This window comes from Rutidosis leptorrhynchoides, chromosome 4, assembly GCF_046630445.1.
Source record: "Rutidosis leptorrhynchoides isolate AG116_Rl617_1_P2 chromosome 4, CSIRO_AGI_Rlap_v1, whole genome shotgun sequence".
In the NCBI taxonomy this organism is placed as follows: Eukaryota; Viridiplantae; Streptophyta; class Magnoliopsida; order Asterales; family Asteraceae; genus Rutidosis; species Rutidosis leptorrhynchoides.
In genome coordinates this window covers 630,097,537-630,169,625 of record NC_092336.1, presented here as the reverse complement: position 1 = coordinate 630,169,625, position 72,089 = coordinate 630,097,537, and positions in this window count along the sequence as shown.

Here is a 72,089-nt window from a genome sequence, read left to right as displayed (position 1 = left end):
GTGGCAATTATAATAAACACCAATTCTTAGGCTACCAAGTTCAACAAGGGCGATATCCGGTATAACAATTCAACCATAGAATGTAGTTTCGATTACTTGTGTCTATTTCGTAAAACATTTATAAATGCAGCGCATGTTTTCTCAGTCCCAAACATATATATTGCAAAAGCATTTAAAAAGGGAGCAAATGAAACTCACAATACGATATTTTGTAGTAAAAATATGCATACGACTGAATTGAACAATGCAGGGTTGCCCTCGGATTCACGAACCTATATCATATATATATATATATATATATATATATATATATATATATATATATATATACATATATTTGTAATCGAATAAATCTATATATTATTATTAATGATATAATTATTTATATTAATAACTTATATTCAAAAATATTAAATCTTGTTATGTTATATTGTTTATATATATATATATATATACATATATTTGTAATCGAATAAATCTATATATTATTATTAATGATATAATTATTTATATTAATAACTTATATTCAAAAATATTAAATCTTGTTATGTTATATTGTTTATATATATATATATATATATATATATATATATATATATATATATATATATATATATATATATATATATATATATATATATATATATATATATATATATATTATAACATTTGTTTGTTAGAATTAGTAATCATAATAATACCAAAATGTTATTTGTAATGGTAAAAATGATATTAATGATAATACTTAATGTTACTAGTAAAAATATTAAAGTTAATAATTTTGTTAATAATAATATTAATGATAGTTTTTAATTATAATCTCATAATGATAATATCAGTAGTTTTTGATAAAATGAATAATTTAGTAATAATAGTAGTGAAAATAATAATTTTTAAATATTAGTACATTATACTTAATAATAATACTTTTAATAATAATAATAATAATAATTCCTAAATGTTTCTAATACTAATATTAATGATAGTATTAATAATTCTAAAAATAACACTTTTATTACTAATGCTAATAATGATAATAATTATAATACTAGTAATAATGACAGTAATAATAATACTGGTAATAATATTAGTAATGATAATGCTAATAAGTTTTGAATTATAATTATAGTACTTATAATAATAATGATAATAATAATAATAATAACAATAATGATAAGTGTAATAATATCAATAATAATAATGATCATAATAACCATAGTAATAATAATAATAATAATAATAATAATAATAATAATAATAATAATAATAATAATAATAATAATAATAATAATAATAATAATGTAAATAATAATAACACTTATCATAACAACAACATTAATAATAGTAGTAATTAGTACTAACAATAACAATAATAATAATAATAATAATAATAATAATAATAATAATAATAATAATAATAATAATAATAATATTAATAATAATAATAATAAATTTAATAATAATAATAATGGAAATGGAAAAAAATGTATACCTTCCTAAAAAGAAATGCTCAAGACGGGACTTGAACCCGTGACTACTCGCTCACCCACAAACTCCCCAAGCCATCGGACCAATTCTGTTTTTATGAAATCCTTCCCAAATAATTAAACATAACCCGTCTAATCCTGTTCTCTAGTTCTTCTTCTTCTTCACAAAAATAAACGAATCCAACTCAAACCAAAACTATAACCGCGAATTACAAAGTTGATTTAGGACTTAAAATTAATTAACCAGTGTTGGATACTTCTATAAAATCAAACAATAAAAAAAATATAAAAACAGAAAAAAACCAGCTGCTGTCGCAGCTCTTTTTAAAAACAAAAATTATTGATTTTCGATTTTAAGGCTGTTTTGTACGAATGTTTCTACATGAATTATATTTTAAATCGTTCCTAGAAACTCTAGGAATCATCAATTTGATCAGAAACAGAATCACGAACGCGAATTTGTCCCAAGAACAATTGTTGACTTTTTAATTTAAAAACTTTGACTCGAGGATTTGAATTCATTTTGAATAATTGATTGATGAAATTTGGCAGATAGTTTGCATAAACGATTCTTAACACTTCTGCATTTTTATATTTTGGAATTTGTTTCAAATTCAAATTTTGGATTAAAGGGTCTGGAATAGGGTGAAAACATGTTCTTTTTTTTTTCTTCTTAAAACAAACAGCTGACAGATATTTGACAGATGTATTCGATAATGGAAATTCGAATGTTTTAATTGCCCAAATTATGAGATGATTGGTCTGGTTTTTGTAGCATTGCTGGCAGTCGACAAAGGATCACAGGCAAACAGAAATATCGAATAATAGAACAGATATTGATATTATATGATAATGCGTATTATCTGTTTATATATATATTATGATTATTAATTCATAAATATATTAAATATAATAGTATGTTAATATTAATAATTCGATTAATATTATTAATAATAATATGAATACTAATAATGTTAGTAATATAATAAATAATAATATTAATGATAACTAAATTTAATAATATTAATAAAAATAATAATAATAATATTATTCATGATAATAATACTAATTTGCATAATTTATAATAACTATGATAATAATAACAATTTTTAATGATAATGGTATTAATACTTATAATCACAATAATAACTAAAATTAAAATTTTAATTTTAATTTTAATTCTAATTATAATAATAATGTTATTAATAATGATAACAATAATATTAGTTATAATAATAATAGTACAATAAATTAAATATATCCCATTTCATATATATATCAGAGAACGTTTTCATTTTTAAAACTTAACTAGATATAGTTCATTTATGTACTAGCGTTTACTTTAACTTCTTAAACGTTCTAGTTAACTTATTTAAATTCAATAAATAGAAGTTCTATCGCTTACTTAATTAATTTAAAAATCATATATATCTTATATACATAAATACATTTTAATATATGTTGCAAGTTATTCACATATCTAACAACTCATATTCCAACTCACGTTATCTAAACAAAGACATTAATAATCTAGTTCTATTATATTGAAAAACGTTTTCGTACATTTGAAATTAAATCAATTGATTCCTATGTAATTTAATCTTCCACTAACTTTTGTCTAATTCTCGTTAATGACACTTTTGTTTTTATTTATAAATCACTTTACAAAATATTCCGAATACCGTTAAAAAGAATAGATTTCTCAAATCATAGTGGACTTCATAATCGAGACCCGTAACAATGTATCTGATAGTTCAATCATTTGATATAATATTCTAATCCATCGATAAACATACTGGAGCAATTATGTTCATGTAAAATATTATACTTTTAAATACTTTGTTAACATTTTCATGTTATAATATATACACATACATATATAATCATATCCATTTATATAATGGTTTGTGAATCGTTGGAATTTGGTCGAGGTTGTATGAACACAGTTTAAGATTTTTGGAAATTCAACTTAACAAACTTTGTTTATCGTGTCGGAATAATATAAAGATAAAGTTTAAATTTGGTCGTAAATTTCCGGGTTGTCACAATGGTGATGATGGTGGTGGTAGGCGACGGCTAGGGTGAGAGGGAGGAGAAGGATGAGAGCAAAAATTAGAAATTTAGGTTTGTGAAAAATAAAGTGTAGTGTAAAAATGAAAAGGGGAAAAGGCACTCCCCCCCTCTAAGGGGTTCGGTCGATTGGCATGGGGTGGGCCCCACTTGTGGGCCAAATTTATTAAATGATAAAATCCTTGTGGCGCCAAACGCTCGAACGAAACCCGAAAGGCGAAAACACTACTACGCGATTAATTATTCGGAGAGATAACAAATACGCGACGAATAATATATATAAATACTATATATAACCATATGACATTAAAATATCATATTTAAAATAATTTGAATTTAAAAATCCCAAAAGTTTGACCGTTGGTTTGAAAACTGAAAAGGTTCGCCGGATTGAAATCCACGACACGTAGAAGCGTACAATTTAAAATATGAATACAAATATTAATTTAACACATAATAATTAATATATTATTACTAATATAATAATATAGGTCATAGAAATGATGTGGGACGAATAACAATTAATGGACGTTAAATAATAAACGGTAAAAGATAACAGAAAAAGTAGGGTCGTGACAGTAACGCTCGGCCATTTTTTTCTTGAACTTCAAAGCTTTTTTCCATTCTTTCGGGTCAGGGATTTCGTTAACGTCAAGTTTAAATAATTTTGTGACACACTCGAGTGCTGACCTCATTCATTCTTCCTCAACTATACGATCAATATCCTTGCTTCGTTTCTCCAATTCTTTATCCTTTTTCTCTTCCCACCTAGAAGACAACACGTCAAATCTTGAAGAATTCTTTGTAACGCTCGGCCATCGATTTGTTGTGTTTGTGTCCATGGTTGGGTATTTGGTAGTTAGAATGGCACCATACTAGGTTGTGAGAAATGAGAAAATTGTGATGGATATTGTTGTTGAAATGGTTGATTAAATGATTGGTTAAATGGTTGGTGGTATTGTTGTTGATAATTGTGATACATTTGTTGTTGATTTAGAAATTGTGAAAAGAAGCTCGAATTATTGAAATCGTTAAGAAGATTTTGTTGAGACATATTTCCAGTTGGTCGAGTACCCCGAACATTTTGCGGGAATTTGAGCTTGAAATTCGGCGACCCGAAATTGTAGAGATTGTCGGAACCGGCCTCATTTGAATCTTGGTTTTGAGACATTTTTTGTGATTTTGAGAAATGTTATATTTGTAAATGAGAGAATTGGGATTAAATGAGAGTATATAGAAATGAGTTGTAGTGTAGTATGTATATATATATATATATATATATATATATATATATATATATATATATATATATATATATATATATATAAAGATGTAATAAGGAGTAATAAAAAAACGGCTCCTTCCTTCCAACGTTCACCTGCAAATCCCACCTGCAACCTACCCCACGTGTCACCACCTCATTTTCAAATCCCACCATCACCCCACCGTGAATCATCCATCGCGCCACAAAAAAAAAACCCGATCGCGCCCGGTAACGGTGCTATGTGGGCGTGATGAATGCAAAAAAACTCGATCACGCTGCATTAATTCCCGTCTAACTTGTTTTTGTAGTATGATATATCATCATATGGCACCCTGCTTGTCGGTTACTCGGCCATACTATCTATCTCGGCTTCGAAATTCTCGATTTACCCAAACGTAAGTACGTAACCCAATATACCATGCATTTAAATTTTAATAATCTAACAAAACAATTAATTAAAAAAAATCATGTAACATTAGATATTAACAAAGAATATATATATATATATATATATATATATATATATATATATATATATATATATATATATATATATATATATATATATAACAACCCTGATTTTTCTGTTACTTTCGTTAACCTTCCGTTAGTTTATTTAACGGCGATTATTTAACTTTTATGTGTTTACGTGTATTAAATACGTACTTGACCTTTGGAGGGTTTCAATAATTGATATGGGTTGATATTAATTCAAATAAATATTTCGGATAATGAAATACGATAAAAACGATACGATTTTGATAATAGCTTTTTGAGCAGCGAAACGCTGGGGTTTATTTTAATAATTAATTTAATTAATTATTAACTTTTTAAAATATTTAATTTATTGGGTTTTTAATAAATTAAGCGATTGGTTGCGTTTAACGATCGGATTAGCGTTCCGGGCCTTCGGTACGACAAAACGACACTTAAAACGGACCACGAATACACGGAATTGTAAAACGAGAACTCGGGAATCCATGGTGGGCCCCATTCGGCCGACCCCTCCCCCTCACCCCCTTATGTTTCAATTTTTGTAAGTTTAGGGGCTTATGTGCTAATTTGTGAAACTAGGGTTAGTATAAATAGAAGTATTAACCTAAAATTAGTAAACCCTTACACAAAAACTGCAGTCGATCTCTCCCTGGCTCCTCCCCATCATCGCCCAACATCACCATCATCATCACCTTCAATTTTTGATCTTTTGATAAAACCTTGAACACGAAAGTTGTAATTCTCGATCTCCTCTACGCGTTGGTGTATTTAATTTAGCGATCAAAGGTATAATTGCATGAACCCTAATTCTTAAAAATCTGATTTTTATAAAGTTTCATAGTTATGTTGTCAATTGCTCAAGTCCATACGCGTACGTGTTAATTGTAATCGTTATTTTGATTGTTTGATGCGCTAGGGTTTAAAAATGAATTTGTATTTGTTTGATCAGAAAAATTAAGTTTTTCAAATGTTAATTATTATGTTATAATCAGATTCCTTGCGAAAAACTATTGATTTTAGGCTTTGGATTCGCTTGATTTCGTTTCCGTATGATTAAGTTATGTCGATTTGAATTATCGTCGTGTTATTGTTGCTTGATCAGAAATCTGGTATTGATAGAAAATAAATTGGCATGTGAGACTTATACCACTGGAAATATAATTTAAAAACACTCAATTTAGACTAGGATATCATGTTGTTTGCTTATGCATAGCCCGAGATATGCTAGAATTAGTGTAAATGTAGTTTCATACAGCACTTGCATGAAAATAACCTTGTATGATAAAATGTGTTAACTTTTGTGATTGAAGCTTTGAATATTTGAAAAGTATACAAAAATTACTTCATCTTTAATGTAGATATCATAGGCTAATTGTATCTAGATCTTCGGATAATCGTATGCGAATGTGACTAACAAAATGGGAATCGAATCTGTAAATTGAACACGGTTTTGTACTTTGTGAATTTTGTATATTGATTGAGAATGTATGCTTCTGTAAAATGAAACTTAACATGAGATGTGACTTATTGTTAGTTTATGTCAATCTCTGAAACCTTATGCATTGGGTACAATAGATCCATACTTTATGTGAATTCTGATTTGAACTGAAAACTGAATGATCAACTTGCACGAATAAACTGTACAAATTGGCTAAACAAAAGTGGTTAGATTTTTTATATGTGTTACTTTGGTTTGTCCTTGAACTATTTCCACTGGTCTTGTATCAATTGCATGTTTCTAACTCTGGTTATAGCCAAAATCAAATTAGTGCGCGGTCAGAAACTGACCTGGCAAACTCCAAATGTATTCCTTCTGATTCCTGACTTTTAATTGTCGTATGAGTCCCTAGCCAGACTTTTTGAAATTGATTTTGAGTCTAATTATTATCTGGAGTTTTTCATATTTACTTGAATTTTGTACTATGAGATATTGTGCTAAGTGTGCTACATGTTCGTAAATTTGGTGCATAACGATAAACTGAAATTGTGAAAATGATTATTCATGACCTAAAACGTATTTTATGACTTAGGTTTGACATGTTGACCAATATTTGACATGAACCGACTGATGTTGACTTTATTTGACCACATTGACCAAGTTTGACTTTCAGTTTGACTTCGGTTGACTTTGTTTGACTTGCATGATATAGTTGACTTTTACTTTAAATCGCGTCGAGTCGAGCAATAAGACAATGTACACTATGAAACCACACTTATATAAGATACATATATTGACCAACCTACATACGTATACTTAGGTTACATTACTCGGGTCTAAACCGTACAAGTCATTTGTCTTTCATTCCGAGCTTATTCAAAGGTGAGTCTACAGTCCCGCTTTTTACATGTTTTCAGGGATGAGAATACACGCTGTTATATTTACATTTTCAAATGCTTTATATTGACATGAGTACTACACATATGCATATTGAATTTGTTCAAAAAGCCTCTAGCTTGAATACTTTTAATACCATTTGGTAGGCACAATTTAGATGGACGGATCCGTTAGGTTGACAACCTCACCCACTATAAAAGCAGTGGTGCATTTACTTTGAATATTTAATACATCTGAACAATGTATAACATTTTACGAGGTAAGGTCGGGTGTAGTGGTTTCTATACTCGGGTTAATGCTAGTATTCAGGTGCTCGGTTTATGCTTGCGATAGAATCTTGTGGTAAATGAAATTAAACTATTTTTCTGATAACTGTTTTTTAGACATTGTTACGTTACTTTAAACCTGTAGATTCACCAACATTACTTGTTGACCTGTTTTTGCGTGTTGTTATTCTCAGGTCCTTAAGAGGTATGCTTCCGCTGTGTTTGCTGCATGTCTGGCCGTGGAGTCAGCATTTGATTTTAAAGAACATTATTTACTTTCGCATTTAAAACTTTTATACTGTTTAAATACTGTTGGCTTGTGGTTACGCTCACAACAGTGTTTCTATTTTGGGGTTTCTGACTTTTGTTTTTGAAAGTTATTATTTTAAATAAAATTAAATGCGATTGCTTTAAACGTCTCATATAGAGGGCGTAACCGTTAACTGTGGGACCGAAATTAACACGCCGTCAGATGGTATTTTGGCGGGGTTTTATAGTTGGTATCAGAGCTAATGGTTCGTAGGGAAACTAGGACTTGCATTAGTGTGTCTGATTTGATCATTAGGACGCCTTGATGAGTCTAGACTACGACCGAGACTTAGTCATTACATGAGTACTTTGTGACGAACATTATTTACTTGACTAATCTGTTTTATTTGTGTTCTTGTACTATGAGTTAGATGTCACAGGATTCAGGAAGCAGTGACAGTGACTCCAGTGTGGCTGAGGTGAATGCTCCAGCCCCAGCACCAGTACCTGCTCCGCATCGGATACCTATCCATCCCGTGGACCTTTATGCGTTGGATTTGGTTCATACTAACCGTAACAGGGACATTATTGATCGTGTTAACGCCTTGAGCGATATTGCTAGGACATATTCGCACCCCGATGATCTAGAGAGGATGGAGGAAAGAGTCACAGGTATAAATACTTATACGTACGAGGCTGAAGAAAAGTTCGTTGAGATGGCGAGATTGATAGCAGCCTTAACTGCCAGGGTTGCTGCGTTAGAGGCGGAACGTAATAGGCCAAGGAATGATGGACCTGCCTTCCGTACCCGACAAAAGAGGAAGTGAAGGGTCGTTGACCATGAGCTTCTTTTCCTTTTTCATCTGCCATACCTTCTTTAATTGATTATATAAGACTTACCGGGTGTTATAAACCGGGCTATTAGCACATTATGTTTATTGTTTGGTTTACTACTTTGGAATTTGGTTTATCACTCTTGGATTATACTTATATTAATGGTGGATTATGCTATTGGTAACTATTATCTTTTATTGCATGTGGTAATATTCTGTATTTAGTAACTTGTATGATCATAATACTTGTGTTATGTTATACTACTACTATTGCCATTAATGTTACTACTTAGTGTTACTATCACCACTATCACTACATAACACAAGTACCACTACTACTACCACTAGTGTTACTACTAACACTACTAACACTACTATCACTACTTACACTACTTCTCACTACTAGCGAATCTTTTCGTACTGTTATTTACTAGCCTTCAACACTCGTTACTAGTATATTTTCATATATAGCGTTGTTTTGACACTGACCTGGTGTGTTTTTCTGTGTTGAAGATGCCTCCGAAGGAATCAACCGCCGCCCAAATCTGGAGAATGGTCGCCGAAGGAATCGCGGCTGAAAGAGCTGAACTACTAAGAGAATTCAACAACGCTCGAAACAGTAATGATCGTGGTGGCTCGAGCAACACTAATGGAAATGTCACACAAGGCCGTAATGGATGTTCTTTCAAAACGTTCACTAGTTGCAACCCGCATTCTTTCAACGGAACCGAGGGACCAGTTGGTCTCACTAGGTGATTTGAGAAGCTCGAATCGGTTTTCCGCATTAGTGGTTGTAATGATAACGACAGGGTAGGCTTTGCAACGGGCACACTGGTAGACAGTGCGCTCACCTGGTGGAACAACTATGCTCAATCCCTGGGTCGTGATCAGGCTTATGCCCTACCTTGGGACACTCTGAAGCAAAGAATGATCGAGGAGTATTGTTCGAGGAACGAGGTTAAGAAAATGGAACGCGAGTACCGAGAGCTGAAGTTAGTAGGTAACGGTCTCACCGCCTATAACAAGAGGTTCTTTGAGTTGGCGTTAATGTGTCCTGAAATGGTTACTCCGGAAAGGCATAAGGTAGAACTGTACATTGAAGGTCTGAGTGAGAACATTCAAGGCGGGGTCACTACTTCAAAACCCGCAAATGTGCAGGAAGCTATTGACATGGCTAGTTTGCTGTTGGATCAGATTGCCCAGAGGGGGAAGGGCACTACAGTGAATGAGAATAAGTCAAACGATGGTAAAAGGAAGTGGAACGGTGGTCAGGACAGGAATTTCAATCAACAGCAGTTCAAAAAGCAAGATTCTTACCGTAAAGACACTAGAACCACAGGAACTAATTCTGGGTATAAGGGCAAAAAGCCACAATGTCAGAAGTGTGGCAAGCATCATACTGGAAATTGTTCTGTTCTAAATTGTGACCGTTGTAAGAAGTTTGGTCATTTGTCAAAAGATTGCAAGGTTAATCTCAACGGCAACACCAACAACAACAGCACTGCAAGTAACGCGAACAATGCTAATGGTGGTAAGAACTGTTATGGTTGTGGACAGCCGGGTCATTTCAAGAAGGACTGTCCTAAGAAGAATAATGGGAATGCTCGAGGAAGGGCGTTCAACATCAATTCTGCGGAAGCTCGTGATGATCCAAAGCTAGTCACGGGTACGTTTTCACTTGATGATCAACTTGTTTATGTTTTGTTTGATACTGGCGTTGATAGAAGTTTTATATCAAAGGATATTTGTCACAATGTTAAGAAACCTATTTCTCCCCTAGATAACGTGTATTCCATAGAACTAGGGAATGGTAACTTGATGAGAGCTGATAAGATTCATCGTGATTGTACTTTGACGTTAGAAAGTAAGCCTTTTAGCATTAATGTGATACCTATTAAACTGGGAAGTTTTGACCTTGTGGTTGGAATGGACTGGTTAGCTGGTAACAAAGTCGAGGTGGTCTGTGACCTAAAGGCTATTCGTATTCCTATTACTGACGGTGAACTTATGATGATTTATGGTGAAAAGAATGCCTCACCATTACATCTCATTAATTGCTTGAAAGTCCAGAAGTATGTGAGAAAGGGATGTATCGCGTTCTTGGCTCATGTAAGCCAAATTGTACCAGAAGAAAGGAGACCCGAAGACGTTCTTATAGTTAATGAATTTCTTTAAGTTTTTTCGGAGGAATTACCTGGTCTCCCACCGCATCGAGAAATTGAGTTTCAGATAGACTTAGTGCCAGGAGCGGCACCAGTGGCTCGCGCACCGTACAGACTTGCACCCCCAGAACTTCAAGAGTTGTCTAGTCAATTGCAAGAGTTATTAGACAAGGGATTTATTAGACTGAGTTCTTCACCTTGGGGAGCTCCGGTCCTGTTTGTTAAGAAGAAGGATGGGTCGATGAGGTTGTGTATCGGCTACAGAGAATTGAACAAGATGACAATCAAGAATCGGTATCCGCTACTGAGGATTGATGACTTATTTGATCAGTTGTAGGGATCCAGCTGCTTTTCGAAGATTGATTTGAGATCCGGGTATCATCAATTGAGAGTCAAAGAAGCTGATGTCCCGAAGACAGCGTTTAGAACACGTTATGGGCATTATGAGTTTACAGTGATGTTGTTTGGTTTGACGAACGCACCAGCAGTGTTCATGGACCTCATGAACCGTGTGTGTAAGCCATACCTAGATAAATTCGTCATTGTGTTCATTGATGATATATTGGTGTACTCCAAGAATAGAGAAGAGCACGAACAGCATCTACGCTCGATATTGACTATGCTTAGAGAAGAGCAGTTGTATGCAAAGTTCTCTAAGTGTGACTTTTGGTTACCAGAAGTACAATTTCTTGGCCATGTTGTAGGGGCCAATGGAATACAGGTCAATCCAGCAAAGATTGAGTCGGTTAAGAATTGGGAAACTCCAAAGACGCCAACGCAGATTAGGCAATTTTTGGGTCTAGCTGGTTACTACCGGAGATTCATTGAAGGATTCTATAAGATCGCCCGACCATTAACCGCATTGACTCATAAGGGCAAGAAGTTTGAGTGGTCAGAACAGCAAGAGACATCATTCCAGTTATTGAAAGAGAAGTTAACAACTGCACCCGTATTGTATCTAAAATGTCCCGTTCTTATTGATTAAAAACGTTCCATATTAATTGATTTCGTTGCGAGGTTTTGACCTCTATATGAGACGTTTTTCAAAGACTGCATTCATTTTTAAAATAAACCATAACCTTTATTTCATAAATAAAGGTTTAAAAAGCTTTACGTAGATTAAATGATAATCTAAAATATCCTGTTTACACACGACCATTACATAATGGTTTACAATACAAATATGTTACATCGAAATCAGTTTCTTGAATGCAGTTTTTACACAATATCATACAAACATGGACTCCAAATCTTGTCCTTATTTTAGTATGCAACAGCGGAAGCTCTTAGTATTCACCTGAGAATAAACATGCTTTAAACGTCAACAAAAATGTTGGTGAGTTATAGGTTTAACCTATATATATCAAATCGTAACAATAGACCACAAGATTTCATATTTCAATACACATCCCATACATAGAGATAAAAATCATTCATATGGTGAACACCTGGTAACCGACATTAACAAGATGCATATATAAGAATATCCCCATCATTCCGGGACACCCTTCGGATATGATATAAATTTCGAAGTACTAAAGCATCCGGTACTTTGGATGGGACTTGTTGGGCCCAATAGATCTATCTTTAGGATTCGCGTCAATTAGGGTGTCTGTTCCCTAATTCTTAGATTACCAGACTTAATAAAAAGGGGCATATTCGATTTCGACAATTCAACCATAGAATGTAGTTTCACGTACTTGTATCTATTTTGTAAATCATTTATAAAACCTGCATGTATTCTCATCCCAAAAATATTAGATTTTAAAAGTGGGACTATAACTCACTTTCACATATTTTTACTTCGTCGGGAAGTAAGACTTGGCCACTGGTTGATTCACGAACCTATAACAATATATACATATATATCAAAGTATGTTCAAAATATATTTACAACACTTTTAATATATTTTGATGTTTTAAGTTTATTAAGTCAGCTGTCCTCGTTAGTAACCTACAACTAGTTGTCCACAGTTAGATGTACAGAAATAAATCGATAAATATTATCTTGAATTAATCCACGACCCAGTGTAAACGTATCTCAGTATTGATCACAACTCAAACTATATATATTTTGGAATCAACCTCAACCCTGTATAGCTAACTCCAACATTCACATATAGAGTGTCTATGGTTGTTCCGAAATATATATAGATGTGTCGACATGATAGGTCGAAACATTGTATACGTGTCTATGGTATCACAAGATTACATAATATACAATACAAGTTGATTAAGTTATGGTTGGAATAGATTTGTTACCAATTTTCACGTAGCTAAAATGAGAAAAATTATCCAATCTTGTTTTACCCATAACTTCTTCATTTTAAATCCGTTTTGAGTGAATCAAATTGCTATGGTTTCATATTGAACTCTATTTTATAAATATAAACAGAAAAAGTATAGGTTTATAGTCAGAAAAATAAGTTACAAGTCGTTTTTGTAAAGGTAGTCATTTCAGTCGAAAGAACGACGTCTAGATGACCATTTTAGAAAACATACTTCCACTTTGAGTTTAACCATAATTTTTGGATATAGTTTCATGTTCATAATAAAAATCATTTTCTCAGAATAACAACTTTTAAATCAAAGTTTATCATAGTTTTTAATTAACTAACCCAAAACAGCCCGCGGTGTTACTACGACGGCGTAAATCCGATTTTACGGTGTTTTTCGTGTTTCCAGGTTTTAAATCATTAAGTTAGCATATCATATAGATATAGAACATGTGTTTAGTTGATTTTAAAAGTCAAGTTAGAAGGATTAACTTTTATTTGCGAACAAGTTTAGAATTAACTAAACTATATTCTAGTGATTACAAGTTTAAACCTTCGAATAAGATAGCTTTATATGTATGAATCGAATGATGTTATGAACATCATTACTACCTCAAGTTCCTTGGATAAACCTACTGGAAATGAGAAAAATAGATCTAGCTTCAAAGGATCCTTGGATGGCTTGAAAGTTCTTGAAGCAGAATCATGACACGAAAACAATTTCAAGTAAGATTTCCACTCGAAATAAAATTGTTATAGTTATAGAAATTGAATTAAAGTTTGAATATGATTATTACCTTGTATTAGAAAGATAACCTACTGTAAGTAACAAAGGTTTCTTGATCTTGGATGATTACTTGGAATGGATTTAGAAAACTTGGAGGTAAACTTGCAATCTTGGAAGTATTCTTGATTTTATGAAACTAGAACTTTTGGAATTTATGAAGAACACTTAGAACTTGAAGATAGAACTTGAGATAGATCAATTAGATGAAGAAAATTGAAGAATGAAAGTGTTTGTAGGTGTTTTTGGTCGTTGGTGTATGGATTAGATATAAAGGATATGTAATTTTGTTTTCATGTAAATAAGTCATGAATGATTACTCATATTTTTGTAATTTTATGAGATATTTCATGCTAGTTGCCAAATGATGGTTCCCACATGTGTTAGGTGACTCACATGGGCTTCTAATAGCTGATCATTGGAGTGTATATACCAATAGTACATACATCTAAAAGCTGTGTATTGTACGAGTACGAATACGGGTGCATACGAGTAGAATTGTTGTTGAAACTGAACGAGGATGTAATTGTAAGCATTTTTGTTAAGTAGAAGTATTTTGATAAGTGTCTTGAATTCTTTCAAAAGTGTATGAATACATATTAAAACACTACATGTATATACATTTTAACTGAGTCGTTAAGTCATCGTTAGTCGTTACATGTAAATGTTGTTTTGAAACCTTTAGGTTAACGATCTTGTTGAATGTTGTTAACCCATTGTTTATTATAACAAATGAGATGTTAAATTGTTATATTATCATGATATTATGATATATAATATATCTTAGTATGATATATATACAGTTAAATGTCGTTACAACGATAATCGTTACATATATGTCTCGTTTCGAAATCATTAAGTTAGTAGTCTTATTTTTACATATGTATTTCATTGTTAATACACTTAATAATATATTTACTTATCATTTAACATAATTAACCAAGTGTATCAATATCTTAATATGATTCATATGTACCTAGTAAGACGTTGTTATAACGATAATCGTTATATATATCGTTTTCGAGTTTCTTAAATTAATAGTCTCATTTTTATGTATATAACTCATTGTTAAAATACCTAATGAGATACATACTTATAATAAAATCATGTTAACTATATATATAACCATATATATGTCATCGTATAGTTTTTACAAGTTTTAACGTTCGTGAATCACCGGTCAACTTGGGTGGTCAATTGTCTATATGAAACCTATTTCAATTAATCAAGTCTTAACAAGTTTGATTGCTTAACATGTTGGAAACACTTAATCATGTAAATAACAATTTCATTTAATATATATATAAACATGGAAAAGTTCGGGTCACTACATTACCTGCCCGAGAGAAGTGAAGATTTTGTTGTTTATTGTGATGCCTCACGTCAAGGAATGGGTTGCGTACTTTTGCAACGAAACAAAGTTATTGCTTATGGATCGCGTCAGTTAAAGATTCATGAGCAGAACTACACCACGCACGACCTTGAGTTAGGAGTTGTTGTCTTTGTACTTAAAATGTGGAGACACTACCTGTTTAGAACCAAGTTCACTATCTTCACTGACCATAAGATTTTACAGCACATATTCGATCAAAAGCAACTCAACATGAGACAACGACGTTGGATGGAACTACTTAATGATTATAACTGCGAACTTCAATACCATCCGGGCAAGGCGAATGTTGTGGCAGATGCCTTGAGCAGAAAGGAGCGAGAGAAACCTCTTAGGGTTAAAGCGCTTAACATAGTTGTCCGTGCGAATCTCACATCACAAATTTGCGAGGCACAACAAGAAGCCATGAAACAGGAGAATGTTGATGTTGAATTTCTCAAAGGGATAGATAAGAAGTTTGACATCAAGGAGGACGGAACACGGTACTTTGCTAATCGAATTTGGGTACCAAAGTTTGGTGGATTGAGAGAACTAGTGTTGGAGGAAGCACACAAGTCAAGATACTCAATTCATCTGGGATCAGATAAAATTTACCAAGATTTGAAGGCATTTTATTGGTGGCCGAACTTGAAAGCTGACATTGCCACTTATGTCGGGAAGTGCTTGACTTGCGCTAAAGTCAAGGCTGAGCATCAGAAGCTATCAGGATTATTAATTCAACCAGAGATTCCCCAGTGGAAGTGGGAAGGAATTTCCATGGACTTCATTACGAAACTGCCGAGAATGGCAAGAGGTCACGATACTATTTGGGTTATCGTGGATCGTCTCACTAAGTCCGCACACTTCTTACCGATAAGGGAAACTGATAAGATGGAGAAGTTAGCTCAGATCTACATTAAGGAAGTCGTCTCTAGGCATGGAGTGCCTATATCTATTATATCCAACCGCGACAGCAGATTTACTTCCAGGTTTTGGCAATCATTGCAGAAAGCAATGGGGACTCGTTTAGATATGAGTACAACATATCACCCTCAGACGGATGGCCAGAGCGAACGAACTATTCAGACTTTTGAGGACATGTTGAGAGCGTGTGTCATTGATTTCGGAAACGGATGGGATAAGTATTTACCACTAGCTGAGTTCTCATACAATAACAGCTATCATGCGAGTATTAAAGCTGCACCATTTGAAGCATTGTATGGAAGGAAGTGTAGATCTCCCGTTTGTTGGAGCGAGTTGGGAGATAGTCAGTTGACAGGTCCTGAGATTATTCAGGAGACAACTGAGAAAGTTCTACAGATTCAGGAATGATTGAGAACGGCTCGAAGTCGTCAAAAGAGTTATGTCGATGTTAGACGGAAGGACATAGAGTTCCAAGTTGGAGACAAAGTTATGCTTAAAGTATCACCTTGGAAGGGTGTTGTACGATTTGGGAAACTAGGTAAACTGAGTCCTCGCTATGTTGGACCGTTTGAGATAACTGAAAGAGTTGTACCAGTAGCTTACAGATTGGAACTGCCACAAACACTCAGCGGTATTCATGACGTTTTTCATGTATCCAATCTAAAGAAGTGCTTAGCCGATGAAAATCTGATTATTCCTCTAGAGGAACTACGTATCGACGACAAACTTCATTTCATTGAGGAACCTGTTGAAATCTTGGGCCGTGAGGTCAAGCAGTTGAAGCAAAGAAGAATTCCTATCGTTAAAGTTCGGTGGAACGCGAGAAGAGGACCAGAGTTCACGTGGGAGCGTGAAGACCAGATGAGGCTGAAGTATCAGCAATTATTTCCTAAGGAAACCACTTCAGCTGACGATCACTAAAATTTCGGGACGAAATTTTCAATAACAGGTGGGTAATGTAACAACCCTGATTTTTCCGTTACTTTCGTTAACCTTCCGTTAGTTTATTTAACGGCGATTATTTAAGTTTTATGTGTTTACGTGTATTAAATGCATACTTGACCTTTGGAGGGTTTCAATAATTGATATGGGTTGATATTAATTCAAATAAATATTTCGGATAATGAAATACGATAAAAATGATACGATTTTGATAATAGCTTTTTGAGAAGCGAAACGCTCGGGTTTATTTTAATAATTAATTTAATTAATTATTAACTTTTTAAAATATTTAATTTATTGGGTTTTTAATAAATTAAGCGATTGGTTACGTTTAACGATCGGATTAGCGTTCCGGGCCTTCGGTACGACAAAACGACACTTAAAACGGACCACGAATACACGGAATTGCAAAACGAGAACCTGGGAACCCATGGCGGGCCCCATTCGGCCGACCCCTCCCCCTCACCCCCTTATGTTTCAATTTTTATAAGTTTAGGGGCTTATGTGCTAATTTGTGAAACTAGGGTTAGTATAAATAGAAGTAGTAACCTAAAGTTAGTAAACCCTTACACAAAAACTGCAGTCGATCTCTCCCTGGCACCTCCCCATCATCGCCCAACATCACCATCATCATCACCTTCAATTTTTGATCTTTTGATAAAACCTTGAACACGAAAGTTGTAATTCTCGATCTCCTCTACGCGTTGGTGTATTTAATTTAGCGATCAAAGGTATAATTGCATGAACCCTAATTCTTAAAATTCTGATTTTTATAAAGTTTCATAGTTATGTTGTCAATTGCTCAAGTCCATACGCGTACGTATTAATTGTAATCGTTATTTTGATTGTTTGATGAGCTAGGGTTTAAAAACGAATTTGTATTTGTTTGATCAGAAAAATTAAGTTTTTCAAATGTTAATTATTATATTATAATCAGATTCCTTGCGAAAAACTATTGATTTTAGGCTTTGGATTCGCTTGATTTCGTTTCCGTATGATTAAGTTATGTCGATTTGAATTATCGTTGTGATATTGTTGCTTGATCAGAAATCTGGTATTGATAGAAAACGAATTGGCATGTGAGACTTATACCAATGGAAATATAATTTAAAAACACTCAAGTTAGACTAGGATATCATGTCGTTTGCTTATGCATAGCCCGAGATATGCTAGAATTAGTGTAAATGTAGTTTCATACAGCACTTGCAGGAAATAACCTTGTATGATAAAATGTGTTAACTTATGTGATTGAAGCTTTGCATATTTGAAAAGTAGACAAAAATTAATTCATCTTTCATGTAGATATCATAGGCTAATTGTATCTAGATCTTCGGATAATCGTATGCGAATGTGACTAACAAAATGGGAATCGAATCTGTAAATTGAACACGGTTTTGTACTTTGTGAATTTTGTATATTGATTGAGAATGTATGCTTCTGGAAAATGAAACTTAACATGATGTGTGACTTATTGTTAGTTTATGTTAATCTCTGAAACCTTATGCATTGGGCACAATAGAGCCATACTTTATGTGAATTCTGATTTGAACTAAAAACTGAATGATCAATTTGCACGAATAAACTGTACAAATTGGCTAAACAAAAGTGGCTATATTTTTTATATGTGTTACTTAGATTTGTCCTTGAACTATGGCCACTGGTCTTGTATCAATTGCATGTTTCTAACTCCGGTTATAGCTAAAATCAAATCAGTGCGCGGTCAGAAACTGACCTGGCAAACCCCAAATGTATTCCTTCTGATTCCTGACTTTTAATTGTCGTATGAGTCCCTGGCTGGACTTTTTGGAATCAATTTTGAGTCTAATTATGATCTGGAGTTTGTCATATTTACTTGAATTTTGTACTATGAGATATTGTGCTAAGTGTGCTACTTGTTCGTAAATTTGGTGCATAACGATAAACTGAAATTGTGAAAATGATTATTCATGACCTAAAATGTATTGTATGACTTAGGTTTGACATGTTGACCAATATTTGACATGAACCTACTGATGTTGACTTTAGTTGACCACATTGACCAAGTTTGACTTTCAGTTTGACTTCGGTTGACTTTGTTTTACTTGCATGATATAGTTGACTTTTACTTTAAATCGCGTCGAGTCGAGCAATAAGACAACGTACACTATGAAACCACACTTATATAAGATACATATATTGACCAACCTACATACATATACTTAGGTTACATTACTCGGGTCTAAACCGTACAAGTCATTTGTCTTTCATTCCGAGCTTATTCAAAGGTGAGTCTACAGTCCCGCTTTTTACATGTTTTCAGGGATGAGAATACATGCTGTTATATTTACATTTTCAAATGCTTTATATTGACATGAGTACTACACATATGCATATTGAGTTTGTTCAAAAAGCCTCTAGCTTGAATACTTTTAATACCATTTGGTAGGCACAATTTAGATGGACGGATCCGTTAGGTTGACAACCTCACCCACTATAAAAGCAGTGGTGCATTTACTTTGAACATTTAATACATCTGAACAATGTATAACATTTTACGAGGTAAGGTTGGGTGTAGTGGTTTTTATACTCTGGTTAATGCTAGTATTCAGGTGCTCGGTTTATGCTTGCGATAGAATCTTGTGGTCAATGAAATTAAACTATTTTTCTGATAACTATTTTTCGGACATTGTTACGTTACTTTAAACCTGTAGATTCACCAACATTACTTGTTGACCTGTTTTTGCGTGTTGTTATTCTCATGTCCTTAAGAGGTATGCTTCCGCTATGTTTGCTGCATGTCTGGCCGTGGAGTCAGCATTTGATTTTAAAGAACATTATTTACTTTCGCATTTAAAACTTTTATACTATTTAAATACTGTTGGCTTGTGGTTACGATCACAACAGTGTTTCTATTTTGGGATTTCTGACTTTTATTTTTGAAAGTTTTTATTTTAAATAAAATTAAATGCGATTGCTTTAAACGTCTCATATAGAGGGCGTAACTGTTAACTGTGGGACCGGAATTAACACGCCGTCAGATGGTATTTTGGCGAGGTGTTATAATATATATATATATATATATATATATATATATATAGGTCCGACTCAAAGCAGATGCTCAGCTTCTCAAGACCCATCTTTTTGATTATGTTTGTTATCTAATACATAGTATCAGATTATGTTTGTTAATTTATTAAATATATTTTGGGATATGAGAATGTATACCAAAGTTGGATGTAAAAAAACAATACATTAGTTTAAAAAAATATTTTTTATTTTTTGTTAAAGCAATAAAAGAAATATATTATATTTCAGTGTTCAAACTTTTTACTAATAGAAACTCAATAAGTCATTACTACTATACCCAATTGGATATAGAACAGTCTAATATTCCCTTTACTTTATCTCGTTGAAATCATTGGCTTTCTGCTCATTTGGTGAACAACTCTGTTGCTGCTAAAATGAAACATTTGCCCCTTAAAGGAGTCGTGATTTTTTCGATGAAATCGAGGGCACGAGTTTGAAATGAGTAGGGGTGGAATCCTAATATGGTATTTGCGTCTTAGATTAAAGGATGTTCACAGCCTTTTCCCTCCACCTACCGATCTAAAGAACTGTTGGAATATGCATCATTGAAACGTAGCTAATTGTCATTGCTTTTAGAAAATTGTTGGCTCTGCATCGACATATTATTTAATAAATTGTAATCAACGATATGAAATATTAAATGATTTTATATTTTAGAATCGCCAAAAAAGGATAATTAAATTATAAAACTAACTATATATATAAAATTGTGCATTAATTTTCAGAAGTTCTGGTAATATTAACAATCATATATATTCTCTCTCACACACACACACACAAACATGTATATATATATATTAAATTATTTATGTTTGTGTATATATATTTATATATATGTATATATGTATATATATATACATACATACATATATATAAATATATATACACAAACATAAATAATTTAATATATATATATATATATATATATATATATATATATATATATATATATATATATATATATATATATATATATATATATATATATATATATATTAAATTATCTTGAAGAAGTTCAGGTAATATTAATTGTTAATTCTATTAAAAAATGTAAAGAAAAATCAAAGGATATTTTTATGTATTTAACCATCACTGGACATAAACCTCTAAATATATTTATTGTTGAATTTATACTGTACTTTCTAGAACATTATTTATATGCTAAATAATAATAACAACAATAGTAATAGTAATAGTAATAATAATAATAATAATAATAATAATAATAATAATAATAATAATAACAAAACAATTAATTAATTAATATTAATTTCTTAGATAAAGTTGCGTCGTTGATCTCCAAACATTGTCTAAAACAACACGGATGACCTGAAACTAACTGGTGTTAATGATTTTCGTTAAATCCTACCATGTGCGCCTTGCATATGGGGGGTATTTTCATCAATTTGACTCATTTTCTATTACATTCTTCCCTTCATCTTCATCTTTAACAAATCTAACTCTAACGAATATTTCATATATAACCGAATTAAAATCAAATTAAAAACCAACCAAATTGATAGATATAGATCATTTCCACTTAGTTAGGGTGTCATGATTATATGCAATTACACAAGGCGTTCTTGATTTTTTCTTGAAGAGATATATCTTCATACCAACCGTCACTTGAAAGTGAACAATTCAAAGGGAATTAATACCTCCTATTGGTGCATAATCCCGAGTTCTATGATGTAATAAGTTCTATTTGTATTATCGTTTACATTTCAGTCGTGTATCAACATTGTCATTGATATTGTGTGTTTGAATTGATTAAGCAATGACGTAAAATGGTTCGAGCTGTTTGGTTGGCAGCTCAGACCATCGACCAATGGTAGAGACCATCGGTCGAGGGACTATCACCATCGGCCGTAGGTCAAAGACCACCGGCTGATGGTCACTGTAACTTTATATATATACGGGTGTTGGGTTTCATTGTTAGGTTACACACCCTACACACCCTAGCCGTCGTTTTTCGCTATTACTATTGTCCCAGACCATACCCTAACCGAATACACTTATCTAGGCGTCGATTATATCAATATTTCATTGGTTAGATTGATCCCAAAGTGAAACTAGTATTCGATTCACTCTAGGTTATTGTTTTCCGCGTTTAATCTAGATACAACGTTTAATCTAAGGTCCAAGATCATTTACAAAGTGGTATCAGAGCATAGGCTTGCTGATCTAAACGTTTTTAAGTCAAATCAAGTGTTTTTGTTTTAGGGTTTTTGGTCTAAACGGGTTTTTTGAGTAAAAGTTGAGATTTTTACGTTTAAATCTTGTGTTTTTGTGTTTATTATTGTTACTCGGTATTTTTCTGAAGTTTCTACCGGTTTTGTTTAAGTCTAGAACGTCAAAATCGATCAAAATTGAAGTTTTTATCGAAAACCCTAGCTTTTTCTGCCCAGAATTCGTAAGAACTACCCTCGGCCGATCGTCTCTGACCATCGACCGTTCATCCTGACCCTCAACCGTTCGTCATACACAATCGACTGAGCGTCTCTTATTGAACCAGAGGACAGTCTTTCATAACATAGAATTGTTTGTCTTTACCATCGGCCGTTCGTCTCTTGACCATCGACCGATCGTCCCCTACCATCGGCCGATAGTATCTTCCATCGACCGACGGTCATAATTCTAAGATTCAGTTACAAAGTATACACCATCGGCCGTTAGTCATAGACCTCCTACCGATTGTCATAGACCTCTGACCGATCGTCACAGACCTCGGATCGATTGTCTTGTCCTTCGGCCGATCCTCTATTGAGACAGAATCTTATAATTATATTTAATTAATCTTAATCAATCAAAATCAGTTAAAATTCCTGACACAAACGAACATGTGATGAATGAATACAGTGCATTAGTTATTACACCTGGACTATAAAAACTATTACTGAATGAAAGTGAATCTGGTTCTTCGAATAAAGTACCTAGACTTGACAATCTTAAGAACTTCTTGGACTGGAAAGTTAGGTTTGTTATTTACTTAAACGGTGTCGATTCTAGACTTTGGGAATGTATTGAGAATCCGTATGTATGGCCATGCGGAGCAGATGGTGAACCAAAAGAAACTTCACAGTTTAGTCCCACAGAGCATGAAGAGTACAATCTTGAGTGTAGAAGTTATGCTCAGCTAACCAAAGCTTTGTCAAAGGAGATTTTTTAGCAATTTAACAACCGAAACAAAACATCGTATACTATCTGGTTGGCTCTTTAATCAGCAATAGAAGGTACAGCTACTTATCGTGCGACTAAGGGTAAGGTTTTGAAGGATGAATGGAGGGTGTTTGCAGCTCTTCCATCAGAATCTCTAGGATAGACTTTGGAGAGATATCGATTATTGGTTGCAGAGATGGCAGATTATGGGATTGAGGTGCCCGATGAAAAGGCAGTAAGGGTGTTGAAAGATGATCTTCCAGAAAAGTGGGATCATGAGATAGAAAAGATTCAGAACAGGTACAGTTCGTCAGGTCATCCGTTGACATTAACAGCTTTTACTTCGAAGTTGATAGAGAAGGACATTATAGATGAAGCAAAGAGAAAGAGACTCGGTTCTGTAGCTGCTGCTGCATCAACTTTAGCTTCATCTTCTAGTACTCATGCTCCACTACAGACAGCATACATATCAGCCAATGCTTCACAAATGTCTACACCATCGTCTCAGTCCGGCTACTTTAATGCTAAATTACAAGCTCAAAATTCTACAATTAAGATGATTGAAGATTCTCCGATTCAACAGACTCAGACTCAGACTCAGACTCCTGTGTTTCAAACTGAGAATATCAAGAAGAGATCTCGCGAATCTATTCAGGAAGATATGGCATTGGCAGCTATTGTTGTTAACTCATACAATGATATGATTGGTGGACAAGTGCTTAATAGTCATCTTGAAAATGAAGAATTTGATCAGATTGATGAGGACGAGCTTGAGAGAATGGATATACTCTACTGTATGGGTAGCATTGTGAGACGTGCTAGAAAGTACTTGAAGAGAACAGGACAAAGATCGTTGAGTTTAAATCGAGATTCGAAGTTTGGTTTTGATATGTCAAAGGTTAGGTGCTACAATTGTGATGAATATGGTCACTTTAAGAAAACTTGCACGAGACCACCCAAGCCTGGTTTTCATGATCCTTTTCACCAGACAACCATCTCAGTTACACCACAACATGTAATTGTAGAGAAAGAATCTTCGGGTTCTGTTCAATCTAAGGCTTTGACTACAACGTATGCGGATGAAGTATGTGACTGGTCCATCTCGGTAGATACACAGAAAGCTAATGTTGTGTTTGTAGGTAAAAGCGAAGCAGAAATTGAAGAGGAAAGAATTGTTCGGAAAAATGCAGGTTGTACTGGTAAGGATAATCTGAATTGTACATGCTATGTGTGCAAATGTGATGCTAGGTTGAAGAGACCAGAAGAGATTATGAAATTTTGCTTCAGGAAAAGGATTAAAGATAGGTTGTATGATAAGTTTCGCAAAGCTAAGGACTTATCAGATCTTGAGTTTACTACTGACTCGTCTGATGAAGAAGAAGGGATGAGTTGTCATGTTAGTACTTGGTTCAGAAAAGAGCTGGAACATTTGCTCAACTGTTATCTTAAGAGTGGTGATGAGAAGATTGTTACTGTTCAGAGTCCAGTTTGTTCAGATCAAGGTGAGGGTAAAGGAGGTTATGAGGCTGATTACTCGGATAGTACGAGCTCAGAGTCAGAATCATAATCGGATGCAGATTCTCAAGTTGGAAGAAATGACTATGCATTCATGGCTAACACGTCCGGTAATGATAAGGTATGTATTGACTCGGTTTCTAATTGTTCTAAATGCATTGGTTATGAACAGGAAATTGAGAGGCTTGAATGTGTTATCACTAAGCTTAATGAGATATCTGTTACATGTGAGACTTGTCCTAAGCTTAGAATTGACCTTAAAAATCTAAGTTTGGAGAATCAGACTAATAAAAAGAACTATGATGATGTGTTTTTCTACCTTAATAAACAGAAAGACTATGTTGATAACTCTTTAGAAAATCAGGTAGGTCACTTAAAATCAACTGTTATAGATGATGGAAAAGTGATTACTATGTATTTGGGACAGATAGAGACTCTTAAGGCAGAAAGGGATTCATTTAAGTTGAAATACGAGTCTGAGAAGATGTCTTATGTGAAACAGACTTTGAATCCTCCTAAACAGCAGGGTTTAGGTTATAACCTGGTTGTCCCGCCACTTTTGGGTGAATATATCAACAAACCGGTTGAGAAAAGTAAGGGTCCAGTTGTAGAACCAGGATATGGTAAGCCTAAGGAAACATCTGTTGAGAGTTCTGGTAAGGTAGATGAGTCAAAGAAACCTTTAGATGTTGTCTATGAAACAGAGTCAGATACTGATATCGACACTGAGAAAGACAGCAAACCTTTTAAGCTTGTCACTAAACCAGTTACCATTCTGAAAAATCCTGCTAATGCTTGTAAAATGACTGAAAGTCAAAAGGCTCAGTCTAAGAGAACTGTGACTCCCAAACAGAATAAGAAGAAGAACACTCAGGGAGTGTCACCTAAGTTTATCAGTAAGGGAAGGATAGACGAAACAGGTCCTAAGGTAGAACAACCACCAACAGGTGCGAGTTCCAATTCTGGTAATGTGTCCAAGTATGTTCTGCCTGGTCGTCGATAGACTGTTAAGCAACAAGTCTCGTCAACCCCTACTACTAGACAACGTAATGAACCACCTAGGAGACAGTTTTCACCAATTAGACGCAAATTGTTTAACTCTCATGATGTTTATAATGTTAACTGCTTTAATTGTGGGATGTTGGTACACCGGGCAGTGAATTGTAGACCCACTCGACAGACACCCAGAAGAAAGGTTGATCTTAGTCCAAATCATTTTTTTACTAAAAGGTCACCTTCACCAGTGTTTAAATCATCTACTGTGAAAATAAATGACACAAAAGTTTTTCAAACTAACGATTACTACAGGAAACCATTGCCTAAAAGCACAGTTTGGAAGCCTAAATCAGATGTAAAGGGTGTTCAAAGTCCTGAAGGTCCTTCTGGATCTAAAGGACAATGGGTGGAATTGCCAGTTGTTGGCGTTGATGGGAAACCCACTGCCATTAGGGCATGGGTGGCCCTTTCTAACTAATCCTCTTACTTTAATGTGCAGATCGCCTACAATCCATGCTACAATACTTGGATTGTTGATAGTGGGGCATCCAGGCACATGACATGGAACTTTTCCTTGCTTTCTAATGTGAAAACAGTGGATGGAGGACCAGTTTCTTTTGCAGGTAGTGAAGGAGGATTTATTACTGCTCAGGGTGTTATTGCTAATGAGAACGTCAGCTTTGATAAAGTTAATTATGTAGAGCAGATGTCGAACAATCTGCTTTCAGTTTCACAAGTTGCTGACAAAAAGTATACCATTGCGTTTGATGATAAGTTTTGTTATATTTTGAGAAAAGAGTTTGTTATTCCGGAATACATGATTCTGATGATGGCTCCAAGGTGCAAGGATCTCTATATCCTTGATATGCGTAAGGCTCATGTTAAAGCATCTACAGGCCATCAGGCATTCGTTTCTAAGGCTATTAAACAGGAGTCGATTATCTGGCATAAGAGTATGGGTCATCTGAGTCTAAGAAAGATGAATCATCTAGTCCACAATGAATTAGTTGAAGGTGTGAATGTTAAGAGTTTTCATATTCCTGAAGGTTGTCTTCCATATAAACAAGGGAAACAGACTAAGAAGTCACATACTGCCAAGAAGCATCATTCAGTTAATATTCCTTTGGAATTGCTGCACATGGATCTCTTTGGTCCAGTTAACTGTAAAACTCTCACCGAAGAGTCTTATTGCTTGGTAGTTACAGATGAATATTCCCGTTTCTCGTAGGTTGTGATGTTGAAACACAAGTCATATACTTTCGATCATATTAAAGTTTTGATTCTGAAGCTCGAAAGTGTGTATAAGCTGAAGGTCAGAAATATTCGTACTGATAATGGTACGTGATGTGCGTAGAGGTGTATACAAAATATTTATATTTTTACAAGAAAATACTATTAAATACGATACAATTTTACACAAGATATTTATTTATTTATAGAATGGATATACCTAAACCTTACTACAACACTTATAGGCAGTGTACCTAATCGTACAGTAGTGTAGTTTTTAGTAAGTCCGGTTCGTTCCACAGGGAGACTTAGTCAAGTTTAACGGTATATTTTTAACTTATGATTGTAAAAATACAAAAATATATATAAGTAGTATTATTATTAAAAAAGGGGGGTTTTTACCGTTTAATGACCGGTTTGTCGATTTTAAAACTTTAGTCGCAGTTAAAACCTAATGTAAAATATTAAAAATAAATATAACTTAAATTATAGCGTAAATTAAATAACGATAATGAAATTGCGATAAATAAAAGTGCGATAATTAAAGAGTACGATAATTAAAAGTGCAATTAAATAAAACGACAATAAATAAAAGTGCGATAATTAAAAGTGCAATTACATATGAAATAAAATAAATTATGCTTATTTAAACTTCCGTAATCATGATGTTTGACGTGTTGATTTTAGTTTATTACCATGGGTCAATTGTTCTTTGTCCTGGATTATTCGATATGTCCATACGGATTTATCCATAATAGTCCATCAGTCATAAATATAAAATGCGAGAGTCTTCGTCAAATTATCCTTATTCCCGAAGTCAAATATTCCAACTAATTGGGGATTCGAATTGTAACAAGGTCTTAATACTTTGTTTAATGAATACACCAGGTTATCGACTGCGTGTAGTCCAAGGTTTTATTACTTTGTTAACAATTACACCAATTACCCTTGAATGTAATCCAACCATGTTTCAACTAGTCCATTAACTATTAATTCAGTTCCGTGTCCGGTAAAATGAACAATTATTGGTATTTATAGATATCCCGCCCACCGTACCCAGTCAAGCGTATGTGGTTATATATAAATACGTCAAATTATAAGTCTATATATTAAATTAACGAGGTATCATTTAGTTAATATAAAGCCCATTAATAGCCCATAGTCTAATTTCCACAAGTGTCGTTCTTTTATCCAAACCCCAATTATAGTACAAAGCCCAATTACCCCGTCTTAATATTTTAGCCCAACATCACGATTACTTCAGCTTAAATAAGCATAATAATAACTTAGCTACGAGACATTAATTTAAAAAGGTTGAACATAACTTACAATGATTAATAATAGCGTAGCATTACACGGACAGAATTTCGACTTACACCCTTACAACATTCGCTAACATACCCTTATTATTAGAATTTAAAATTAAAATTAAAATTAAAATTATAATATATATATATATATATATATATATATATATATATATATATATATATATATATATATATATATATATATATATATATATATATATCGTTGAGTGAATGAAGAAGAAAAAGATATGTTAATTTGAGCCAAAACACGCGAAATTTATAGATGTGGCCTGATACCTACAGCCATGCGATCACATGGTTTTATAACTGCCAGGCCATGCGATCGCATGGCCTGCTTTTCCAGCTCACATAAGCTTGTTTGCTTCTTGCCGACGGTTTAATAAATAAATATAATATATAAATAATTTTAAGAATTATTTAAATATTATATTATATTTATGTACATAGTTGACTTGTAATTTTTAGTCCGTTGCGTCGAGCGTTGAGAGTTGACTCTGCTCCCGGTTCCGGATTTTCGAACGTCCTAGCGTACAATTTAATATCTTGTATTTTGCATTTTGTGTCTTGTACTCTTGTAATTTTGAGACGTTTCTCATCAATAATTTGAACCACTTTGATTGTACTTTGTACTTTTAAGCTTTTTGGTCGTTTGCATATTCAATTCGTCGAATCTGTCTTCTGTCTTCACCTTTTATTATTTAAACGAATATCACTTGTAAATAGAACAATTGCAACTAAAAGCTTGTCTTTCTTGAGGGATAATGCTATGAAATATATGTTCGTTTTTAGTATTACCAAATATTACCACACTTGAGCGTTGCTTGTTCTCAAGCAATATAGTCTTGAAATAAAAATACTAGAATCACTTCTTTATTCTTCACACTTTGTACATCAGTGATTTCTATACGGCGGTATGAACAATGGTAGTAACGATGTGGTTTACAGTCCCACATGACTATAAAAATTTAGATCTTTTAGGAAATTGGATTTTTATGAAAACATTTGATCTTTTGAAAATTTAACTTTTACCCTAGATAAGTTTTCCGGAATAACCCTTCACCGGTGTTTGCAAATTGTTTTTGTGGGTTTAGTGGGTTTCAGATTTGAAAATTTTAGCTCAAAACTTGCGGTTTTTTGTCACCCACTTGGTAACCTTGTATTGGAAAAGCAACACGTCCAGTATACTTGCTCCGTATATTACCTTTCTGTAAACTACCGTCTGGTTGTAAAGGAAAGCGTTGAACAAGCAACTGTTAAGGCAATGTCCCCTGACATGCTTTTAATTATGGTCTATAACGTGTCAGATGCAATTACTATCCTTTGTAGGAGCAAGAGTAAAGCTCACCCTTTGGTTTTTCTGGTCTGGCACAAGGTCATGTCTTCGACCATGCTATGCAACCACCGTTCTTACGGTTGACACCCGATTTGGTTCAGGTGACCTAATGAATTCCAGGTGAATTCCTAGGATTTTACGTTCAATGGTAATGAACGCATTAAAAATGGGTTTTTCAGAAAACAAATCGGTTTGTAATTTTGATCAAAATATTTTCTCGTTCAAGCTCGAGTTTAGATATCATCGAATTCCATGAGTTTGTAATTCTCAATCTTTAAAAGTCAATCTCAAGGATTGAGTAATATCAGTCTTAAAAGCTGATTTTTGATCTTTAAGGAGATTATCCTTTCTGGGGATCTGATTCATTAGTCTTATCAAGCTAATTTGCACGGTGCCCTCCCCATTTTACGAGACAGATCCTCTCATGGTTAGGATAAATCTGACCACTTGGCGACCCTGTTTGATGCTGAGGTCCGTGGATTTCCAGCTGATTTTCGAGAAAACTTTTCAAGGTTTTTTGTAGACTCTACAACTGCTCTGGACGACAACTTCCTGACCTAAATCAAGAAGCGCATTTCTTTTTCGGAAGACTTTACTTTCTTTTAATGATGAAATTGATTCATCGTGTAGATCCATCTTTCCTTTCAAATATATTACAATTTACTGGGTAAAACTGATTAATATTGTCCAAAACAAAAGTATCTTCAATTATTTGTACAAAAATATGTGATATATGTTTTAAATAACTTGGTGAATTTTTTCCACACTTGGCTTTTATCTTCTTTGCCTTTTTATTGTCCTCTATTCCATTTTAAATGAATTCTAACATTTTGGGTTGTTTCTCAATTTATGTCCTTTCCGAGATAACAATAATTTCGGTATTAACACCTAGTTTTATCGTTCATAAATATATATAAACATGATTTTGAGTTCATTTAATTGAAAATTTTGAAAAATTTTACTAGAATTGGTAGTCAGTATATAAGACTAAGGCTGTTCTTTATTATTAGAGAGCACTAGATTCTAATACAACTACTGCATTACTAGTATTTTTAATGGTAACCAAGTGTATAAGTCAAAAATTTTAAAAATCCTAAATAATTTAACCCCTTCCCACACTTAAGATCTTGCAATGCCCTCATTTGCAAGAAATCAGTAACAATTTAAATTATTGAGGGTGATTAGCGTAGAAAAATGATTAAGTTTTACCAAAGTTTCCAAACATATTGGCGTTTGCTTGTTGAATGATAAATGGTGCACATCATTTGTTCATTCCATCTTGTTGTTACATCACATTTGTTTTTCGTTTTGTCGTCAAAATCAGTAGTTTTTGCCAGTGTTGTAAAAAACGGAAAAAACGGGGGTGTAGACGGATTTTGGAGTGCCCCGTCCCGTTTATACATAAAACGTTTGAAAAAACGGAAATCGGCCAAAAAACGGTCAAAAGACGGTCAAACACGGTCCGAGACGGGAAAAAACGGGTTTTTCTGATTTTTTTCAAGTTTTTTTTTTTTTTTAATATTAAACGTTGTGCTATTACTTAGGGTTTCTTTTTTTATGTTTGAAATGTTGAAGTATTTAAACATGTGTGAAATGCTTATGTTTGGAATAATGTAATGTACAATATATATATAATATATAACATTTTTATTTAAAAGTCAACATTAGTCAACATCCGTCTAGACCTCCGTCTCGACCCCGTCTCGACCCTTTTAGGACCCGACCGTCTCGACCCCGTCTCGCGTCTTTTGCAACCTTGGTTTTTGCTGAACTTAATGCCAGTCTTTGAAAATGCGCTGTTTTACCATGTTGTATACAATTGATAATATACATACATACAAATATAAACATGCATAGTAATTTGAAATGGGACTTAAAATCCCACTTTCAAATCAAATATGAAATATTAGTACAACAAATAAAAATATTAAACATTACAATAAAAGTATCAAAATATAATGTGTTTAAACATAAATAAATAGAAATAATAAAAAGATAAAAATCATAAAAATCACCAACAGAAAATTTGTCATTTTTAAGCGTTGTTTTAAAAGCAAAGATTTTTTTGGGTTTTTTAAATGTTTTTGGCATACTTTAATTCAATAAGATTAAAAATAATGATAATAAAAATTCTCGTCCCTCCCTTGGGTAGAGCAATTTCGGTTCAACGACCTAGTTTTCAACTCACGACGAATTTTTTAGAAATCACATTTTTAACTTATCGAAATAAAGTAAATTTTTGTTTTTTAAATTTACACCAAACTTAAAATTAAAAAAAAAGTATAAAATTAAAAATTCATATTATTAAAATTAAAAATTCATACCAAACTTATATTATATTTTTGTTTTTATACATACAAACTTATATTAAAAATATTAATTTTTTGAATATTTACAAACTTAAATATATATTAATTTTAAAAAGTTTATAATAATAATTTAATATTAATTTTAATAACAAAGTAAAAATAAAATTAAAAATCTTTTTGGTCTTTTATCCCACTTTAATCAATCAAATATTGTCAAAAATATACGCCCCTCTTTTCGGTAAAGTAATTTCGGCTATATTACCTAGTTTTACTCCTGACGAATTTTTAAAATATTTTGGGTTGATTGATTAAAGATATTTATACCTTAAGAATAAACGGTAAATTTCGCAGTGATGTAATAAATTTTTGTATGATATCAATAATTTCGGTTACGCATACCTAATTTTATTGAATACCAATTTAATACTTTATAGCGAACGATTCAGCGTTTATTATCAAAAGGTTAAAAGCAATAAAAATAAAAACTGTACATACTTACCTGTGAGAAAGAATTCTCAGTGACCTGCTTTAGCCCACTCATAAGATAGTCGGACTAATTGGTTTTCCATAGCTACATAGGCGTAACCTCGAGCATTCAACGATTTTTCTTCTAAACATATGAACGGTCCTTCTCTGCATAAAGTAACGAACTCGGTATTGGAATATGTCTGATTCGTCGAGCATTTTCCTTTGTGTGACCATTTTCCTCATTTGTGACATCTTTCAAGGTGTCGTGCTCTTCTTTTCGCAGCGGATTTTGATTTTCCTTTACCAAAATGTAACTTATTATGATCGTTCCTGAGTTCTTTTCTTACTCCGTCCAATTTGGCTCTTATTACTGACACCAGGTCACTCGGGAGTGTGTCATTATTACATTTAGTGATCAAAGCGTGTAGCATTAGACCATGGTTTAGTTCACAGGAATTCTTCATCTCGTAAAACCTAAAAAAAATAAAAATTCAGAATGGGGGGAGAAGACTAGTTCTTTAGGGTCTGCTAGGGAAAGACCATTCGGATTCCATTCTCGAGAACTACACGAAAACAGAATATCTAACTCTAACAGAAATACATATTACCCTAAAAAGATTCGAATCTCCCCACACTTAGTTAGATGTGGTGTTGAAATTGTGATTAACATTATTTTCAATTGAATTATCAACAACTTGTATATCTCTGATTTTTGCTTCAATCCATTTGTTGATTTCCTCCATAACTTTCACAAATTCAACTAACATTGCCTTTTATTTTGGCGATAAATTGGATACTAATCGGTTACATAACTTAAAGTTTCCCTTAATCTTAGCATCGTGAATCCGTTTATAAAGTTTCTTCGTCGAATTGTTAAAAACGGGTTCATCTAATTTCGTAACATCAACGGGGTTCTTTGTGATTGGATCATCATTAAGTGTTTCTTCATCTTCCCCACACTTATGCGTTTTTATTGGTTTAACAGTTTTGGTTAGTGGAGATCTAAACTTTCGGTTCACAAAGGTGACCGATTTGTCACCATCCCTAAGTGTCATTCTACCTTCTCTTACATCAATGAATGCCTCGGTGGTTGCTAAAAATGGGCGACCTAAAATTAGAGGAATATCAAGCTTTTCCTCCATATTAATCACTATGAAGTTTGCAACAATGGTCAAACTTCCCACGTTAACAAGTAAATTATTTGCTATTCCAACCGGGTGTTTAATGGTTAGGTTAAATGATTGAACACCTATTTTGGTTGGTTTTAATTCTCCCATCCCTAATCTTTTGTATAAGGAAAGAGGCATAATATTTGCACTTGCTCCTAAATCTGCGAGTCCATTATATATAGCACCATCATTAACCAAGCAAGAAATGATAAATTCGTCCGAGTCTCCTGCTTTAGTAAGTCGAGTTGGTTTGTAAACCTTTTTCAGGTGTTCTTTTCTTGGTTCTTTCACTTCTATTAGAACTTCTTGTTCACATTTTCCTTCCTTTCTTGGAATGGGAGGTTTGTATAAGAATTCTTCTTCATCACTCCAATTTGAATCCTCCCTATTTTCCAATTTTGATTTTTCATATGTTGTTGATAACATATTTATGTTTTCATTTTGAAGGTTTTCTTGGGTTGTGAAATTATGATTGACTTCATTGTCAACTTCCATCGGACCATGTATGTAATGTTTAACTCTGTGACCATTAACTTTAAATTCAATCCCATTTGAATTTATTAACTCTATTGTTCCGTATGGGAAAACTCTTTTGACTATAAATGGTCCAGACCATCTTGATTTCAATTTTCCAGGAAATAGCTTGAATCGTGAATTGAAAAGAAGAACTCTGTCTCCTTCTTTAAATTCTTTTGAACTTCTGATTCTTTTATCATGCCATTTCTTCGTTCTTTCTTTATAGATTAACGAATTTTCGTATGCTTCATGTCTTAATTCTTCTAATTCATTTAGTTGACTTAATTGTAGACGTCCGGCTTCATGTAAATCAAGATTACATGTCTTCAAAGCCCAAAATGCTTTGTGTTTAATTTCTACTGGAAGATGACATGCTTTTTCGTAAATGATTTTTAAAGGTGTGGTTCCAATTGGAGTTTTGTAGGCTGTTCTAAAAGCCCAGAGTGCATCCTCTAATTTCATGGACCATTCCTTCGGATTTGATCCTACGGTTTTCTCTAGAATACGTTTTAAAGCTCGGTTGGTATTTTCAACTTACCACTTGTTTGTGGATGATAAGCGGTTGAGATTTTATGAGTTACTCCATATCTTTTGAGAATTTTCTCAAGTTGATTGTAATAAAAATGAGTACCCCGATCACTTATTAAAGCTTTTGGTGTTCCGAACCTTTCAAAAAAATGTTTTAAAAAGTTGACTACAACTCGTGCATCGTTAGTTGGGAGAGCTTGTGCTTCCGCCCATTTAGATACATAATCAATGGCAACGAGAATGTAGAGATTATTATGAGATTTTGGAAATGGACCCATAAAGTCAATACCCCAAATGTCAAATACTTCACATACTTGAATGACATTTTGTGGCATTTCATCACGTTGACTTATTTTTCCGGCCCTTTGACAAGCATCACAGGATTTGCAAAGAAGGTGTGCGTCTTTGAAAATTGTAGGCCAAGAGAATCCAGCATCGTAAACTTTTCTTGCTGTGAGCTGAGACCCATAATGCCCTCCTGTTGGTCCTGTGTGACAATGGTTTAAGATTTGACTGGCTTCATCTCTGAATACACATCGGCGTATTATTCCATCGGGACAACTTTTAAACAAATGTGGATCTTCCCAGAAATAGTGTTTTATATCACTAAAGAATTTCTTTCGTTTTTAGTACGACAATCCATTTTCAAGGAATCCACATACTAAGTAGTTTGCATAGTCTGCAAACCATGGAATTTCATTATAATCTATCTTCATTTGATATTCATCAGGAAAGTTGTCTTGTATGGCCGATTCATTTAGAACTTCTAATTCAGGATTTTCAAGACGAGAAAGATGATCCGCGGCGAGATTTTCTGCTCCCTTTTTATCTCAGATTTCAATATCGAACTCTTGTAAGAGTAAGATCCAACGGATTAATCGTGGTTTAGCATCTTATTTTGAAAATAGGTATCTAAGAGCAGAATGATCGGTATAGACCACCGTTTTTGCTAGAACGAGATATGAACGAAATTTGTCAAAAGCAAAGACAATAGCAAGGAGTTCTTTTTCAGTAGTTGTGTAATTTGTTTGTGCTCCTTGTAACGTCTTACTAGCATAATATATAGGTTGAAATCGTTTTTCAATCCTTTGTCCTAAAACGGCTCTCATTGCAAAATCACTCGCATCGCACATGAGTTCAAACGGTAGATTCCAATTTGGAGTTATCATGATCGGCGCATTAGTGAGTTTTTCTTTAAGAATATTAAAAGATTTGATGCATTCATCTGAAAAGATGAATGGTGCATCTTTTTCTAGGAGTTTATTCATAGGAGTGGCAATTTTAGAAAAATCTTTTATGAAACGTCGGTAAAAACCGGCATGCCCTAGAAAACTCCTAACTCCTCTAACATTGGTGGAATGTGGAAGTTTAGCAATTATATCTACTTTAGCTCTATCCACTTCAATTCCTTCCTTTGAGATTTTATGTCCAAGAACGATGCCTTCTTTAACCATGAAATGGCATTTCTCTCAATTAAGAACTAGATTTGATTGTTCGCATCTAATAAGCATTCGTTCAAGATTAACTAGACATGATTCAAAAGTATCACCGAAGACTGAAAAGTCATCCATGAAAACTTCCATGCATTCTTCTATCATGTCGTGAAAAATCGCCATCATGCACCTTTGAAAGGTTGCAGGGGCGTTGCAAAGTCCAAATGGCATGCGTTTGTAAGCAAAAGTACCATAAGGGCATGTGAATGTGGTTTTCTCTTGATCTTCGGGTGCTATTGGAATTTGAAAGTATCAGGAAAAACCATCAAGAAAACAATAGTAACTATTTCCGGCTAATCTTTTCAACATTTGATCAATAAAAGATAAGGGAAAGTGATCTTTTCTGGTTGCGTCATTTAATTTTCTATAATCAATACAAACATGCCATCCTGTTACAGTCTTAGTAGGAATAAGCTCATTTTTTTCATTTGTGATGACAGTCATGCCACCCTTCTTAGGCACGCATTGAACTGGGCTTACCCATGGACTATCAGAGATTGGATAAATTAAACCTGCATCAAGCAGTTTAATAATTTCTTTCTTAACAACATCTTGCATATTCGGATTTAGTCTTCGTTGGCGTTGCACATACGTTTTATGACCTTCTTCCATAAGGATTTTATGTGTGCAATACGAAGGACTTATTCCTTTAATGTCATGAATTTTCCATGCAGTAGCTGGTTTATGAGCTTTTAACACAGAAATGAGTTGAGATTTTTCATTTTCAGTAAGAGAAGACGATATTATTACAGGTAATTCAGATTCACCATGTAAATAAGTATATTCCAAATGGTTTGGAAGTGGCTTTAACTCTAATGTCGGTGGTTCTTCTATCGATGATTTATATCGATATCTGTCTTCTTCTTTTAGCTTTTGAATTTCTTCTGTTGTTAGTTCATATCCATTAGCCATAAGTGTAACTAACATTTCAGTTTTATCAATTGGTTCAGTTCTTTCTCCTAAAGAACATTCTCATGTTCCTTGTAATTCTGGAAATTCTTCTAATAATTCTGCATGTGAATCTATAGTTTGAATATAATAGCATGTATCATCTGCAGATTGCGGTTGTTTCATGGCTCTATCAACAGAAAAGGTAACACTCTCGTCCTCTATACTTAGGGTCAGTTTCTTACCGAACACGTCTATTATTGCTTTAGCTGTGTTTAAGAATGGTCTTCCTAATATGAGAGGAACTCGAGAATCTTCTTCCATGTCTAGAATAACAAAATCTACTGGAAATACTAAAGTACCAACTTTAACTAGCATGTTCTCCATTATCCCACTAGGATATTTTACTGATCTATCTGCCAGTTGCATGCTTATTCGTGTTGGTTTCAATTCTCCAAGGTCTAGTTTAGCGTATAGTGAATACGGCATTAAATTTATACTAGCACCTAAATTTTCCAATGCTTCTATTGAACTAAGACTACCCAGAAAACATGGAATCGTGAAACTTCCTGGATCAGATAATTTTTCTGGTATCTTATTCAACAGCACTACAGAACAATTAGCATTCATAGTAACAACCGAGAGTTCTTCCATTTTCTTTCTATTCGTGATTAGATCTTTCAAGAATTTAGCATATCTAGGCATTCCTGAAATTACATCAATGAAAAGAAGATTTACATTTATTTGTTTAAACATATCCAAGAATTTGGATTGCTCGGCTTCAAGTCTCTCTTTTCTCATTTTACTCGGGTAAGGAAGTGGTGGTTGGTATGGTTTAACATAAGGTTTTGCCTTAATTGTGTTATCTTCATTAACCTTTTCAACTACCGGTTCTGTTTCCTTATCTTGCTCAGGTTGTGGTTCTTTTGGAGTAGGAAGTGTTTCATCAGAAATTACAGGTATTTCAGGTGGTTTAAGTGTAATACCACTTCTCATAGTAATGGCTTTAGCCGTTTTATTCCGGGGGTTAGCATTTGTATCACTAGGTAGACTTCCCGGTTTTCTTTCACCTATCAACCTTGCTAGGTTACTTACTTCTTGTTCCAAATTTTGAATCGAAGCTTGTTGATTTCTAAATGCTTGAGCATTTCGTTCATTGGTTTGTTTCTGAGATGTGAAAAACTGCGTTTGAGATTCAACTGGCTTCGACATCATATCTTCTAAATTTGGCTTTTTATCATCGGTTTGTGGTGGTTTATTTTGAAAAATAGGTCTTTGCTGATTGTAAGTATTATTGGATACTTGTTGATTGCTAGGACCTTGTTGGTTGTTGTATAGAACATTTCGGTTATAGTTTTGATTTTGATTGTAGATTGGTCTTGGCGGTTGATAATTATTCTGATAATTATTTCCAGGCCTTTGGTTTATGTATGAAACATTCTCTCTTTGTTCCATTGTTGGTTCAATACTGAGACAATCTTTTGTCAAATGTGGTCCTCCACACTGCTCACAACTAATTCGTATTGAGTGGATATCTTTAATCATCTTTTCCATTCGTCTCTCGACAGCATCTATCTTTGCGGAAATGGAATCGAAGTCATGGCTAGAATCGGTTCTAGCCGCTTTAGATGATTTAACGATATCTTTTTCTTGGTGCCACTCATGTGAGTGGGAAGTAGTGTTATCAATAATTTTGTAAGCGTCAGTTGCGGTTTTCTTCATAATGGAACCACCAGCTGCTATATCTATGTCTTTCCTTGTAGTGATGTCGCATCCTTGGTAGAATATTTGTACTATTTGACAAGTGTCTAAACCATGTTGCAGACATCCTCTTAATAACTTTCCAAATCTTGTCCACGCCTCATATAGAGTTTCATTTGGCTTTTCCGTGAACGTAACAATTTCTCCATGAAGTCTTACGGCTTTAGATGCCGGAAAGAATTGTTTAAGAAAATTTTCAACTAAAACGTCCCATGTATCAAGCCCCCCTTCTGGTAACAATTCTAACCAATCTTTGGCTTCTCCCTTTAAAGTCCAGGGAAATAACATGAGATATATCTGTTCATCCTCCACTTCTCTTATTTTAAATAGAGTGTAGATCCTATTAAATGTACGAAGATGTTCGTTTGGATCTTCCTTCGGTGCACCACTAAATTGGCATTGATTAGTCACCATGTGTAGAATTTGTCCTTTGATTTCATAATATGGCGCATTAATGTCAGGTTGAGTAATTGCGTGACCTTGGCCAGTGCGTTTAGCTCGCATTCGGTCTTCCATACTTAGAGGTTCCAGATTTTCCATGATTAAATTTGTTGAATCTGAATCACTAGAAGATTCTGATTTAATGGTTGGTTCCTCGACAATCTCTGTTTGAATGATTGGTGGTTCCGGAGGAAAGATTAATGATTCAGGATCTCTGAATTGTCCCTGAATATCCTCTGGATTCTCAATTGTGAGGTCGGGTTCAAAAAATGGATTATCGGAAATTTGATTTGGAGTACTTGGTCGACTTGATGACGATTCTAAAGAAAAATCAACGGCGACAATATTTTCTAGATGTCTTGATCTGGTTACAGGTGGTGAACGTATAAAAGGTGGTGAACGTTTTGCTCGGTGCATTCACTGAATATCCTATTAGTTAAAAAAAATAAAAATTATATAAGTTATCAAATTAATAGACTTTTCTACTTTTGCCCACGTTTCGAATAGCCAAAAGATGTAGCAGAGAGCCAGAACCCTTTAAATCGGAAGCTCACAACTCAGCCACTAACAAATTCAACTATTACTACGAAGCAGAAAATTTTGGATGTCTATCAATTTAACCACTTAAAATAATTTTTCGTTGAAATATAAAGAAATTTTAGAGAAGAAATAGAAAATATTCTAAGTTCTAAAAACTATAGCGGCGAGAAATAAGAAAGAAAAAGAGTGCGTCGAAAAACGTCGAAAAATAAAAGGTCGATAAATAATAAAAAGAACGTTGCGCGTCGAAACTAAAAAGGAACTAAAAACTAAGAATTAAAAGTTGCGTCTAAAAATATTAAAGCTTAAAAAAAATACTATATCCAAAACGGTAATAACTTAAAAAGGTACTAAAATATTAAAACGGCGTCGCAAAATTCTAAAGCACCTAAATCTTAGTCTTAAAGAAAAAGCACTTAAGGAATTTTACGGCAAAGCCTAAAAATCTAAAAATAAAAATAACTATGGCAAAAACTATATCTTAAAACTAGTTACGAACGAAAAATACAAATATTACGCTAAAACAAATAAAAGGATACAAAATATAAAAATAAACTTAAAGTTGTAAAAAGTACAATTTTTATAAAAATATTATTTATTTTATAAAAGTATTAATTTTATATATTAATCAAAACTAGATTAAAACTAAATAAAACAAAATAAAATAATAAAACTAAATTAAATATTTAAATACACTAACCCTAATTAGGGTTTTAATTAAATAATAATAATAATAATTAAAAACTCCGTAATTATTGCTCGGATCAGGGCTGTCAGATCAGGCCATGCGATCGCATGGTCTACGCGTTAAAAATCCATGCGATCGCATGGAGTAGGGTTTTGGGCCAGGTTCTGGGCTGCAACAGTACTGGACCGAGTGATTTTTTACATATACTTTTTCTATTTTTTTTTAAATTATATAAAATATAATAAATAAAAACTTATATTTTTTTACAAACTAAAAATAAAAATAAAGAAACTTTATAGTTTTATATATATATTTAACAAACTCTTAAATATATATATATATATATATATATATATATATATATATATATATATATATATATATTGTTATTTTTCTTTTTATATTTTTGTATTTTTGATATTTAAAACGTATATTTTTTTATACAAAGAACTTAATAAAAAAATCTTTTTTTCCTTTTATATAGCGTTGCGCTATCGGCGTTTTAGTTTAGGTGTATACAAAATAGTTATATTTTTACAAGAAAATACTATTAAATACGATAAAATTTTACACAAGATATTTATTTATTTATAAAATGGATATACCTAAACCTTGCTACAACACTTATAGGCAGTGTACCTAATCGTACAGTAGTATAGTTTTTAGTAAGTCCGGTTCGTTCCACAGGGAGACTTAGCCAAGTTTAACGCTATATTTTTAACTTATGATTGTAAAAATACAAAAATATATATAAGTAGTATTATTATTATAAAAGGGGGTTTTTACCGTTTAATGACCGATTTGTCAATTTTAAAACTTTAGTCACAGTTAAAACATAATGTAAAATATTAAAAATAAATATAACTTAAATTAGAGCGTAAATTAAATAACGATAATGAAATTGCGATAAATAAAAGTGCGATAATTAAAGTGTACGATAATTAAAAGTGCAATTAAATAAAATGACAATATATAAAAGTGCGATAAGTAAAAGTGCAATTAAATATGAAATAAAATAAATTATGCTTATTTAAACTTCCGTAATCATGATGTTTGACGTGTTGATTTTAGTTTATTACCATGGGTTAATTGTTCTTTGTCCTGGATTATTCGATATGTCCATACAGATGTGTCCATAATAGTCCATCAGTCATAAATATAAAATGCGAGAGTCTTCGTCAAATTATCCTTATACCCGAAGTCAAATATTCCAACTAATTGGGGATTCGAATTGTAACAAGGTCTTAATACTTTGTTTAATGAATGCACCAAGTTATCGACTGCGTATAGTCCAAGGTTTTATTACTTTGTTAACAATTACACCAATTACCCTTGAATGTAATCCACCCCTGTTTCAACTAGTCCATTAACTATTAATCCAGTTCCGTGTCCGGTAAAATGAACAATTATTGGTATTTATAGATATCCCACCCACCGTACCCAGTCAAGCGTATGTGGTTATATATAAATACGTCAAATTATAAGTCTATATATTAAATTAAAGAGGTATCATTTAGTTAATATAAAGCCCATTAATAGCCCATAGTCTAATTTCCACAAGTGTCGTTCTTTTATCCAAACCCCAATTATGGTACAAAGCCCAATTACCCCGTCTTAATATTTTAGCCCAACATCACGATTACTTCAGCTTAAATAAGCATAATAATAACTTAGCTACGAGACATTAATTTAAAAAGGTTGAACATAACTTACAATGATTAATAATAGCGTAGCGTTACACGGATAGAATTTTGACTTACACCCTTACAACATTCGCTAACATACCCTTATTATTAGAATTTAAAATTAAAATTAAAATTATAATATAAATATATATATATATATATATATATATATATATATATATATATATATATATATATATATATCGTTGAGTGAATGAAGAAGAAAAAGATATGTTAATTTGAGCCAAAACACACGAAATTTATAGATGTGGCCTGATACCTACTGCCATGCGATCGCATGGTTTTATAACTGCCAGGCCATGCGATCGCATGGCCTGCTTTTCCAGCTCACATAAGCTTGTTTGCTTCTTGCCGACGGTTTAATAAATAAATATAATATATAAATAATTTTAAGAATTATTTAAATATTATATTATATTTATGTGCATAGTTGACTTGTAATTTTTAGTCCGTTGCATCGAGCGTTGAGAGTTGACTCTGGTCCCGGTTCCGAATTTTTGAACGTCCTTGCGTACAATTTAATATCTTGTATTTTGCATTTTGCGTCTTGTACTCTTGTAATTTTGAGACGTTTCTCATCAATAATTTGAACCACTTTGATTGTACTTTGTACTTTTTAGCTTTTTGGTCGTTTGCGTCTTCAATTCGTCAAATCTGTCTTTTGTCTTCACCTTTTATTATTTAAACGAATATCACTTGTAAATAGAACAATTGCAACTAAAAGCTTGTCTTTCTTGAGGGATAATGCTATGAAATATATGTTCGTTTTTAGCATTATCAGTATGGAATTTAAGAACAATCAGATGCTGCTGTTCTGTAATGAGAAGATGATACAACAACAGTTCAGTCCTGCTTATACACCTCAATCAAACGGTGTTGCTGAAAGAAAGAATAGGACTCTAATTGAAACCGCAAGAACAATGCTAGCAGATTCATGTCTTCCAATTGTTTTCTGGGGTGAAGCCTTGAGTACTGCATGCTACGTGATGAACAGAGTTCTGGTGGTGAAGAGACATGGTAAAACATGTTATGAACTGTTACACAAGAGAAAGCCGAACATTAAACATTTTGAACCCTTTGGTGCACCTTGTACTATTCTGGTACGAGACGCTGAAGGAAAATTTAATTCAAAGGTGCTCTCTGGTATCTTCTTGGGATATGGGAATCCGAACAAACAGGTGTATAATACTGAGTCCAAGTGTGTGGAAGAACGTTATGAGGTAGATATTCAACGCAATGCTCCACCTCGTGTTAGTAAAGGATTCACATGGCAGTTTGAATATGATAAGTTATTTGATTCCTTCGATCTTCCACCAGTTACTACTGATGAAGAAGTTCTGACTCAATATATTGTTTGATTCTCAAAACTCTTCTGAGAATGTTATCACTATTCCAGCGCAGGTTCAGAATCTGGTTTCTAGCTTGCAACCAAGTCCGCAGAGTGTTAGAGGTGATTTTGATTCAAATGAGGACGAGGTAGTGTATACAGATGAAGATAGTGAGCTTGAAGATGACGAGGAAGTTAGTCGAACGCAACTGACAGAGGAACATCTTAATCCTCTATATAATCAACCACCAACTGTAACAGTGACTGAACCACCAACTGAAGCAGGAGGTGTACGTAGATCCAATCGGGTTATTCTGCCACCTAAACGTCTTGATGATTATTATGTGGATTCAAGAGGCATTCCTCACATTAGTATTCCTCAAGCGAAGTCTAACGAAGCTTCTACGTCTGGAGTTCCGACTACATCAGAGGTTCCTGTGACAAGTGTAAGTTCAACAGTAGCAGAAGATGTTCAGACAGAGAGTGTGAATGTGGTAACAGCTTTTTATTAAACGTTGAATAAGTCAGGAAGAATATTTATGCATGCTCACTCATGTTATGTGTGTCAAATCGAACCTAAAGATGCTTATGAAGCATTGAAGTTTGACAAGTGGGTTAGTGCAATGCAAGAGGAGCTGTTACAATTCAAACATTTAAAGGTTTGGAAGTTAGTCAATCCACTGCATGGTTGTGTGCCCTATGGTCTTTGATGGGTTTTGAAAAATAAGAAGGATGAACAGGGTATTGTTATCAGAAACAAAGCTAGACTGGTGGTAAAAGGATATCAACAGATCCCTGAAATTGACTATGATGAGGTTTTGCTCCGGTTGCACGACTGGAAGCAATTAGGATTTTCTTGGCTTTTGCATCCTTCATGGGTTTTAAAGTTTTTCAGATGGATGTTAAAAGTGCGTTTTTGTACGGAGAGATCAATGAAAGAGTGTTTGTTGAACAACCACCCAGGTTTCGAGACCCGCATTTCCCAGAAAAGGTTTATCGACTTGAAAAGGCACTTTATGGTCTTCACCAAGCTCCTAGAGCATGGTATGCAACATTGTCCAACTACATGATTGAAAACGGTTTCAGGAGAGGTTTCATTGATCAGACACTTTTCATCAAGAAAAAGGGACAGCATCTTATGTTAGTGCAGGTTTATGTTGATGATATTATCTTCGGGTCAACAGATCAGGGAATGGTTGATGAGTTTGAGAAAGTCATGCAGCAGAAGTTCAAGATGAGTTCAATGGGAACGATAAAGTTTTTCTTAGGTCTACAAGTAGCTCAGACGGATAAAGGTATCTTTTTGCATCAAACCAAGTATGTTGTTGATATTCTGAAGAGGTTTCAAATGGAAGCAGAAAGACCAGCTAAGACTCCGTTGTCTGTAAATCATGGGATATCTCCTGATTGTGAGGGTGCTTCAGTGGACCAAATGTTATACAGGGCAATCATCGGTTCTCTAATGTATCTTACAGCTTCTCGACTAGATATCATGTTTGCGGTTTGTCTGTGTGCTCGTTATCAGGCAAATCCTAATGTTCATCATATATTAGTGGTTAAGAAGATTATGAGGTATTTGAAAGATACACCGAGTTTAGGGTTATGGTATTCGTGTGAGGATGGGTTTGATCTCACAGCTTACAGTGATTCTGACTATGGCGGATGCAAGAAGGATTTCAAGTCAACATCAGGAGGTTGTCAGTTCCTTGGCAGCAAACTAGTTACTTGGCAGTGTAAGAAGCAGACAGCAGTGGCTCAATCCACTTGTGAAGCAGAATACATTGCCGCGGCCAGCTGTACATCACAGGTTATCTGGATTCAACAGCAACTACGTGACTACGGTTTACAAATTTCTAACACTCCTATTTATGTTGATAATACTGCAGCCATAGTTGTCACTAAAAATCCCGTAAATCATTCTAAAACGAAACATATAGGGATTAAATACCATTTCATTAGAGTTTGCTATGAGAAAAAGCTGATAGATGTAGTGCAGATAGACACTACAGCCCAAAGGGCTGATCTCTTCACAAAAGCTTTTGATAAACCACGCTTTGATTTTCTGTTAAAGGAAATAGGTATTAAATTGCTTACTGACGTAGTTCCTGAAACTGAGGTTCCTGACACAGAGGAACCTAACCAAGAGACTGAGTTGTGAAGGATTTGCAACTGCTTGTATAATATGTGTAGCTTTGCATGGTAGTTTGTAGATCATATGCATATTTACTTTCCTTTTGCATGATAGATTAGTTTTTGATGATATTTCTGCATGTTTGCTTATGTTTTTAGATAGTTTTATGCTTTTTGTACAAAAAAAATCAAAAGCCATAAAAATTAGAAAAACCAGAAAAACAAATAAAAATTGAAAAAAAATTGAAAATCCATAAAAGTTGGAAAAACCTGAAAATAAGTTGCTTATTCTATGTTATGGGGAAGTGATTGCAATACTGAACTGACATGTAAATTGTGAACAACAAGTAATACAGAATGATTGATAATGTGTTAGTGGACTTTATTGGACTAATCCTAGATAGAGATGATCACATTAACAAAGTGTAAATATCATGATGAGGAAATCATGGAAAGATTTACAGCGGTTGAGGGTAGTCACCTACTTATCACTGAATATGTACTGAGAAATGATTGTTCAGAAACTCAACAGACGGTTGAGGTCTCCCCTACTACGATTTATACTCGGTAGCAAAGGATAATTTTGTGAGTCCCCAAGGTGAGCATACTTTGTCTAGGATGCATACTTGTTTCTATTTACCTTTATTACTTGAACCGAAATTCAACAACATACATATCGGGTACCCGAAGGGATGTAACACCCAAATATTTATGGTACATAGAGTTATAATGATGTACGTTTAGTGGGTGAAGCATAGTGTAAAAGTTAAAAGGTCAGAATCTGCCCAGACATGGGTGCGCGCCGCGCACCATAAGGTGTGCGCGCCGTGCACATGCCCAGCGACAGAATTCTGTCTTTTTCTATTTTAAGTTTAATGAGGGGCTTTTTGGTCTTTTCACTTGAGACCGGATCTCAGGCCTTATCAGCTGGTTTGGATCCACTTTTGGATCATTTTCACATCCATTCATCAGTCTCAAGTATCTTAGAGAGAGAGGGAGAATTCTAGTGAGAGAATTGGGGTTTTGGAGAGGAAGGAGCTTGAATTGATCAAAGTCTCGGGTTTTAAAGTTGTTCACCTCATTCCTAGCTACGTTTTGGTTGTTGTGGTAAGTTCTAACTCCGAATTTCATTGTTTGGTTTGATATTCAAAGTTAGGGTTTGAACTTGATTTGTAGAGAAACCCATTTAAAACTCTTGAAGTGAGTTTGTTGATGCTAGTAATCGGGTTTATTGTTATTGTTGGTGGATTTTGGGTTGGCGAACAAATTGGTCTTGTTTATGACTTGTAATTGGGTTTAATCACTAGGTTTAGTGATTATGGAAGTATTGGAACCCTTTTGGTGTGTTTGAAAGACTAATTTTGGAATTGAGTCAAAATTAGGGTTTTTGGGTGATTTTGAGATTGATAAGTGTTAAACACTTAAGTTTGGGTTCTTTTGGCTTATTAGGACCATTTTCACTTGTGATTAGTGATTAGTGGTTAGTTTGGACGCGTTTGGTGTTTGTAAGTACAATTGGTCGAATTTGCACTAAGTGTCGAATTGAGTTGGTTTGTAAATCCACTCTAAGTGTGTTATTGTATTTGTGATAATGGATTAGGTACTTTCCATTGACGTGTTGCGGAATTACTCGGTTGCATTCATCAAGGCGAAAAGGTGAGTGTTAATATCCTATGTGCATATGTATGTGTAGGATGGGTGCGAGTTGGGTGAAGCGGTTCTCGGTTATAGAGATCACTTCACATATAGGTTCATGATGGCTCGGTTTGCACGATCATCTTATTGTTAAGTTGTGAATTTCGGTTAGAGCGAATTCATGGTGACTCGGTTTATACGGTCATCTTATTGTTAAGGTTAAGTGTTTAGCCTTGGGTTGTAGGTTCGGGGATATTATATTATCTTATGTTTTGATATTGATGTGTTGTAGCTAGCCCTTCGGGTGTAGCTTGGTAGTGTTGTTCATAACGTTGTGAGTGAACTTACATTGATGTTGTAGCTAGTGGTATCGCAATTGTACGGTAAGTTAGTTTTGCTTGCTATATGCTCGGATGATCCGGTATGTGTTATTTGATATTGTGTGGCGTGTCCATTTTATGCATATATATGTATGTAGTATATTCTCACTCACTAAGCGTTAGCTTACCCTCTCGTTGTTTACATTTTTATAGATTTTCTTGGAGACGGTGGCTCGGGTAAGCGTGGGAACTAGTGGACTCGCATAGTTACTTTAGAAGATCTTGCTTTTGGATTGATTAGGATTGGGTAGCGTATCCCCAATCGCCATGCTCGGTCTTTATTTTGTGCTAAAAATCATGTGGTCGAAAACTTTTAGTTTATACGAAAGTCGTAAAACGGCCGATGTGGGCCCGATCTCGTAAAATGCATTTTATTATTGGAACGTATTAGTTTTAACTAATATAAATTGTTGTGAAGAGCGTTTGGTCTAAAAGTGTCGGGAAGCAAGAGATCTTTTTGCGAAAATTGGAAAAAGTGGACAGCGGGCTGTCAGGCCCCGTACGCGCCGCGCACAGGTGTGGGTGCGTGCCGCGCACCCCATCTGGACAGCTCAGTTTTAATTTTTTTTATGCTGCGTTTTTGGTCGGGTAACGGGTTGGGTTGTTACAAGTGGTATCAGAGTATGGTCTAAGGGATTTAGGTGACTTGAGATAGGTGCCTAGACTTAGACTTTTGTGTGTGCTTATTTGTTGCGGGACTTGTAGGATTACGGGTCGGAATGGGTTATAGTTAGTGCCTTGTTTGTAAGTGGACTAACATTTATATTAGTAATGCGGATATTATTAATATATTATTGTGTTGTGATAATAATTCTCGCGTGTGTTGTTGTGCGTGGAATTTGTTTGTGTTTGTTTATGACATCAAGCGAGGCGGTCGTTGTACTAACAAGTTGATACGGCGTGTAGGTGTAATAAGGACTTGCAAACCTTATTACGGGTGCAAATAATGTCTAACAAGTGATGTACGACGAGTGTTTAGCAAGATGGGATGGTGTTGTGCGTGTGGTTTATACGTTCGTGATCTAATCGTTTGCATTCCTTAGAATGAAAACGGAAGATGGATGCGGAACGAGTGAGCTTATTCACGAAGAGAAGGATGAGTTAACGTTAAAGATTGAGGCCGTGTTTGAACAATATGTCTCGGTGTTCACCGGCAAAGTTAGGGAAGTAACCAAGGAGTTGGTCGAAGGACAAATGACGGAAATGGTCCGAGACCAAGTGACTAATGTTGTAAAGGAAGAGTTTGAAAAGAGGTTTCCCAAACCTCGAGGTAGTGATGATGAAGATGTACTTGCAAGGTTAGGATTACATGGTGCTCATGGTAAGAGGGCACGAAGTACGCCTGAAGGCGTCGGGAATGTGAAGAAGAAGAGTAAGAAGGGTTACAAGCTCACGTGCTTTAAGTGTGGGGAACGGGGTCATTTGGCACAAGATTGTACGGTGGTGCCTTTAGGCTCAATCAGGTGTTTCATTTTCCAGATGGAGGGACACCGGAAGTCAGAGTGTTCCGAATCGCATGACGATCGGGTTAGGAAGTTAGAGCGCGAATACATGATGGGTAGTGGTGCACGGAAGCCCAACAGCGCTACATCAGGTACCTTTAGTACGAAATTATATGTTGTTCGTTTGTAATAACATGTGGTATGTGCGTAAGTCTTAGCTAAACTTTATTCTCCGTTGGAGATAATTCGTAGCAAGCGGGCGGTTTACGTTTATGGTTCCGGTTTGCTCTCAGTAGAGTGTATAAGTGGTGTGTTGTGCCTTGATCCTATGGTACGAATCCTTGGGTGCTTAAGCATTTTGGTTGGTATCAGGTCGTTAAGCTCATTTGAGTGAGACCCTTAAAGTCTCAATGGTGTTGTGCATGTTATTGATATGGGTGACGTTCCTAATGGAAGTACCCTATGGTGACGTTTGATTATCGGGCGAAGGGCGTAAGACTTGGTGCAACCAAGCATTCCTTAGTATTTGGGAAATGTTTCTACCAAACCATGGAAATGGGTTTTGGTGTTCGGTCGTTAAGTGCGTGTTCGCTTTCGTGTTGAAGTTGATGAACCATGAGGTTCGTCGGGTGGATTGAAACTCTTGAAATCGAGTGTTGATCTCGATGCATGTTGGTAAAGGAGTCTACGTGACGCGACATTAGGTGCCTTTTTATACCTACTAGCGTGGTGTTCGACTCCGATTGTGTTGCGGTTACATTGTACTTAGGGTACCGAAGTGAAACCCTTAGGTTCATGAGCGATCGGGTGAAATTCGACAAACTAAAGCAATTGGATGATTGTGAGTGTATAGTTCGTGTAATTTGTGGTACACTTTTTGTTCGAAGTGTTTAAGGATAGGTTAGGATCCTTGGTATGCTCAAAGTTGAAGCAAGACGTGGTGATGGGCCGTGTGAACCCAATTATTGGTAAAGTCTACCTTTGGTAGCATTGTGCGGGTGTACGAGATGCGGTTATGGAACGTAGTTCCAAGTGGGGGAGTTACACTCCCGCACGAGGAGGTTTTAGTGTGAGATTTCGGACAATGCTTTTGGTAGATCCGAAATTTGTGTCGGGACCTAGATTTGGTCGATTTGTGGTAGGGTACAATTTCGGTTAAATTGTACTTATGATTTTGGATTTGAAATATCACCAAGGTAGTAATGTGGTAAATCTCGTTGAGAGATAATGGACGGGTATGGTGAGTAAGGTGAAATCCCTCGGTTAAGGGATGTGCGTATCGGATCCTCTTTTAGAGAATTATGGTTTTGTGCCTATGTTTGATATAGGCGGTTCTTGCTCGATTTTGTGAATGGGTAGTGGTATCCGTTAGGATTCACTATGGCATAGCAGAGCGCGATGTTACGCTACTCGTTGTTCGAGGCCAAAAGGGATCGTAGACTGGTGAAGCATGACCTTCAGGGTCCTCTGACTTCATCATGAGATCATTGATTGGTGAAGCATGACCTTCGGGGTCCGCTGACTTCATCATGGGATCGTTGATTGGTGGAGCATGACCTTCGGGGTCCTCTGACTTCATCATGAGATCATTGATTGGTGAAGCATGACCTTCGGGTTCCGCTGACTTCATCATGGGATCGTTGATTGGTGGAGCATGACCTTCAGGGTCCTCTGACTTCATCATGAGATCATTGATTGGTGAAGCATGACCTTCGGGGTCCGCTGACTTCATCATGGGATCGTTGATTGGTGGAGCATGACCTTCGGGGTCCTCTGACTTCATCATGAGATCATTGATTGGTGAAGCATGACCTTCGGGGTCCGCTGACTTCATCATGGGATCGTTGATTGGTGGAGCATGACCTTCGGGGTCCTCTGACTTCATCATGAGATCATTGATTGGTGAAGCATGACCTTCGGGGTCCGCTGACTTCATCATGGGATTGGTGATTGGTGGAGCATGACCTTCAGGGTCCTCTGACTTCATCATGAGATCATTGATTGGTGAAGCATGACCTTCGGGGTCCACTGACTTCATCATGGGATCGTGGATTGGTGGAGCATGACCTTCGGGGTCCGCTGACTTCATCATGAGATCGTTGATTGGTGAAGCATGACCTTCGGGGTCCGCTGACTTCATCATGGGTGTAGTGTTATATCGGTGAAGCATGACCGTTGACGGGGTCCGCTGACTTCATTCGGTGTTGAGATTTGGGAAGTGGGTCGCGTGTAGTTTTCTGCCAGCCTTCTTGTTGTTGGATGTGTGATCTATTGGTTGTTTTATACGCCAATGGTGGGGTCGTAAGGGCCACGTTGTGTGAACTAACGGTGGTTTTATACGCCGATGGTGGGGTCGTGGGGACCATGTCGTGGGATTAGTGAGGCGATAGCCGTGTTTCGCTCACATGTTGTTACGGGTGTAACACTAGTCGATTTTTGTGCACCTTGGGTTTAGCGTTGCGATAGTCGTTTTGGACGCTTTCGGTCTTAGCCGTTGCTTATGATGTTAGGATAGTGGCGTATTGGTTGTATTGCGCGCTACAAAGGATGTTTAGTGGTAAGCGTATCCGTAAGGATTCGTTTTTGTTCGGTCTCCATCGTTTCGGGTTGTTGACCTTAGGTTGAGACTTGGCTGCTTTTAGCATTGTACTCGGTAAGGGTACGCTAAGGGATTGATACCTCGGTAAGAGATTGGTTGAGTTTTTCCCGATGTGAGGGATTGAGCAAGTTTTAGTGCTCGGATTTGAGGACTTGTGATAATGCTAAAAACGAACATATATTTCATAGCATTATTCCTAAAGAAAGACAAGCTTTTAGTTGCAACTGTTCTATTTACAAGTGATATTCTTTTAAATAATAAAAGGTGAAGACAAAAGACAGATTCGACGAATTAAAGACGCAAACGACCAAAAAGCTCAAAAGTACAAAATACAATCAATGAGGTTCCAATTATTGATAAGAAACGTCTCAAAATTACAAGAGTACAAGTTTCAAAACGCAAAGTACAAGATATTAAATTGTACGCAAGGACGTTCGAAAATCCGGAACCGGGACCAGAGTCAACTCTCAACGCTCGACGCAACGGACTAAAAATTACAAGTTAACTATGCACATAAATAAAATATAATATTTAAATAATTCTTATAATTATTTATATATTATATTATTATTTATAAACGTCGGCAAGAAAGAAAACAAAGATATGTGACTTCTCCCAGCTGGCCATGCGATCGCATGGCCTGGAGGCACAAAAGCCATGCGATCGCATGGCTCAGAAATCCAGCCCAGGTCCTATAAATTCAATGCGTTTTGGCCAAAATAAACACATCTTTTTCTTCTTCACTCAACGTAATATTTATATTTATATTTATATTTTAATTTTAATTTTAATTTTAAATCCTAATAATAAGGGTATGTTAGCGAATGTTGTAAGGGTGTAAGTCGAAATTATGTCCGTGTAATGCTACGCTATTTTTAATCATTGTAAGTTATGTTCAGCCTTTTTAATTTAATGTCTCGTAGCTAAGTTATTATTATGCTTATTTAATCCGAAGTAATCATGATGTTGGGCTAAAAATATTAAAATTGGGTAATTGGGCTTTGTACCATAATTGGGGTTTGGACAAAAGAACGACACTTGTGGAAATTAGACTATGGGCTATTAATGGGCTTTATATTTGTTTAACTAAATGATAGTTTGTTAATTTTAATATAAAGATTTACAATTGGACGTCCCTATAAATAACCATATACACTCGATCGGACACGATGGGCGGGATATTTATATGTACGAATAATCGTTCATTTAACCGGATACGGGAATGGATTAATAGCCACTAGAATTATTAAAACAGGGGTGAAATTATGTACAAGGACACTTGGCATAATTGTTAACAAAGTATTAAAACCTTGGGTTACACTCAGTCGACATCCTGGTGTAATTATTAAACAAAGTAATAAAACCTTGTTACAGTTTAAGTCCCCAATTAGTTGGAATATTTAACTTCGGGTATAAGGATAATTTGACGAGGACACTCGCACTTTATATTTATGACTGATGGACTGTTATGGACAAAAACCAGACGGACATATTAAATAATCCAGGACAAAGGACAATTAACCCATGGGCATAAAACTAAAATCAACACGTCAAACATCATGATTACGGAAGTTTAAATAAGCATAATTCTTTTATTTCATATTTAATTTCCTTTATTTTATATTTAATTGCACTTCTAATTATAGCACTTTTATTTATTGTTATTGTATTTAATTGCACTTTTAATTATCGTACTTTTTAATTATAAGTTTATTTTATCGCACTTTTATTATTCGCAATTTCATTATCGTTATTTACTTTACGCTTTAAATTAAGTCTTTTATTTATTTAATATTTTACATTTGGTTTTAACTGCGACTAAAGTTTTAAAATTGACAAACCGGTCATTAAACGGTAAAAACCCCCTTTATAATAATAATATTACTTATATATATTTGTATTTTTATAAATTTAAACTAATATAGCGTTAAGCTTTGTGAAAAAGATTTCCTGTGGAACGAACCGGACTTACTAAAAACTACACTACTGTACGATTAGGTACACTACCTATAAGTGTTGTAGCAAGGTTTAAGTATATCCATTCAATAAATAAATAAATATCTTGTGTAAAATTGTATCGTATTTAATAGTATTTCCTTGAAGATCCATAAAGTAATTAGTTAGATCTACAAGTTACATGAAGATCATAAACATGAGTTTTGATCCTTCAACATAATTAAAGAGATCTTAAGTTAATAACATAGATCTAACAAGATTATGAAGATTTAAAGCTAAAAAGCTTGAATCCTTCATGTTCTTGAAGACTTTTCAAAACAAGGCTTGAATCTTACAAGAGTTATGAAGATTCAAGTTACAAAACTTGAATCTTTGATTATGATGATGATGAATTCAAGTTTAGAAGAAAAGAAAGAAAAGAAGTAAGTTTCAAACTTACAATTTGAGAGAGAATTCTAGAGTGAGATTGTACAGAGAAGTGTGTGTTTGAGCAAATGAAGTGAAGTATGTGCATTTAACAAAGAAAGAAAAATAAATAATTAAATAAATAATGATGATGGTGGGAGGGGTGGCCGAAGGTCAAGCATGGGCGGGGGAAGGGGACCATTTGCTTTTCATGGTGGTGGTACAATGGTGATGTTGATATGTTGGGTGGCATGGCATGTGAGGTTAAATGTTGTAAGTATAGTACATAAGCATGCATGAGGGATTTGTCTTAATACTTACATGGTTTAGTCATTAATTAAATGGGCTAACTAATCCACTAATTAGTCCACTAAACTAGTCCATTACTTGAGTAGGTTGGGCCATGGAAGTCCATTAAGGTAAAAATCTATTAAGACTAACAAGTGAATTAGTAAAACACTAAGCGTAATTAATAAACCATCAAGCCAAGTAATTGTCCTAATAAATAACATTTAAGTTTACGTAGTCATAATATTCCAATTATGACAAAAGTTTAATGTGTACCAAGTACGTAGCTCGTTCTAAACAATAAGTGACACTAACGGTCATAAATATTGTAAAAATATAAATGATTTTTATTTTTAGTACGCTTTTGTAAAAATACGTTTTAAATATTCAAAAATATAAAAAGAAAAACAAAAATATAAATATTTTAAGAGTTTGTAAGTTATATAAAAGTTTCTTTATCTTTATTTTATAAAAATATAAGTTTTATTTAATTTATATAAATATATTACATAATTTTATTAAAACAGCAAAACAGAAAAAAAGAAAAAAAAATAATATAAAAAACATACTCTGCCCGATCACTGTTGCAGCCCAGAGCCTGGCCCAATTTTGCAAGCCATGCGATCGCATGGAAAATCAACTAACACCTCATGCGATCGCATGAGGTGATTTGACAGGCCTGGTAACCTCAGCCGCCTGTTTAGGGTTTTAATTAATATATAATTATTATTATTATAACCCTAATTAGGGTTTAATTTTTAATTATTAATTTAGTTTTTATTATTAATTTGTATTATTTAGTTTAATTAGTTTAATTAAATTATAAAATTAATAGTTTTATAAAATAAATAATATAAAAATAATATTTTTATAAAAATTGTAATTTTTACAACTTTTTATATATTTTTATATTTTGTCCCTTTTTAATAGTTTTAGCGTAATTTTTGTATTTTTCGCTCGTATTTATTTTTAACTCATAGTTTTTGCCATAGTTATTTTTACTTCTAGATTTTTAGGCTTTGCCGTAAAATCCCTTAAGTGCTTTTTCTTTAGACTAAGATTTAAGTACTTTAGAATTTTGTGACGCCTTTTAAGTTTTAGTTTCTTTTTAAGTTATTGCCATTTGGGATATAGTTTTTCTTGTAAGCTTTAATATTTTTAGACACCTTTTACCTATGTATCAATTATCATTTCAATTAGTAATCTCAATTTGCGATTATAATTTTAAGTTAGTGGTAGTAATAAGGTTGGGTTAGGCGAATGTTTTAAAGTTTTATAAGTCACTCTTTTTATTTCTTATTTTTCAACGCCTTTTTCAATTTTTCTTTTCTTTTTCGACCTTTTTCGACGCGCTCTTTTTCTTTCTTATTTCTCGCTATTCTAGTTTTTAGGACATAGATTTTTATTCTACTTCTTATCTAAATTTCTTAAAATTACGAAAATTTATTTTAAGTGGTTAAATTGATAGACATCAAAATTTTCTGGTTCGTAGAAATAGTTGGATTTGTACGTAGACCGGGTTATTGGAGCCAAACAGTCCTCAATTATATTGAGACTAAACGAATCCTGCCCCTCTGCTGCATCTTTTGGCTATTCGAAACGTGGGCAAAATCAGAAAAGTCTATTGATTGGATAACTTATATAATTTTTCTTTCCTTTTTAAAAACTAATAGGATATTCAGTGAATGCACCGAGCAAGACGTTCACCACCTTTTCTACGTTCACCACCTGTAACTAGATCAAGACATTTAGCAAATATAACCGCCGTTGATTTTTCTTTAGAATCTTCATCCAGTCGACCAAGTACTCCAATTCAAATTTTCGATAATCCATTTTTTGAACCCGACCTCACAATTGAGAATCCGGAGAATATTCAGGGACAATTCATAGATCCTGAACCATTAAATTTTCATCCGGAACCACCAATCATTCAAACAGAGATTGTTGAGGAACGAACCATTAAATCAGAATCCTCTAGTGATTCGAATTCAACAAATTCAATTATGGAGAATCTGGAACCTTTAAGTATGGAAGACCGAATGAGAGCTAAACGCACTAGCCAAGGTCACGCAATTACTCATCCAGACATTAATGCGCCAGATTATGAAATCAAAGGACAAATTCTACACATGGTGACTAATCAATGCCAATTTAGTGGTGCGCCAAAGGAAGATCCAAATGAACATCTTCGTACCTTTAATAGGATCTGCACACTATTTAAAATAAGAGAAGTTGAGGATGAACAGATATATCTCATGTTATTTCCCTGGACTTTAAAGGGAGAAGCCAAAGATTGGTTGGAATCGTTACCTGAAGGGGCGATTGATACATGGGACGTTTTAGTTGAAAAATTTCTTAAACAATTCTTTCCTGCATCTAAAGCCGTAAGACTTCAAGCAGAAATTGTTACGTTTACACAGAAACCGAATGAAACTCTATATGAGGCATGGACAAGATTTGGAAAGTTATTGAGAGGATGTCCGCAACATGGTTTAGACACCTGTCAAATAGTACAAATATTATACCAAGGATGCGACATCACTACAAGGAAAGACATAGATATAGCAGCTGGTGGTTCTATTATGAAGAAAACCGAAACTGATGCTTACAAAATTATTGATAACACTGCTTCCCACTCACATGAGTGGCACCAAGAAAAAGATATCGTTAGATCATCTAAAGCAGCTAGAGCCGATTCTAGCCATGACTTAGATTCCATTTCCGCAAAGATAGATGCTGTCGAGAGACGAATGGAAAAGATGACTAAGGATATTCACTCAATACGAATTAGTTGTGAGCAGTGTGGAGGACCACATTTGACAAAAGATTGTCTCAGTATTGAATTAACAATGGAACAAAGAGAGAATATTTCATACATAAACCAAAGGCGTGGAAATAATTATCAGAATAATTATCAACCGCCAAGACCGATTTACAATCAAAACCAGAACTATAACCGAAATATTCCATACAACAACCAACAAGGTCCTAGCAATCAACAAGTATCTAACAATACTTACAACCAGCAAAGACCTAATTTTCAAAACAAACCACCACAACAAATCGATGATAAAAAGCCGAATTTAGAAGATATGATGACGAAGCTAGTTGAAACTCAAAGGCAGTTTTTCACATCTCAGAAACAAACCAATGAACAAAATGCTCAAGCATTTAGAAATCAACAAGCTTCTATTCAAAATCTGGAACAAGAAGTAAGTAACCTAGCAAGGTTAATAGGTGAAAGAAAACCGGGAAGTCTACCTAGTGATACAAATGCTAACCCCCGGAATGAAACAGCTAAAGCCATTACCACAAGAAGTGGTACAACACTTAAACCACCTGAAATACCTGTAACTTCTGATGAAGCTATTCCTACTCTACAAGAACCACAAGCTGATCAAGATAAGGAAAAAGAACCGGTAGTTGAAAAGGTTAATGAAGATAACACAGTTAAGGCTAAACCTTATGTTAAACCATACCAACCACCACTTCCTTACCCGAGTAAAATGAAAAAAGAGAAACTTGAAGCCGAGCAATTCAAATTCTTGGATATGTTTAAACAGATAAATGTAAATCTTCCTTTCATTGATGTGATTTCAGGAATGCCTAGATATGCTAAATTCTTGAAAGATCTAATCTCGAATAGAAAGAAAATGGAAGAACTCTCGGCTGTTACTATGAACGCTAATTGTTCAGCAGTGCTGTTGAATAAGATACCAGAAAAATTATCTGATCCAGGAAGTTTCATAATTCCATGTTTTCTGGGTAGTCTTAGTTCAATAGAAGCATTGGCAGACTTAGGTGCTAGTATAAATCTAATGCCGTATTCACTATACGCTAAACTAGACCTTGGAGAATTGAAACCAACAAGAATAAGCATACAACTAGCCGATCGATCAATAAAATATCCTAGAGGGATAATGGAGAACATGCTAGTTAAAGTTGGTACTTTAGTATTTCCAGTAGATTTTGTTGTTCTGGACATGGAAGAAGATTCTCAAGTTCCTCTCATATTAGGAAGACCATTCTTAAACACGGCTAAAGCAATGATAGACGTGTTTGGTAAGAAATTGACCCTAAGTATAGAGGACGAGAGTGTTACCTTTTCAGTTGATAGAGCAATGCAACAACCGCAATCTGCAGATGATACATGTTATTATATTCAAACTATAGATTCACATGCAGAATTGTTAGAAGAATTTCCAGAATTATAAGGAACAGGAGAATGTTCTTTAGGAGAAGGTAATGAACCAATTGATGAAGCTGAAATGTTAGCTACACTTATAGATAATGGATATGAACCAACAATAGAAGAAATTCAAATGCTAAAAGAAGAAGACAGATATCGATACAAATCATTGATAGAAGAACCTCCGAAATTAGAGTTAAAGCCACTTCCAAACCATTTGGAATACGCTTATTTACATGGTGAATCTGAATTACCTGTAATAATATCGTCTTCTCTTACTGAAAATGAGAAATCACAACTCATTTCTGTGTTGAAAGCTCATAAACCAGCCATTGCATGGAAGATTCATGATATTAAAGGAATAAGTCCTTCGTATTGCACACATAAAATCCTTATGGAAGAAGGTCATAAAACGTATGTGCAACGCCAACGAAGACTAAATCCGAATATACAAGATGTAGTTAAAAAAGAAATTATTAAACTGCTAGACGCAGGTTTAATTTATCCAATCTCTGATAGTCCATGGGTAAGCTCAGTTCAATGCGTACCTAAGAAGGGTGGGATGACTGTCATTACAAATGAAAAAAATGAGCTTATTCCTACTAGGACTGTAACAGGATGGCGTGTATGTATTGATTATAGAAAATTAAATGACGCCACCAGAAAAGATCACTTTCCCTTACCTTTCATTGATCAAATGTTGGAAAGGCTAGCCGGAAATAGTTACTATTGTTTTCTAGATGGATTTTCCGGATATTTTCAAATTCTAATAGCACCCAAAGATCAAGAGAAAACCACATTCACGTGCCCTTATGGTACTTTTGCTTACAAACGCATGTCATTTGGACTTTGCAACGCCCCTGCAACCTTTCAAAGGTGCATGATGGCGATTTTTCACCACATGATAGAAGAATGCATGGAAGTTTTCATGGATGACTTTTCATTCTTCGGTGATACATTTGAATCATGTCTAGTTAATCTGGAACGAATGCTTATTAGATGCGAACAATCAAATCTAGTACTTAATTGGGAGAAATGCCATTTCATGGTTAAAGAAGGCATCGTTCTTGGTCATAAAATTTCGAAGGAAGGAATTGAAGTGGATAGAGCTAAAGTAAATGTAATTGCTAAACTTCCACATCCCACCAATGTTAGAGGAGTTAGGAGTTTTCTAGGGCATGCCGGTTTTTACCGACGTTTCATAAAAGATTTTTCTAAAATTGCCACTCCTATGAATAAACTCTTAGAAAAGGATGCTCCATTCATCTTTTCAAATTAATGTATCAAATCTTTTAATATTCTTAAAGAGAAACTCACTAATGCGCCGATCATGATAACACCAAATTGGAATCTACCATTTGAACTAATGTGCGATGCAAGTGATTTTACAATGGGAGCCGTTTTAGGACAAAGGATTGAAAAACGATTTCAACCTATATATTATGCTAGTAAGACGTTACAAGGAGCACAAACAAATTACACAACTACTGAAAAAGAACTCCTTGCTATTGTCTTTGCTTTTGACAAATTTCGTTCATATCTCGTTCTAGCAAAAACGGTGGTCTATACCGACCATTCTGCTCTTAGATACCTATTTTCGAAACAAGATGCTAAACCAAGATTAATCCGTTGGATCTTACTCTTACAAGAGTTTGATATTGAAATCCGAGATAAAAGAGGAGCAGAAAATCTCGCCGCTGATCATCTTTCTCGTCTTGAAAATCCCGAATTAGAAGTTCTAAATGAATCGGCCATACAAGACAACTTTCCTGATGAATATCTATTGAAGATAGATTATAATGAAATACCATGGTTTGCAGACTATGCAAATTATTTAGTATGTGGATTCCTTGAAAAAGGATTATCGTACCAAAAACGAAAGAAATTCTTCAGTGATATAAAACACTATTTTTGGGAAGATCCACATCTGTTTAAAAGTTGTCCAGATGGAATAATACGCCGATGTGTATTCGAAGATGAAGCTAGTAAAATTTTAAACCATTGTCACACAGGACCAACAGGAGGGCATTATGGGCCTCAACTAACAGCAAGAAAAGTTTATGAAGCTGAATTCTATTGGCCTACAATTTACAAAGACGAACACCTTCTTTGCAAATCCTGTGATGCTTGTCAAAGGGCCGGAAAAATAAGTCAACGTGATGAAATGCCACAAAATGTCATACAAGTATGTGAAGTATTTGACATTTGGGGTATTGACTTTATGGGTCCATTTCCAAAATCTCATAATAATCTATATATTCTCGTAGCCATTGATTATGTATCTAAATGGGCGGAAGCACAAGCTCTCCCAACTAACGACGCACGAGTTGTAGTAAACTTTTTAAAACGTCTTTTTGCAAGGTTTGGAACACCGAAAGCTTTAATAAGTGATCGGGGTACTCATTTCTGTAATAATCAACTTGAGAAAATTCTTAAAAGATATGGAGTAACTCATAAAATCTCCACTGCATATCATCCACAAACAAGTGGACAAGTTGAAAATACCAACCGAGCTTTAAAATGTATTCTAGAGAAAACCATAGGATCAAATCCGAAGGAATGGTCCATTAAATTGGAGGATGCACTCTGGGCTTTTAGAACAGCCTACAAAACTCCAATTGGAACCACACCTTTTAGACTTGTTTATGGAAAAGCATGTCGTCTTCCAGTAGAAATTGAACACAAAGCATTTTGGGCTTTGAAGACATGTAATCTTGATATACATGAAGCTGGACGTCTACGATTAAGTCAACTAAACGAATTAGAAGAGTTAAGACATGAAGCATACGAAAATTCATTAATCTATAAAGAAAGAACGAAGAAATGGCATGATAAAAGAATCAGAAGTTTAAAATAATTTAAAGAAGGAGACAGAGTTCTTCTTTTCAATTCACGATTCAAGCTATTTCCTGGAAAATTGAAATCAAGATGGTCTGGACCATTCATAGTCAAAAGAGTTTTCCCATACAGAACGATAGAATTAATAAATTCAAATGGGATTGAATTTAAAGTTAATGGTCACAGAGTTAAACACTACATAGATAGTCCAATGGAATTCGACAATGAAGTTAATCACAATTTCGATACCACAGCTAACTAAGTGTGGGGAGAATCAAGTCTTTAAAGGATAATATGTATTTCTATTAGAGTTAGATTGTCTGTTTTCGTGTAGTTCTTGAAAATGGAACTCGAATGGTCTTTCCCTAGCAGACCCTAAAGAACTAGTCTTCTCCCCCCATTCTGAATTTTTATTTTTTTAGGTTTTTACGAAATGAAGACTGCCTGTGAACTAAACCATGGTCTAATGCTACACGCTTTGATCACTAAACGTAATAATGACACACTACCGAGTGAAATAGTATCAGTAATCAGAGAAAGATTGGACGGAGTAAGAAAAGAATCCAGATGCGAAGATAATAAGTTACAATTTGGTAAAGGAAAATCAAAATCCGCAGCGAAAAGAAGAGCACGACACCTAGAAAGATGTCACAAATGCGGAAAATGGTCACGTGGAGGTAAATGTTCAAATAATCAAACCTATTCAAATACCGAATTTGTTACTTTATGCAGAGACGGACCGTTCATATGTTTAGAAGAAAAAACACTGAATGCTCGAGGTTACGCCTATGTAGCCATGGAAAACCAATTAAACCGACTATCTTATGAATGGGATAGATCATATAACTAAAAATACTTTCTCACATGTAAGTCTGTACAGTTTTTATTTTTATTTTTATTTTTAACCTTTTGATAATAAACGCTAATTTGTTCGCTATAAAGTATTAAATTGGTATTAAATAAAATTAGGTTTGGCGACCGAAATTATTGATATCATTCAAAAATTTATTACATCACTGCGAAATTTAACGTTTATTCTTAAGGTATAAATATCTTTAATCAATCAACACAAAATATTTCAAAAATTCGTCATGAGTTAAATTAGGTCATGGAACCGAAATTACTTTACCGAAAAGAGAGGCGTATATTTTTGATAATATTTGATTGATTAAAGTGGGATAAAAGCCAAAAAGATTTTTAATTTTATTTTTACCATGTTTTTAAAATTAATATATAAATCTTAAATTAATATTGTAAACTTTGTAAAAACAATATATTTAAAATTGTAAATATTTGAAAAATTAATATAAGTTTGGTGTAATTTTATAATTTGAATTTTTAAATTAAGTTTGGTGTGAATTTTTAATTTTTAAAATATGAATTTTTAAACTTATACATTTCAAATTTTAAGTTTGGTGTGAATTTTTAATATTAATTTTGAATTTTATGTATTTTTTAAGTTTGGTGTGAATTTAAAAACAAAAATTTACTTTATCTCATTAAGTTAAAAATATGATTTTTAAAATTCGTCGTAAGTTGAAGACTAGGTCTTTGAACCGAAATTGCTTTACCCGAGGGAGGGACGAGAACTTTTATTATCATTATTTTTAATCTTACTGAATTAAAGTATGCCAAAAACATTAAAAAACCCAAAAATCTTTACTTTTAAAAAACCGCGCTTTGATTTGACAAATTTTAAAATTTTGTCGAGGGACAGACTAGGACAACGATCCGAAACGCCCTCGCTCCTAAAGGAAAACAAAATTTTTAAAATTTAATTAATTATAAGTTTTATAAAGTATAAGGTTTAAAAAAAAAAAAAAAAAAAAAAAAAAAAAAAAAAAAAAAACAAAAAACTGAAAGTACTGTAGCCGGCACCCCATGCGATCGCATGGGGTTTGCACTTGGAACCCATGCGATCGCATGGGGACCAAATGCAGGCCTGATACATACAGCCTATCTGTTCTGCCTCACACCAACACACACAAAATATACGAAAATACTCCCAAATCACCTCTAAAATTCGCCATTTTTCACCGTAATTCGTCATTTTTCTTGCTCTAATCATGCCTAGATTCTCATTCTTTAGCAAATTAGTAAAAATTACATCCCTAAACTCTATAAATTCCTAGTTTTTGTGATAAATACCAATTTTTTACCTAATGCAATTTTGTTAATTTCTAGTGTAATTAGTGTTAAATTGTTAGTATTTTATGCATGTATAACCTAGATTGATGCTATTTAATATGATTTGAAGCCAAAAACTTCAAAATTTTTAGAAATCTAGGGTTTGTGTTCTTGAGCAATTTGGGGCTTTTTGATATAAACAGGTTATGGCCGATTTTTGTCATGAATTATTGCTAAATTGAGTAGTGTAACATGTTTAGATAGTTAAATGATCCAAACATTGAACCTAAACATGATTTTTGGAGATTAAAGTGGACTTTTTAAGTCCAAAATTCATGAACTTGATTAATTTGATGTAATTGCCATTTGAGACTTGTTTAATTATTAGTAATGACTATTTTGAAATGTTATTTGAGTTAAATGCTTATGAACTTTGTATACATTTTCATATGTGCTTATTTGAAAAGTGTAGAATTGTGAAAAATTGTGAAAATGTGTATAAGTTTAATTTTGATTTAACATGTTATAGTGATTTTTTTAAGTCGTTATTTTGCTAACACTAATGCATATTTGGATGCGCAAATTTTGTGTTTAATGTGTTTTGCAGAAAGCCGATACTGGAGGTTCAGGAGCATCATCATCTAGACGACCAGCACCAGCACCAGAACCAGAACCAGAAATGCAACACGAACAAGAACCACAACAACAGCCTGATCAGCACATACCTTATTATGATCCGGTATAGTTTGTTGATGAATTCATAGTATTCCCAATGAGGCCGCCAGTAGAATTTCCAACGATTCCTGAGCACACTCTGCATCCTAATCTGAGATTTGATAGGAGATGGAGAGATTACGAGACATATCAAAGGAACAAATTCAAATTGATAACAAAAAATGTAGAGGTGCCAAGGGTAATCGATTGGGCCCCTTTGGAAACGGTCCATTTAGTTGACCGTGTTAGACAGCTTTTAGTTCAAAGGTATGGCAGTTCTTCTTTTACAGATTGGGAACGTCTTTTCACCATTCGTAGACCTGTATATAAGGAATGGTGTGTTGAGTTGATGAGTACTGTATCACTTGATACAAATAAAGTTAGAATAGATGATAGAAGATTTCTTAGGTTTATCCTTGGCGGTAGGATGTACAGAATGTCCATGCTGGACATGGCCAGGGCCTTACAGATATATACTCCTGGTGAGTTGCTATTACCCGATTGTATAAATTTGATTCATTATGGTGAAAGGGTAGATAGTAACTTTGACGCTGACGCCATTTGGAGGCGTATGTCACATTTTGATGTTTTTACACGAGCAGGAGGACACTCCTATACACATATTGACAGAGCCGAGCTTCGTATTATTCATAGATTTTTGGCTAACTCGATTACACAGAGAGGTCATAATAAAGAAAAAATTACCTTACATGATTTATTCTACCTAAAGTGTATTCGGGATCCTAGAAGCTTTGTCAATATCCCTTACTGTGTTGCTTTTTATTTATCTAAAATGGTAGAGGGAATGCAGGACGGGAGTATAATAGGAGGAGGTATTTTTGTTACTCTCATTGGAGAGTATTTAGGTGTTGATAGGAACCAAGGGGATCCATTACAGCTTTGTAGAGAACAGGTTGAGCCCTTAGGATTGAAAGTTTATGTGGGTGCTAAGGTATTGAAAAGTAGACGTAACCAGGCAGTACCCTATGAGGGATCTCATCCTCAGGTAGAGAGAGGCTCAGACGAGGAAATGGAGGAGGCAGAAGACATTAGGGATGTCTTTCGAGATGCTATTCTTGACGTCCACGTTCGTATAGATGAGGAAGCAATGACGAACGCGGCCAGACATAGTATGTATGAGCAGTGGAACTCCGAACGAGTATACGAGGATTATAGGCGACGCCAACACGATAGCTGGTTAGTTCATCAGCACCAAATCATGAGCCAGCTATCATATCAGGTACCAAATAACTATGTACCTACTCGACCTGCTCATTTTCCGCCACATAGCCCCAATATCCGACCACCCTTTAACCGGTATGACTATAACCAAGCCTATCAAATCACCTATAACCAACAATGGAACCCACCTGACGAGATGAACTGGAACCCATATCCAGACTGATTTAGTTCCATTTGGTTATTTATATGATTTTTATGTTTTTATCTTTTTACTTATTCATGTTTAAACTTATGTTATTGAATATACTTATGTAATCTTTATCATTTTTATTATTATTGTGTACTAATATTTCACATTTAGGATTTGAAAGTGGGATATTAAGTCCCATTTCAAATTGCCATGCATGTTTATATTTGTATGTATGTATATTGTAAATTGTACAAAACAGGGTAAAACAGCGCATTTTCAAAGACTGGCATTAAGTTCAGCAAAAGCTACTAATTTTGACGACAAGATGACAAATAAATGTGATGTAACAACAGACGAAATGAACAAATGATATGCACCATTTATCATTCAGCAACCAAACGTCAATATGTTTGGAAACTTTGGTAAAATTTAATCATTTTTACGCTAATCACCCTCAATAATTTAAATTGTTACTCATTTCTTGCAAATGAGGGCATTGCAAGATCTTAAGTGTGGGAAGGGGTTAAATTCTTTCGGATTTTTAAAATTTTTATCTTAAACACTTGGTTATCATTAAAAATACTAGTAACGTAGTAGTTGTATTAGAATCTAGTGCTCTCTGATAATAAAGAACAGCCCTAGTCTTATATACTGACTACCCAATTCTAGTAAAATTTTTCAAAATTTTCAATTAAATGAACTCAAAATCATGTTTATACATATTTATGAACGATAAAACTAGGTGTTAACACCGAAATTATTGTTACCTCGGAAAGGACATAAATTGAAAAACAAACCAAAATGTTAAAATTCATTTAAAATGGAATAGAGGACAATAAAAAGGAAAATAAAAGCCAAGTGTGGGAAAAATTACCAAGTTATCTTAAACATATGTCACAAATTTCTGTAACAAATAACTGAAAATACTTTTGCTTTGGACTAAACTAAACTATTTTACCCGATGAAAGAAAAGAAGAGATGGATCTACACGATTAATCAATTCCATCATTAAAAGGAAGTAAAGTCTTCCGAAAAAGAAACGCGCTTCTTGATTTAGGTCATGAAGTTGTCGTCCAGACCAGCTGTAGGTTGATGAAAAACCTAGAAAAGTCATCACTAAAATCAGCAGGAAATCCACGGACCTCAGCATTAAACAGAGTTGCCAAGTGGTCAGATTTATCCTAACCATGAGAAGGATTTATCTCATAAAATGGGGGGCACCGTGCAAATTAGCTGGATAAGACTAATGAATCAGATCCCCGGAAAGGATAATCTCCTTAAAGATTAAAAATCAGCTTTTAAGCCTGATATTACTCAATCCTAGAGATTGACCTTAAAGATTGAGAATTCAAACTCATGGAATTCAATGATATCTAAACTCGAGCTTGAACGAGAAAATATTTTGATCAAATTATAAACCGATTTGTTTTCTGAAAACCCATTTTCAATGCTTTCATTACCATTGAACATAAAATCCTAGGAATTCACCTGGAATTCATTAGGTCATCTGAACCAAATCGGGTGTCAACCGTAAGAACGGTGGTTACATAGCATGGTTAAAGACAGGACCTTGTGCCAGACCGACAAATTATAAGGGTGAGCTTTACTATTGCTCCTACAAAGGATAGTAATTGCGTCCAACACGTTATAGACCATAATTAAAAGCATGTCAGGGGACATTGCCTTAACAGTTGCTTGTTAACGCTTTCCTTTACAACCGGACGGTAGTTTACCGAAAGGTAATATACGGGACAAGTAAACTGGACGTGTTGCTTTCCTAATACAAGGTTAGCAAGTGGGTGACACAAAACCGCAAGTTTTGAGCTAAAATTTTCAAATCTGAAACCCACCAAGCCCACAAAAATATTTTGCAAACACCGGTGAAGGGTTATTCCGGAAAACTTATCTAGGGTAAAAATTAGATTTAATTTTTAAAATATCAACTGTTTTCATAAAGATCCAATTTCCTTAATGGATCTAAATTTTATAGTCATGTGGGACTGTAAACTACATCGTTACTACCATTGTTTATACCGCGGTAAAGAAATCACTGATATACAAAGTGTGAAGAATAAAGAAGTGATTCTAGTATTTCAAGACTATATTGCTTGAGGACAAGCAACGCTCAAGTGTGGGAATATTTGATAATGCTAAAAACGAACATATATTTCATAGCATTATTCCTCAAGAAAGACAAGCTTTTAGTTGCAACTGTTCTATTTACAAGTGATATTCGTTTAAATAATAAAAGGTGAAGACAAAAGACAGATTCGACGAATTGAAGACGCAAACGACCAAAAAGCTCAAAAGTACAAAATACAATCAATGAAGTTCCAATTATTGATAAGAAACATCTCAAAATTACAAGAGTACAAGATTCAAAACGCAAAGTACAAGATATTAAATTGTACGCAAAGACGTTCGAAAATCCGGAACCGTGACCAGAGTCAACTCTCAACGCTCGACGCAACGGACTAAAAATTACAAGTTAACTATGCACATAAATAAAATATAATATTTAAATAATTCTTATAATTATTTATATATTATATTATTATTTATAAACGTCGGCAAGAAAGAAAACAAAGATATGTGACTTCTCCCAGCTGGTCATGCGATCGCATGGCCTGGAGGCACAAAAGCCATGCGATCACATGGCTCTAAAATCCAGCCCAGGTCCTATAAATTCAACGCATTTTGGCCAAAATAAACACATCTTTTTCTTCTTCACTCAACGTAATATTTATATTTATATTTATATTTATATTTTAATTTTAATTTTAAATCCTAATAATAAGGGTATGTTAGCGAATGTTGTAAGGGTGTAAGTCGAAATTCTGTCCGTGTAACGCTACCCTATTTTTAATCATTGTAAGTTATGTTCAACCTTTTTAATTTAATGTCTCATAGCTAAGTTATTATTATGCTTATTTAATCCGAAGTAATCATGATGTTGGGCTAAAAATATTAAAATTGGGTAATTGGGCTTTGTACCATAATTGGGGTTTGGAAAAAAGAACGACACTTGTGGAAATTAGACTATGGGCTATTAATGGGCTTTATATTTGTTTAACTAAATGATAGTTTGTTAATTTTAATATAAAGATTTACAATTGGACGTCCCTATAAATAACCATATACACTCGATCGGACACGATGGGCGGGATATTTATATGTACGAATAATCGTTCATTTAACCGGACACGGGAATGGATTAATAGCCACTAGAATTATTAAAACAGGGGTGAAATTATGTACAAGGACACTTGGCATAATTGTTAACAAAGTATTAAAACCTTGGGTTACACTCAGTCGACATCCTGGTGTAATTATTAAACAAAGTAATAAAACCTTGTTATAGTTTAAGTCCCCAATTAATTGGAATATTTAACTTCGGGTATAAGGATAATTTGACGAGGACACTCACACTTTATATTTATGACTGATGGACTGTTATGGACAAAAACCAGACGGACATATTAAATAATCCAGGACAAAGGACAATTAACCCATGGGCATAAAACTAAAATCAACACGTCAAACATCATGATTACGGAAATTTAAATAAGCATAATTCTTTTATTTCATATTTAATTTCCTTTATTTTATATTTAATTGCACTTCTAATTATAGCACTTTTATTTATTATTATTGTATTTAATTGCACTTTTAATTATCGTACTTTTTAATTATCGCAAGTTGTCATAACCCGTCCTTAACCATAAGAACGTGTTAGATAACGTATGATTTCATTGCGAGGTATTGACCTCTATATGCGACATTTTTAAAAGAGAAACTGCATATATTATACATTACAAACCATAACCATTATTTTTGTTACAAGCTTTAGACAATAAAAAGATGATTATCGTTTAGCGATAATCTTCGACTTACAAACTTTACATATAATGATAACAACACGATTTCGAGCATATTTTACAACACAAATCCTTGGGTATGCAGTTTTATTTTTGACACAAATATGCGTACGCAAGATCCTGCTCAAATTCAACATAATGCAGCGGAAGCTTTAGTAATCACCTGAGAATAGACATGTTTTAAAAGGTCAACATAAAGTTGGTGAGATATAGGTTTAATGCCGGCAGCAATATATATATATAGACCACAAGATTTCGTATATAAACAGTTTAATAAAAATATTCTAAGTGGTTGAGCACTTGGTAACCATACTTAACATTTAATCACGTCGCATATTCCCTTTATTATGAAATCTTACTACACCGTACCAAGTGTAGTCACGAAACGAAGTACTGTGCAACCGTTGAATACTGGTCGTCCAGTCCGGTTGGGGTTGTCAGGCCCGATAGATCTATCAACAGGATTCGCGTTTACAATACCGCTGTAAATAACAGTTACCAAGCTACAGGGAAGTATGCCAGTGGTACAACTCAACGTAGAATATATTTTTCAGTTACTTGTGTCCATATCGTAAAACATAAAATACATGTATTCTCATCCCGAAATATTTAGAGTTTAAAAGTGGGACTATATACTCACTTTCGTCTTGAAGATATATATATAATTTGACTTGGTCTCCGGTTGATATCACGAACCTATCCATATATAATATATCAATACCTTTTCTTTTTAAACAAACGTCACATATATATACTTGTTATACTTTTAATACTTTGAATAATTCCTTAGTCCGTAGTTAGCAGTTCGTTGTTAGTAATTCAATTTTAATGGTTCATTTTTAGATGTTTAATATACCCGCAATGAAATAAATAAAACCCCCAACGAAATAAATAAAACCCCATCGTATATGTATTGGTCGAGATTAATCTTGACCCATGGTACCGGTGTTGTCAAATGACGTGTTGCGTACATAAAGTACCGGTGTTGTCAAATGACGTGTTGCGTACAATCATGGGATCTTATGATTAATCTTCTCGTGTTGTTTACGGGTGATCCTGAACCATATAAAATTGAATTATAAGTACATATATATAAAATATCATGTTAACTTAAAAAGATGTGATTTATTTAATTTTTCCCAATTATTTTCGTGGCTAAACTAGTCTTGGATATCCGATTTTGTTTCGGTCATAGTTTCTTCGTTACAACTCCGTTTTCGTTGATTCAACTTGCCATCTCCTTGGATCGAGTCCCTCTTTAATACTATGAACTGTAAATACCTTATTTTGTATTCAAAATCACACGGCATAGGTCAAACTTTAGTGAAACTTATGAAGTTAATCATTTTCCATCATGTAAACAACCTCAAATGATTATTTTTCTAAAAATACTAATACTTTGAGTTAAATCATGAAATTTTTATGTGTTATCATATTCATAGTAAAAATCATTTTTCCAGAAAATAAACCTCCAATTCAAAGTTTAAGATGGTTTTTAATTATCCAACCCAAAACAGCCCCCGGTTGCACTCCGACGTCGTAAATTCAGTTTTTAAGGTGTTCTTTGAAAAACCAAGTTATACCTTGTTAAGTTAGCATATAATTAAGATATGTTACAGGTCTTGAAGTATTTTAAAAGTTAAGTTAGAAGGATCTATTTAGTTTGCGAACAAGTTTGAAATCATTCAAACTATGTTCTAGTTTATAAACTCTTATATATATAGCTTTAAATATATGAATTGAAAAAGAGTTGAAGTAGAGTTTTTACCTCAAGTTTAAAATGTAAAGTTGCTGGAAAGAAGTAGTAAAATAAAAGTTGAGAGAGTTCTTGCAAGTGTGTGTGAAAATTGGAAGTAAAATTTGGAAAATGAATGTGTAAAAAATGAGTTAGAAATGGTGCTTATTTATAGGCTTGAAAATTTGGTTTTTAGTGAAAATATCTAAGATAAGTTAAAATTTATTATGTCATGAATGACATATTATTCCAATAATTGAAGATTTCTATTGGTATATACCAATAGTAAATACTTCTAGAAGCTGTGTATAGTACCCTAGATATACGTATAGGATTATTGAGGAAACGGAACGAGAATTCAAATATAACTATCTTTTGTAAATATACTTATATTGTTTTATGTATAAAAGCCCTTTAAAAATGATTAAATACATTACTTATACGATATATGTATAAACATTATAAATCATCAGTATTTATG